The sequence below is a fragment of the Trifolium pratense genome, linkage group LG5 (genome assembly GCF_020283565.1).
Source record: "Trifolium pratense cultivar HEN17-A07 linkage group LG5, ARS_RC_1.1, whole genome shotgun sequence".
NCBI classification, from domain to species: Eukaryota; Viridiplantae; Streptophyta; class Magnoliopsida; order Fabales; family Fabaceae; genus Trifolium; species Trifolium pratense.
The window spans coordinates 8692234-8764322 of record NC_060063.1 but is presented as its reverse complement, the minus strand read 5'-3'; the positions used below and the strand labels follow the sequence as shown (position 1 = coordinate 8764322).

The 72089-nt window shown below is 35.0% G+C and overlaps 5 protein-coding genes across 5 annotated transcripts; 2 read left to right on the top strand and 3 right to left on the bottom strand.

Annotated features, from left to right (window-relative positions):
* Window positions 1–13750: 13750 nt before the first annotated feature.
* Window positions 13751–15785, top strand: LOC123885990 (protein MAIN-LIKE 1-like). The gene is made up of 3 exons (XM_045935331.1): window positions 13751–13979; window positions 14198–14881; window positions 15048–15785. Exons 1-3 carry the CDS (start codon window positions 13839–13841, stop codon window positions 15783–15785), a joined length of 1563 nt encoding a protein of 520 aa, XP_045791287.1. The 5' UTR covers window positions 13751–13838.
* A 299-nt stretch (window positions 15786–16084) lies between these two features.
* On the bottom strand, window positions 16085–32289 carry LOC123885989 (PKS-NRPS hybrid synthetase cheA-like). The gene is made up of 4 exons (XM_045935330.1): window positions 31486–32289; window positions 17654–18087; window positions 16887–17569; window positions 16085–16785 (listed from the first exon to the last, which is right to left on the bottom strand). The coding sequence occupies exons 1-4, from the start codon at window positions 32287–32289 to the stop codon at window positions 16085–16087; spliced, it is 2622 nt and encodes an 873-aa protein (XP_045791286.1).
* Window positions 32290–37283: 4994 nt separating this feature from the next.
* Window positions 37284–41107, top strand: LOC123885988. The gene is made up of 2 exons (XM_045935329.1): window positions 37284–40904; window positions 41093–41107. Exons 1-2 carry the CDS (start codon window positions 37284–37286, stop codon window positions 41105–41107), a joined length of 3636 nt encoding a protein of 1211 aa, XP_045791285.1.
* Window positions 41108–43541: 2434 nt separating this feature from the next.
* On the bottom strand, window positions 43542–44156 carry LOC123885987 (tropomyosin-2-like). The gene has a single exon (XM_045935328.1). The coding sequence runs from the start codon at window positions 44154–44156 to the stop codon at window positions 43542–43544; it is 615 nt and encodes a 204-aa protein (XP_045791284.1).
* Window positions 44157–56429: 12273 nt separating this feature from the next.
* On the bottom strand, window positions 56430–57656 carry LOC123885986 (uncharacterized mitochondrial protein AtMg00810-like). Its single transcript, XM_045935327.1, has 2 exons — window positions 57543–57656; window positions 56430–57431 (listed from the first exon to the last, which is right to left on the bottom strand). Exons 1-2 carry the CDS (start codon window positions 57654–57656, stop codon window positions 56430–56432), a joined length of 1116 nt encoding a protein of 371 aa, XP_045791283.1.
* Between the last annotated feature and the right edge of the window lie 14433 nt (window positions 57657–72089).

Genomic DNA, 72089 nt, shown 5'->3' with positions numbered 1-72089 from the left:
CAAAGTATTACAAAAAAAAAAAGATAAAGGACCAGATTGTTACAAAAAAAAAAGATAAAGGACCAAAATGTTACAAAAAAATTAGATAAAGGACCTGTAGTGTAATTTTGCCTATAGTTTATTAGAAACAATATTTTATGAATTTTTATATAGCAAAATGGGAGGTGTTGGATGTGGTAAACGTCTAATAATGGTTTATTCTAACGGTGTTTCAAATTTTAATTTATTTAAAAGGATTTTTTTTAAAAAAAAATTAGAATGTTTATACGTAGTTATCAATTATATTTTTTTGTACAAAGTTAGCAATTATTAATTTCACAAAAAGAGAATGAAGAGAGTAATTAAAAAAAAATATAACATTTTTAAACCAAATAAAATGTGGTGGACGAAAAAAATGTGTCCAGGTAATATGCCAAAAAAAAAGTGTCCGAGTAACATTTCTCCTTGTTTATACCACCTCTTCTCAAATGCTCATTTTGACCTCTTTCACACGTGACAACTAAACACTTACAAAATTATTTCTAAAAGTTACGCTACCATTTTTCTCTCACCAAATTCATCATCCATCTAATTAGGGTTTGTGCCAATACACTAACCACCTATTTGTCCTTGACCTTGGGACCAAAGAGTCTCATACAACAAGGTCATTTGTAACTTATGTAACAAGTAATCCGAGTCTATTCAACATTTGTTTCTTCATTATCTATTTTCTTTAGAAATGTGGACTTCGATCTCTTTTACTAAATATAATATTGATCTTAGCTCTTGCTTATCTGCTTTGACATTTGCAATAGAAATTGGAATCCTCATTGCAAAGTTGTAGTTATAGGTTCAATTATTTCCATTTTTAATGCAATCTGGCTTTGTAGAAACAATCTAAGATTTAATAATTCTAAGCCTAATTTGCATTTTGTAATTGCTATGATTGTTTCTGATGCCTCTTTATCTAGAAAGTAGAAACAGTACTTCTTTGACCGCTAGCTCATCCATTACAAAGTTTGCTATTTTGAAGTTTTTAGAATCAACTTATGTCACCCTAAATTAAAGCTCCTAGAATTTTGGAAGTCATTTGACAACCTCCCTTACATGGTTGGATGACTTTAAACTTATATTTGAATTAGTTTAAATATTTGCTTTGAAGACTGTGTGGGTGTACTAGGGGTCGGGTGATGGTTGAGAGATATGTATTGCAATTATGTTTATTCTTTTTCTTTAGCTTTGTTATTTCCTAAGAGTGGTATCAAAAGCTTCGATTTGATGAGATATCACAATTCTTAGTATACTTTGTGGTTGCAGCATTGTTTGATCTTCCACATCATAAAAAAAAGTGTGATATTGTGAAGGTGCTGAAGAAATGGTTGTCCTGAGTGGCTAAGAAAGACATGGTATTTAAGTTTGTCCATTGTGACCCCCTCTCTTTTCTAGGAACCTACTTAGTGCACAGTTTACCGTCTGTGTATAACTGCTATGTCTTATTCAAGCACTATAAAGTTTGACCAAATATTAAAAATTATTTTACCGAAATTCTCTAAATAAATAAATAAATGTGGGTAACTTTTTTTTTTATAATCAAAATTTGTATTAATAAGGAGTACTCAAATCCTTACAATACAAAGAAAAACCCTTAGATATTAAGAATACATTCTAAGGGATTAGCGCACCAATCAGAATACAAGAAAGTGTTAAATCTACCCGAACGGCCAATGAACCAAAACCAAGAAATGAGTTTAATTTGATCTACTAACAAATCCAAATCTGCTATAGCACCCCTAAAAACAATGTTGTTTCTTAACTTCCAAGCACACCACGTTGTCGCGAGCCAAATCAAGTGTTTTACTTTTAATCCCTTTTAGATTTCACAATATCTCCAAAGAAATTGAAGTGCTTCCACCCCACATCATAATGATAAAAAGCAGATCCCATCCAATTAAAAATTCTTCTCCAAACTTGTTGCATAAAATGACATTTGAAAAAGAGATGTGGACAGTCCTCTACCTCATTGAAACAAAAAACACAAGGTAACTCATGTAGATTAGTTAAAATACCTCTAGAAGCAAGGGCTGCTCTTGTAGGCAATTTCTCGAGTAGCAATCTCCAGCCAAAGACACCTACTTTTGAAGGTATATCATTTTCCCATAGAGACTGCAAAGCTGTTATAACACCGAAGGGTTTAGACCCTGCATAACTCTCCCATCCATCATCAAAGAATAAGCAGATTTTACAGAAAATTGTCCAGAACTTTCCGGTATCCATCTCCATTTATCCTTGCTTTCTCCCACTAACGCCACATCAAGAAGTAAATGTTGCAGACCCTGCAATTCCTCCTCTTCATTTGTTGTTAATTCACCACACCAAGACCAACACCACTGTCTATTTGTGCTATTACCAATCAGCTGCTTAGCTACCTCAACATTAGGATCAGATTCCTTACAAAATAAATTAGGGAAGAGATGTCAAAAAGGAACCTCTCCACACCACTTTTCTTTCCAAAATCCAATATTATTGCCATCACCTAATATGCTACTCACATTTTTACAAAACCAGAACTCATCGTCTAATTCCTCCGTCTTCCCCACATCACGCCACCAAATTGAGTCTTTAGAACCCGGATATACACCGTCCCAGCTCAGCAAGTTACTAAAATTTGTACCATACCAGTGTTTCAAAAGATCATTCCATACCGCATCAATATTTCCAACACATCTCCACCTCCATTTACTCAACAAAGCATGATTAAACAACTCTAAATCTTTCACCCCTAAACCTCACTTCTCCTTTGGCAAACACACATACTCCCATTTAATCCAACATAATTTTTTCTCATCCAAACCTCCACCCCACAAAAAATTACGTTGTATTTTTACAAGCTGTTTGATGACTCCTTTGGGTGCCTTAAAAAAAGAGAAAAATTATAGCGGCAAACTAGAGAGCACAGAATTTATCAAAGTTACTCTACCTCCAATTGAAAGATGACGACCGTTCCAATTGCTTAACTGTTTTGTCATGGAATCTACCACTGGCCTCCACGTATATAATCTTCTTGGATTAGCTCCCACCAGTATCCCCAAAAATTTGAATGAAATAGTTTCTGAACTACATAACAAGAAATTGGAAGCTGCCTCCATAAAAAGTGTATCAACATTGAGTTTGTATAGTTTGCTTTTCACAAAGTTGATCTTCATTCCTGAAACAAGTTCAAAACCCCTCAATATAGTTTTGATAGTCCACACATTATCCCATGAACCGTTACCTACTAACACCGTGTCATCTGCAAATTGAAGTACTTGAAACTGGAGATTGTCATGAACCTTAAAACCATGAAATTTTCCAATATCGACAGCTTTTTTAACCAACCTTGTGCGACCTTCCGCTGCTATTAAAAATAAAAAAGGAGAAAGATGATCACCTTGCCGTAATCCTTTATTAACCTTAAATTCTGTCGTCGGACTTCCATTCACCAAAACTGACATTGAGCTCTCGAATACACAAGCCTTCATCCATCTTAGCCATCCCTTAGCAAACCCCATTTTAATCATCATGCGTTCTAAATAACTCCAACTGACTGTATCGGAAGCTCGTTCAAAATCAACTTTGAAAAACATACATTTTGTTTTACTTCGCTTAGCCAAATCAATTATCTCATTAATGACAATCACCCCATCCAGAATTTGTCTCGAAGGTAGGAAAGCATATTGACATCTCGAAATCAATTTCCCCATCACACGCTTCAGCCTATTAGCCAGAATTTTTGAGAGAATTTTTGAGTAACTTTTATTTTAATTAGTATACCTTGACAATGATGCATCTTGGATATTTCTTTTCCAACAAGTATCCAACGTAGACGCTAAAGAAAAACCCCATTTAGCTTCCTTTTATTGTCCTTTTTTTAATTTGAGGGAATCCTTTTTACTCGAGAATGAGTCGTATCGGTTCATATTGGACATGCTTTTCTGAAAAGGAAATATATTTTTGAGAAAAATTAAGAAAGAAAGCATTATTATTATTATTATTATTATTATTATTATTATTATTATTATTATTATTATTATTATTATTATTATTATTATTTTGATAATTCATAACTGGCCACTTCTCTCTTCTTCTTTTTTTTTCATACAAGTTGTGTGTGATTATTGAAAATGCATAACTGGCTACTTATGTCATCAATTAAATAATCTACATGTTTATCATCATATTTAATAATAAAAATTACATAAAAAAAAATATTTAATAATAAAAAAATGGTCAATTTGATTATTGAAAATATAATATAACAAATTAAATGTAGAAATTAAAAAGAATTTAAATATATTTTTATGATAGAATGATTTTTTATTTTTTTTTGTTCATAGATGACAATAATTTTTAGATAAGTACTACAATTTCACAATTATTTTATAATTCATATATATAAAAAATGACATGTATGCTTTTAGTCATTAACAATTTATAATTTAATGTAATACAAGAAATATTATATAACCACTTAACTCTTAAATCTCATTTCATGTATCCTAAAATATATATAAATTAAAATATGAAGAAATTATAGTTTAAAATGTTTTTAATATATACATATATATATATATATATATTTATTGCTAGGCTGAACCAAAGAAAGTTTCAAAATAATTGAGAATTATTATTTTTTTCATTAAAAGAGAAATTTTAGATGTTGTTAAGCTTAAAATAGCCACATGGACATAGCAGTCTTTGCTTAAGCTGAGTCAATGGACAAAATAGACCATCATTGCTTTGGATTTTAGGGATCCCATTTGAAAAGTCTTCCTATGGATAGTCAATGTGGAAGACGCATGCACCTTGCAAGGCACGCTGATTGTTTCAAGGGCAAATGCTACCATCTATATACATACAACAAAAGATGTTTAATTAATTATCATTAGTGACTTTTTTTTTTTGACGCAAAACAACATTATTCGTTCATTTATTCAAATTCAGAGATAATACATCAATCAAAATCATTACATATTCAATTTCGCTAAAAACTAATAAGGATTATTCTGCAAACAGGCTCACAAGTCACAACATCTGAGTTAGGGTCCGTTTGTTTACACTGGTTTTCGTAAACAATCGCTAATTTAATTCAATTACTTGCATGACCAACTAGTAAATCCTATGACATGTTTTGTGTATAAATTTTAATGTTCATCATTGAAATAAACATTTGGTAAACCAGTTTGAAAGAACAATTTACAAAGAAAAATGTAAATTATACAAGATTCCCTCGAACGAGAGAATTTGAAAAGATAAATTGCAAAAGAAAGATTAAAATTGCGTAAAAATGTAAAAGTTTACAAAGAAAGTAAATGGTTCACGAATTCATACATGTTCTTCACTTCACCCTTTTCTCTCGAACGCATGGATATTTTAGGTTTGTGAATTTTGTATATGAATTGTGACCCTTATTCCAACTAAAGGAACTACTATTTATAGGCGCAAGAATACACAACTGCTTGTGTAAACGTGCTTCTTCAGCTTCCCAAGCCCATGAACCCACGATCTATTAATTAAGCTTGAAGAAAATAACTATCTCTTTAGCTTCAACTGTAGCTTGAACCCTGCCTTCGAAACTCTTGTCATTTCCTGCTGAAAGTAATGAAAATAATTCTAAGTCCAAAACTTCGAATACCAAGCCTTGAAAACTACATTCTATTCGAAGGCAATTTTGCCATCTTGTTAAATAAAATATTTTATAAAATTAAGTCTTTAAATGGACTTAATTAGGTAAATTAATCACCCTTTTATATATTTTATTAACTTATTTAATGTGTCCACTTTGGACCTCATGGATAAATTCCATTTATTATTTCCGTCCATTCTATTTAGTGCCACATTTAAGATAACGCACCAAATTGACATTAAATGCATATGGTCAAAAATTCGAGGTAACACCGTTTGACCCAGCTTTTTTTAGAGTTTATGCAAACTGCTTATGCAATATAAATTAGGTTTTATGTTATTTTATAAGTTCACACTAGTGAAAATTGTAATTTTATAAGTTATTTTATCATAAACTACCTTGACAAACTTATAATAATATATAAAAATTGCATAAGTTGTTTGCATAAGCTCTAAAAAAAGCTGGGCCAAACGAGCCCTTAATAGCATAAAAAGGCCTAATGTCTTTGACAAAGCCTACGATTGATTTGACAAACTTCAAATGTCCGGAATAATCATGTATCCGGATCTGCAACGTTGATGATGCTAAAGTCATTCAATCTGTACTGGATTTGGATCGAAATGAACCTGCAAATCTGAACAAAGAACAAACACTGTACCAAGACGGGACAAACACCGTACTAAGACTGGGCAAACAAAACAAATACCCTGCACTAAGACTGGATTAAAACAACACCAGATGAAACAATCACAAGAGAGAAAACTCGAATAAAACCTAAAAAGTGTATGGATATCACTTATTTAAGTAAAATGAAATAAAAAACAATCAAGAGGGTGATTCCGGATCAAAATTGATCCTAAATCACCCATCTTTAATGGATAAAACAAAAAAATCAACCAAGAAGAAGAGTGTGCAGCGGTAGAGAAAGAAGGAGAGAATTAGGTTATAAGTTGAAAATTGGTGGGATGACTTATAAAGACAATGAGGCCAAGTCTAGCATGGGAAATACATGTAGGTCTCCTATGGTGGGAAACAAATTTTCACCTTTAGATCACAAAGGTCTACCATAGACTATAATAAAGTGTCCACACCATATTCTATCCTCTATCATCAAAATTATTTTTTAATTTATATATTATTATTAAATTAATTTTTATATGCCAAAATTTTATTTTAATGTAATATATATTTCACGTCAAAGTGTACATGTACAATAACAAAGGTGAAAAAAAATCTAAAAATCGAACTTAGAAATAGAGAAAGTTGATAGATTAAACACACATAAGAGGAAGTCTCATTGTACAAAATATCTCATTTTATTAATTTCATATCTCATTTTTAAGTTGATTTGTTTTTGTCTATATAATATAGTGATTTTTTCACACTAGTATCCGGCCCACTGGATCACCTAATGGTTCGGTGGTCAGTTCCGACATCAAGTGGTTTCAGCCCTCTCTGATAGCAGTTGCAGAAGATCGAACATCCTAATAGTGACTTTTTTAAATATTCTCTCTCATTTCCAATAATTATTAAAATAATAAACTAATTTCTATTCTAATGAGAAAAATTATATTTGTAGACTAGAAATTGTTTCAAAGCCTAAAGAAACACAAATAAAACTATTAAAAATGTTGATTTTTCTCTCAAATAATATGTAACAAACATACTTTAAAAATGGGCTTTGGCTAACATGGAAGACTTCACTAAGTCTTCCATGGTGCACAAGTTTCGAATATTATTATAACGAATACGAATTTTATAAAATCTACCGTTGGATTGAAAGTTTATATCATATAGATCATCCATAAATTTTTAAAAAAAATTAAAAATTATTTGATATGTTATTGAGACTCATCAAGATTAACGGTATTCAATTAAAATTCATAAACCGTTAATTTTGATGGGTCACAATAACATATCAAATAATTTTCGATTTTTTTTAAAAAAATTATGGACGATCTATATGATATAAATTTTCAATCCAACGGTGAATTTTGTAAAATTCGTATTCCTTATAATAATACGAGCAACTTGTGCATGGTGCACAATTTGTGCTACTTGTGCACATTAGAAGTAGCCTTAAAAATGTTAATTTAGTGAATTGAGCATATAAAAAATAAATTAACATGGAGAATTCCATTTTTCCCTTACTCTTGATATTTGGTCATATTAATATATATATATATATATATATATATATATATATATATATATATATATATATATATATATATATATATTAATGAGTTAGAAATATAAGTCATGTATTAATCTATGAGTAAAAATAATATATGCTCTCATATAAATTACAAACAAAAATGAGTAAAACTATAGCCACCCGTATAATTTTTTTAAAAAAAAGCCTCCAAACAAACAAAAAAGTTAAATTAGTCTTATAATATCTATAGTAAAATAAACATGAAACATAAATAAATTAAAGAAATTTCCCGAATATAGCTTATATTATTTAATTGTACACATAAATACCCTCCAAATAAAATAAAAGTAGATCATCACATAAATTATTAAAAAATTCAATGTATTAATATATGAGTAAAAATAGAGGCCCCGTATAAATTAAAAAAAAATCTATATAAATATTACAGAGGTAAATCAAAACTCGTCCAAATTGCAAGGGGGTAAACACCTATTATCCCTAAAAAAAAAACCTCAATTCTAGCAATTTTTTAAGCAAAATTGTTGATCAAGTCTTCATATTATATATTTTTCAAATGATAATCATTGTCAATTGCTATCAATACTAAGTCATTAACTCTTTTTTGTAACATAATAGAGCAGCAGTAAAACTTCATGTTAAAATCTACTACTATTTTTTATTTTTTTAAATCAATCTCTTTATTTTGTTAGAGACCTATTACCATGTAAATTTTTTTTGAGGTCCCCAAAAATTGGAGGCCCGGCTGCGTAGCTCACCCTGCACTTGTGCAGGGCCGACCTTGATATGACTATAGGTATCGGTCTCATATAAATTACAATAAAATAAAATAAGCCTTGCATTAATATATGACTAAAAAAAATAGGATAAAAAAAAATATAAGTCATCATAGTAATATATGAGTATAAATATATGTTTTGTTTAATTTTTTAAAAAAAAAGGGTGTCGTATTAATATGAGTATAAATATAGATCATATATAAATTCATTCATTTTATTTCCTTAATATAATTTATAATAATTTTTTGTTTAAAATAAAAACTTAAACTTGTTTTTTGTTAAAAAAAAAGATATCCTGCAAGTAAAAATAATTTATTCGAGTTTTCAAATTATTTTAATTTGTAATAATAATGATTTGAATTTGAATTATTTCCTTTTTAAATATGCAACTTAAATGAAATATTATATTTGTCTTTTTAGTGAAAGTCATGTGTACATGATCATTAATTGAGACTTAAAATTGTCCTAAAATATATAGCATGTATGTAGCTATAGATTAATATACACAATTTTCTCAAAAAAAGAAAATACTCTCATAAAATCTTAATCAATTGTCCACAAATCCTAGCTCAACTGGCAGAAATGTCGAAATTGCTAGTGTCGGACGTCTGGACCGGGGTTCGAACCCCGGTCACTCCACTTTGTGTGTGTGTGTGTGTGAGTTTTCAATGACTTTGTCATTTCGTCTATCAACCAAAAAAAAAATCTTAATCAATTAAATGTTAATTATTAATGTTTATCTGAAAATCTGATTTTATTAATTATTAATATTATATCTTTCAATTCAATATTCAATCTATTAAAGGAAGCCAAAAAATCTTGACCAAAAAAAAAGGAGCCAAAAATTTCTTAAAAATGGAATCAATTTAATGTTATTTATGTATGACAAAAATAAAAACAAAGAAAATCAACAAAAAATATAAAAAAAAAATATTTAATCTTTTAAATAAAAACAATGAATCTCATAAAAATTCATTCAATTATAAAAAATAACAAAGAAAATATTTAATCTTTTATATTTTTATAAATAAATTCGTTTATTTATTTAATTTTATTAAAAAAAATTAGTTTGTTACGCACTACACAAAAATTCGAAGAAAATATTTTATAATTTATTTATTTTATAAATTAGTGAGGTACCATTATTTATACTTGAAGTTAAATATATTTATAAACAAATTTGTTTATTTATTTGAATTCATTAAAAAAAATTAACATTGTTACATCCTGTATGAGAATTCATATAAAATATTTTATATGTAACCAAAAAAATATAAAATATTTTATAATTTATTATATATATATATATATATATATATATATATATATATATATATATATATATATATATATATGGAAAATGCTATTTAGCAAGAATTTTTTGATGCAAGAAAGAGAAGAATTTTATGTGGCAATATTTGATTGGTCAATTTATAATCACTCTCTCTCCCATGTATGGTTAGCCAATTTTTGATTGGTCAAATTCCCTAATTTTGTGGATTCTTCTCTTTCTTGTATAAATATTTCTTACTAAATAGCAATACTATATATATATATATATATATATATATATATATATATATATAACACATTTTCATTGAAAACACCTTTCTATAAATTCGTTATGATATATTATATGTATAAGAAAGACTCTTAAGAAAATCAAAATAAATGGATGAAAGTTAGTATTGAAAAAGTAAATTATATTAAAGCAATAACATAATCTTTCAATCAAAGCAACACCATTTCTTAAGCTGTGAAATAGTATTAACAATATATTACACCTTTTCTATAAAATAAAAAATACACATTACATCTTTAAAATTAATTTACACTCAAAATACTTGTGAGGTAGATTAAACATCACTTAAAACTCATACATTATGATCAAAATGTATCTGGTCCAATTTCTTTAGAGTTCGCATATCATTTATATTCTTCTTTTGAGTTCCACATCTGCAAAAATTGAAATGAATGATGAGTATAGATTAAGATTAAGATGAAAATAAGATAAATTGAAAATAATACAAAGAAAATAACTAAAGAAAAAAGAGATGGAAAATGTGTGATTTGAATGTTCAACCAAAGACCATTTATATAGGAAAAAAAGGGGTATATAAGTAATTTTATCCATAATATGCAATTAAACGGATTAATAACAAATATATTGATTCTTTTTTCAGTCAATGTCATCTTATGACTTTTTGTAGGAAATTTAATATTTAACACACAAACTTTACTAAAATAAACTTTGAAAACTTTATTAACTTTTAAATAATTTCGTGAATTATTATTACTATTATAAAAATAATTTTACAAATATTTTATTTATATAAAATATATAAACTAACTACAATTTTTAGAATTTGTTTTTAATTATTTTCTCTATTATTTAAATTGAAAAAGGAAATAAAAAAAATTGAAAAAGGAAATAGTAGAAAATAAATTTATAAAAGATAGTATCAAGAATTACGTAAAGAAAAATTTGTGATTGACTAATCATGATTCAAGCATTGTAAAAATGACCTCACAAAAAAAAAGTTTTTAATTCTTTCCTTTTTTAATAAACAAAATAATTGCAATTGCATATATTCTTTGTGGGAAGTGCCATGTGTACGTGACAATTAAATGAGGACTTATAAAATAAGCCTCAAATGTATAGTATTAAGATTAAGATTAAGATTAAGATTAAGATTCATTTACTTCAAACCTATAATAATAGACATCTACATTTCTATTAGGAAATGGAGAGGATCCCGACTCATATAATTGACTCTTAATTGAATTTAATCGCTTATAAAAAAAAAATATATAATCCAAAATCCATAAACATAATCTATTTAATTGGGCCTTTGGCCCTCTTTGATACAAAAAAAAAAAAATCTATTTAATCAATATCAATATGATTTTTAAAATCACCAATTTAATGAATTTGCCGACAACTTCAAAAATCTCTTAAATCTTTTCATTTTATATTGCTATGCCAAAAAATCCTCTTAAATCTTTTCGAAAAATAAAATTATTGTTGACCTATTTATGTTTAGAGTTTAATTGACATGCTACGATAATGTAAAGTATTTTTATACGATCGTTCAGTATGAATCAATTATTTCTCTACATCATATCATTTAAGTGGAGTGATTTGATAGAATAATTTACACCGACAATATATGTTTTATTGTCTCTTATTTTTAACTCCGACATTAAAAGCTTAAAAACAATGTTGGATATTCTTTTATATAGGCTTTAGTACTTGTCCAGAAACTTCATTTTATCGTTTATTATTTCATAGTTAACACTAGAGCTTTAAAATTATGTGTTAGTAATATGTTGAGAATGAATAATACGAAACAAAATGCATGAGCTTAATAATTCATAATAAAACAAATAAGAGAGAGTGAACATTACTCGTGTGGTATGAACACCGCGTGTAATATGTAGGATCAGAATACGAATCTTAATGCATCCATCATTTATTCAACTTAAAATAGTAAACTAAAAGGTGTAGATTTTAACATAATATCAGAAAATCGTGATGTGGTATAATTCAATCTAACTTCTCCTCATGTATAAAATAGTGTAATTTACTCTCTATATTCACCATCACCATCACCATCACCATCACCAAACTTCTACTAGCTGCAAAATCAATTAATAACATCATTAGCAATAGGCAATGTTTTACATATAGCTCTTAATACAATCCTCGTAGTTCCTTTATCTTCCATCATATCAAGTTTTTTTTTATCATTCTCTCTTTTCCATTCAAAGCATTGGATCAACAAATCCAAAGTAAAGCCCACACCATACGCTGGGTTCAAACTTAATTTAGGACAAACTGTTACACCCCCCCCCCCCCCCCTCCACCCACTTCTTTTTAAAATCGCCCAAACATTAGTTAATAGATGTTTTCTCTTCCCACTCCCCGTGAATTTTTTATCCCCCTTGAATTTTTCAATTTTGTCCTTGAAAAAACTTCGGTTCGTAGAAACTGAAGTTTTTTTTGCCTTGAAAACAAATTTAGGTTTCTAAAAACCAAAATTTACTCTGAATTTGCACTAGTAAAAATTCGGTTTCTACGAACCGAATTTTTCTTCAAGAACAAAATTGGAATATTAGGGGGTATAAAAGATTCATAGGAGGTGGGGAGAGAAAACATCTAGTTAATATCATAGTATCTTTTAACAGTAAAAAAAAATCATAGCATCTTTTGGAACATTGAATTCTCCAATGGTAAAGTGTCTCTATGATCTCTATGTTGGATCTCCATGATCAATAATGCAGTAATAGTAATGGAGCTGGCAGAAGCAATCTAAAGTGTCTCATAGATTATGTTTTGTAATATGGAAGTTTCTATAAATCTTGTTCATTTAATAATTTGATAAATTTGTGGCCTTCCTTTCTTTGTTCTTTATGTTCATCCACATCTTCGTAAACTTCAACAAAAAAAGTCGACAACATATAAATTAAAACACTTCAACCCTTAAAATCCAAAAATTAAAATTCAAAAACTCAATCGGTGCAACACATGAGCGATGTTGGGTTAAGTTTTTTTTTTTTTTTATAAGCAAAATGTTGGGTTAAGGGCTTTGATTCCAACAGCCGCAAATTAAAGAAGACATCCAAAATATCAAGGAGATAATTGTAGTGAGAAAATTTTTTTTCCTACCCCAACAATCTTCACTTTACCCCAACAATCCTATTTGAAATGACAAATATACCCTCATATATATTGTAAAACTGGAAAAAAAAAATCACTATTTACCCTAGTCAAAAAAGTGTTCCGGTGTGAGTTCGGCGAATTTGAGAGAGTAAGTGCAATTTTACATACCGGTACACTTTTTCGAAGTGTGCCGGTTCGATTTCTTTACCGGTACACTTGAAAAAAAGTGTACCGGTATGAATATTCATACCGGTACACTTTTTTTCAAGTGTACCGGTATGCATATTCATACCGGAACACTTTTTTCAAGTGTACCGGTATGAATATGCATACCGGTACACTTTTTTTCAAGTGTACCGGTATGAATATTCATACCGGTACACTTGAAAAAAAGTGTTCCGGTATATTCGACGTCTGCGTATCGTATTACATACCGGTACACTTTTAAAAAAGTGTACCGGTTCACAGTGATTTTTTTTTTCTTCAGTGGTGCGTACAAGAGGAGGAGACGGTAGAATTAGGCATAACAGAGGACGCGGAGAGTCTCGGCCACATCAGGAGGAGCCGGAAGACGATGAGATGCCGCCAGTGTATCAGGAGCAGGTTGAGGAGCAGGTTGAGGAGCAGGCTGAGCAGCAGGCTTGGCCTGGAGGGCCGATCGATACGAGTCTTTTGACTCGATACGAGCATCATGTTGCTCGTCATGTATGGTTTGGTCAGGTACTACTTTGTTTTTTTTGTTATTATTTGTTAAGTTATATTGATCATTTTTTTTAATTTGTATTGTTTATACTCTCGTTACAACTGTTAAATCCTTATTTTACATACAAATTTAGTGTTAAAATATTATTATAGTTCATTTTCAATGTCTTATGATATGCATCCAATTATCCGGTCTAATTTATTATTCACAATGTTTTTTTATTAAATATATGTAGGAACGTGTCGAAGGTGACAAAATTGAGCTACGAATAGTATCTTTAGGAAGAAAGTTAGCTGACAGGATTCCTGATCACCATCCTCAAGTTATTCAAGGGTGGTTGAATATTTCGGGGTTGTGCTGGCTTGAGCGGACTAGCTTGAAATTTACCGATCCGCATCTTATATCCGCATTTGTTGAGAGGTGGCACCCTGAGACATCGTCATTTCACATGCCGTTCGGCGAGATGACTATTACTTTGGACGATGTGGCATGTCTTCTGCATCTACCTGTTAGGGGTCAGTTTTATACTCCTGTATCAGTTTCTCAAGAACAAGCTGCGGAACTTGCAGTTGAGTTGTTAGGAGAGGAGTATGAATTTGCATTGCGAGAGACTGTAGCGCAGAGGGGTGGTTATTTTTCACAGCAGTGGCTATATGAGAGTTATAATAGGAATGCTAATTTCTACGGGAAATATGACTGCGCAGCTAGGGCATGGATGTTGATGTTGGTGGGATCTACCATTCTGGCCGATAAGAGTTATACACGTGTGGATGCCAAATGGCTACTTCTGTTTAGTGATTTGTCTGCAGTCCATACATATTCGTGGGCCAGTATTGCATTAGTTTGTTTATACGATAACTTGAACGATGCATCCATGTTTTCTACGAGGGCCCTTGCAGGGTATGCGACACTTCTACAGGTATGCGACACTCACTACAAAGACATAATTTAAATATTGCGTAATTAAATTTATTTTCTCTTTGCTGTGCAATTAAATTTTGTTTTTATCTTTGTTGCGTAATTTAATTTTCTTTTCTCTTTGTTGCGTTGTTAACAATTTTCTTTTTTTTTCTTTTTTGTAACAGTGTTGGATCCACGAGTATTTTCCTACCCTTGGTAGGCGGGCTCAGTCGGATCTTAATTGTGATAATCCTGGATTTCCTCGAGCTATGCGGTGGATGTATAAGCAAGGGAAGACCAAGCTCCCCGATTATCGGCCTATATTGGATGCACTGACCCCTGATGACGTGATATGGCGTCCGTTTGAGACTCACAGAGGTAGCATTCCTTTTGATCTGATTACTCTGTATAGTGGTCATCTGCGTGGATCCACGGTAGTTCCTTACTTGCCCGAGAGGTGTATTAGGCAATTTGGATTTGTCCAGTATATACCACCACCACCACCTCTAGCTCCTGCCTACTCTGATATTGATAGCGACTGGATTGGTTATCACGCGTCCGTTGATCGGATCCTTCAGCCGACACGTCCAGTGACATATGCTAGTGAGACTGTACCTGATTACATGTCCTGGTACTATAGGGTATCACATCCTAGATTGTGTCGCCCTGTTGATGGACCACATGGAGCACCACCAGTTCCGCACTATGCACCTGCACCTGCACCTGCACCAGATGCCCCAGTAGACGATGCACCAGCAGATGATGCACCACAAGAAACTGCACTACAGCGTGAGCGGAGATGGAGAGGTATGGCTCGAGGCGCACTTGAGACATTTCTTACGAGGATAGACGCTGATAGGGATGATGAGGATTTTGAGGAGCTTTTTTTTGCACTAGATGTATGTCGTGGTGCATACCCATGACTAGTTTTTTATTGTTATGTTATTTTGAACACTGGTTTATGTACTTTTATTTTTGGATTGTGTATTTTGTTGAACTATTTTTACTATATCGTGTACTTTATTTAGATTATGAACTTTATCGATCAAATGTTTTTTATACTTCAATACATTATTTTTTGACACAAATAACGTTGCTAAAGTAGGCATTGCATTCTATTGACATAAAATATTTTTTAACACAATAAACGTTACTAACGAATTTAGATATTTGATAAAACATAAGTAATATAAATATTCGACATAAAATAAACAATTAAAAATTATTCAACAGACATAACACCACTAAGAGGTTTCACCGGAGGATTTAGAAGGTTCCAATATTGTAGGCGTCCGTTTAAGTTTGACATCCAAGACCTTGCTTCATGTGAACAAAATTTCTTCCAATCAGCTGTAACTTCGGGCAACGGAAACCCCTTTGACATGTTTACCGGAACCCAATGATTTCCATTGACAAAACCAATACAAAAAAACCTTGCTGAAGAGGAATATGAAGTCATCATAGGAAAGAAAGTCTTACTAGGTTTACCCAACGTGACGAGAACGACATTATACCTATTTGCTACCAAGTAACCCATAGCAGGTATGGTGAACCATCTAGTTGCTACCAACGAATCTCTCACAACCTGCAAATCTTGTCTGAATAATTTCTCATACAAATTGTTATTATTTCTAAGCTCTTCATCTAACTCCCGGCGGACGATGGACCAACCTTCCTCTGTGTAACCAAGTAAAGATGCAACAGCTCTAAAACCACAATTTCCATCTTCAAGCACATCAGCAATGTCAACAATATGTGGATGCATATGATCAGGAAATTGCCCCAAATATTTCTGAGATGTCAGTTTTTTAGACATCTGAGATAGTTGTTTCTGAGATGGTTGAGATTGTTGCTTCTGAGAGGGTTGAGATAGTTCCTTCTGAGATGACTGTGATTGTTGTGTACACAACCTCTTTGATGTACCTAGATTTATGTAAAAACAAAAAAAGTTGAATATATAATAATAGAATATAGACATAAAAATATAAGCAATAACTATATTATCAAAAAAATAAATTAGTCACCTTGTGAATCACCATATTCTCTTTCAACGTGTTCAAAGTATGATGGATCACGATACACATCATAACCTTTTGGTGCTTTGCCTTTATTTTTGTTCTTCACTCCTCCTCTGGTTTTTATTTTTTCAGGTGGTGGACACAATGAACTTGAGGCTGGATAAGCAAGTTCAAACACTTTACTCTTCAACGCTCTTTTACCAACAATATCAAGTGACCGAAATCGAGTCCATATGGCCTCCATTGCATTACTCATGTCCAACTCATATCCATCCTCTGTGTCATCCTCCAATGGTTCTTCCATAGTTAATTTCTTCCAGTGACCGTGAACTGAATCTAACGGTATCGGTACACCGCTGGTTGTATATCCACTCAATTCACAAGCACAAGGCAACTCACATGTTGACCTAAGTTTGCAACCACACAAGTTTTTATTTGTTCCAACAATGTCAATTCTCTCCATCTCATCAGAAATTAGTGTCATAGCGGCCCTGGAGACAAAGTTTCTCAAATATTGAAAAAATGGACTGCTATGTGTCTTTTCTGTATAGTAAAAACTTTTTTGAAAAGACTTCTTTATTTTGTCAACTTCTAGTCTTATGTTGTCATTCATGCCTTCCAAACACTTGCATAAGTCTCCTTTGCTGTGTTCCAACATTTTCTTCAGTCTCCAATGTGCAGACTCAACTCTAAATATCAAATTGCAAACAATAGTCAATTAAACGCCAAAAAAAGAAAAATATAATTTCAATTTTAAAATAAAAAAATTATACCTATTAGTCGTTGTGTTTCCTAAATGCATCACTCGATTGGTCCATGCTTCAACAAATTGTTCTTTGTGAGGGGCCAACCAGGTGTTATTGACATATTCGACAAAATTGCTTGAATTAACACATGCTTGCTGAAACGCATTCAACCGTTGTTGATACTCCACCTCATTCGGACTTTCAACAACATCTCTCCACAAATTTTTCACCTTCTGTTTCATATCCTTAGGTATTTGCACGGTGCATCTCGCATTCACATTTTTGATTATGTGCCACGTACAAAGCATATTAGTAGTATGTGGAAATATATCTTTAATTGCATTCATCAAAGCAAACTCCCTATCAGTCAAAATTACTCTAGGAAATATATCTTGCTTTGTAATCAATTGCTTCAGCTTACCTAACGCCCAATGATAATTGTCCGTCTTCTCAGATTCCATGTGTAACACCCAAACCCGTTATTTAATTAACTCTGCCTTTATAAAATCTTTTTCGAAAATACGCAGCGGAAAATTGAAAATCTGATTATAAAGCGCTGGTTTGAATATCACAAACTTCATTCAAAGATAATACTAATACATTTATCTAGTAAAATATTCGAATGAACTAAAAACAAAACCTCGCATCGAACGATGCGTTATTAGTTATACAAAACAGATACTTTTCAAATGAAAGCTTAAGACCAACAGAGTATACTAAGAGGACTACATGCATATACATATAAAAACCCCTTTTTCCCGTGTCTCAATCAGAGCAGAGCTTCACCATTGCACTCGGACGAGACTAACACATTACCTGTCAACCTGGACCCCCAAAGGTCCAGCAATTAACACAAAGCAGAGAGTTAGAAAACATAAACATAAATATAAGTGAGTAGTACACTACACACTTCACACGCTATCATACATCGTCAAATACGACTACCAATTAATCATTTATTTATAAACACACCAATCATATAGTTTCACGTCTTCTCGGACACTACCAAAGTGTTCATTTTATAGTCATGACGGACTCTACACTTGTTCATTTTATAGTCATGACGGACTCTGCTCATATACCAAGACATGGCAACAATCACAGTATTAAACAATTAGTAAATACCAAAGCTTAACACATACGGAAAACACATTACACCCCAATCAGATAATGTCACATAACAATTATCAAATACATGTGCATTTACCCTAATGCATCTAATGCCAATTATCCAATGTCATGTCATCCCTAGACACGACTAATGCATGTGGTACCAATTTACATTGTTCAGATTTCAGTCATGACGGACTGTTCAGTTTTCAGTCATGTACGGACTGTTCAGATTATAGTCATGTACGGACTGTTCAGATTATAGTCATGCACGGACTCTACATCAGCAGTTTTACATCATGCAGGATAAGCGTCTCACCAATGGTGGACCAAACCAGTTTTACATCATGTTGGATGCTGCTATTCACCCCATTTAAGATGAACCCAGTTTTACATCTTGTTGGATGCGTCGGAACTTACCGAACCACCTTATCTCCCTTGGATAAGTTCAATAACAGTTTTATATCATGTAGGATATGGTTATCATCAACCATCTCTCCCATAAAGAGGAGTCACACAGTTTTATATCATGTTTGGATATGGGCTCCAGATCTCGGATAACATAATCCCATCTTCGGCCACTTTTCATAAACATAGTCCATTTTCATCAATTATTGGAATTCACATGATTCCCATAACACAATTATTCATGAATGCATGATTACTTTTAAACACATCAAATACATGACGCTATCTAGCTCGAAGCTATTCATTCACTGATGCGGAAACACAATTCCAACATCTAACACATTAGGATAACACAATATCCTATCACTCCAATCATAATTATTCACATGATAATTATCTGCATAACCATTTTTATACACATAAGGTTTCATTTACACTTATGTCATAAAACGCACATCATTTCCTTAACATTGCAAATTAATGCTAAAACATCTCATTGCTCATTTTAAGCTACAACTTATTGCATACACGTTTATCAATCATATAACGATTAACAATAAGCATTAACAACATCAACATGTATCAACAAACATGTAAGGATACCCTTAAACCATGTTACAAGTGCCTAATTACACTTACAAACATTAACAAAAATTGCTGTCACAGAGGCCTTCGCTAAGCGAGGGCTTAGCGAGACATGGCGAACCTCACCAGGAAGTCACCTGCTCATGGCGAGCTTTGGCGAGCTTCAGCGAACATGTTCGCTACAGCGAACTCCTGGTCGCTTAGCGAACTATACCAGAAAAATATCTGTTCTTGAGTTTCTCTAAGGCGGTTTAACATGAAATCCACTCAAAAATCCATCTAGACATGTTATAAATTCTTATAAACAGCTAATTCAAGCATATATGGTATCAAGGAACATTAATCATCCCTTCCAAACATCCAAATACATCAAACAATCAAAATCATGCCAATTTCTTGCAAAATAAGCAAAGTTGCATAAACATGCAAATCATTGATCAAACATCTACATATTCCCATTTTCAACTCCCCAAAGTTGTTTACCTCATCTACCATGAGTTCACTACACATGTTAGGATCAAAAGAATCCATTTTCCATTAAGAAAATCACCCACAAAACCCACAAGAAAATAGAGTGGAAAGAGTTTGGGAATGGAGGAATCGACATCCTCCCCTCTTTCGAATCACTCACGAATATGTAATCTAACTCTCGTACCTTAGCTCGACGAATCCACAAGCTTGCTCTTCTCTTTCTCTCCCACGAGCTCTCCCTCTCCCTCATGAGCTCCTCCTCTTGCTCTTTCTCAAGAATTGCAACTTATGAGACTATTCATTGGTTTGACTTGCTACTTATAGCTCTCTCTATTCTCATGGATCAAAGCCCACTTGGCTTAGGCCCAATGCCTATTCCACGCCCAAAGGCCCAAACAACATAACTTCTCGCTCATTAACTTACGTTCTCGCTAAATGATTATTCGCCGCTTAATAATTTAATTATAAATCACGCCCTCGCGTAATAAAATAATTAAATAACGAATACTAAATTTTGGGTCGTTACAACTCTACCCCCCTTAAAAGATTTTCGCCCTCGAAAATTACCCGACTAAAACACAACTCCGGATAAACTCCCTCATCCGACTTTCTAATTCCAAACTTGCATTCTAACCAACGGGTTCTCTAGTCATAATACCTTAACTGATACGGTCTCTTACACAAACTCCGAATCAAAATCACACTTCTTCCGGATCCGTACCAACAAAACATACAAATCCAAACCAAACCAAGTTTGACAAAATCAGTCAATCCCAATCGACACAATCTCGTCTACTCATCAACAATAGATCAAGGACAGCTAATCCCTCGATTTGTCGATAGATAGTCAACAATCGTGATGATGGCATAAACCATTCTCATCAAACTACTTAAAATTTTCAACTTAACCTCTTACGGTACTCGCAGCACCACTCCAAAACAAAACCACTTAACCCAAAGTACTCCGAAAGACCCTTCCGTTGCATACTTCACAACTTCTACGCTCATTGTTGTCCAACTTCTCAAAGTTCTTAACACATTCCAAAAATATATTATCTCCAACCGTCAAATTCTTTTCCTTCGCAATTCCCAAATCGTTGCGTCGAACCCCATCATAACTGTTTTATTTTCCAAATAATCTCTTATCCAATTTCTGACTTCCTTAACATGACCTTCCCGATATCATTTCCTGTCGAAATATTCTTATCCAAAATATTACCTTAAGTCACTCGTCGACTCACTATCATCCCACCGTTCACGACGAAAATATCCATAATCATTTATTTCCTTCCCACATGGTATTACTATACTATTCCCATAGATACGATGTGTCCGACATCTCTAATCTCCACCGACTTTTCCATTTCATAGTTAACTTTTTCCAATTGCTACAAAACATCATTTGACACTTACTTTGAGCATTGCTTCCAAATTCTTAATACACATTTTCCAAACACAACAATCACTTATGTGTGAGATAGTTCTTTCCGCAAATTCTTTCTTGACATAAGTCACTTTCTTACGTCTCTCTAATACTCGTGCTTGACACGTTTCCAAAGGTTAACTTTCTTATCCCCAAACACCCAAAGGTAACACTTCGCACTTAGTTTCTCAAATCTTTCCAAGAAATGACCACTCGGTTCAAACATACTCAACCTTTATAAATCCTTCCTAGGCTCTTCTTGATCACCTAGTAATTCTGTATTTAAATCTCAGCTACTATCAAAAGTTGATTTCCAAACAACCATGATCTCCGTCTTGTTGATTCCAACACAACTCTCATCAGATTCCTCTGAAAACTTTTCATCAACAAAGCTTCCATCTTTATCACTCTTCCTCCTCTTTGAGGATGAACCATCAAGTGAAAGACAACCAAACAATGGAACATTCTTGCTACGAGTTCCGCTAGAAACACCACCAGTCCCACTTATTATAATCGGGTTTTCAGTTCCCTAACCACACCTTCCATCCTTGACATCAATCTCCCACTTAACTTAACCCTCAAGGTATCCATCATTCGCATACTCGTCGTATGATCATCACTAGGTTTTCTTACCCTCGACGCACATGTCTTCTCCGTTTCCCAGCAACGGTGTTCACTTATCATTCAATCTGCTCCATCGTTCCCCAATGGCCACATTCTCCCTACGGCTAAACAACTTCATTCCGACTCACTCCGAAATGATCATCTGATACTTCCTCCAAAGTATTCTCCAAATAAGAACTCCACTTCGAACAATGCTACTCAATCTTAAACAATCCAATTCAAGAACATCTCTATTCGTCCTTACTTCTCGCGTTCGAAACATCTTGGAGAGACAAAATCTTCTCCCCCACTTATCTCAAACCCACCTTTATACTTCCACTAGAACATCCGGTGTAAGCACCTAACCGTCCTATCGATTCCAAATTTATTCCTCCCAAGAGAAATCTAATACCGACAGCATTCACATGCATGTCGTATGCAAAGGGTAAACATAAGGTAAGATATCTAAGCATCTACTCAAAACCCCGGTGCAGTCCTCTTGACATACACACCACTACAAAATACATAAACACACTATTCCCATCTATGCTAATGTAACAACCTACGTAACGACTAGCATACATAATTACTACCACATGTCTATACATATATTTATAACTAAACTATATGTAAGACAATGAAACATCCATGTACACAAGACATCGAGTCAAGTACATGCATTACATTTCGTTTGTTCGCATACTTACAACATCTACTCAAACATGTATAAAACATAGCATGCTCTCAAACAAGTTCTCATCATGAGAATACATTCACATAGTTCAATTAAAGAACCACACTAAGTACTAGTAATCAATCTACCACATGTTATAAACAAACATATAACAACACACATTAGGATCTACTTACATCCTACTCCTTTCTCACTCTAGTGAGAAAATTCATTTTCACTTACTCAAAAGAAAATAATCTTATGTTTTCAACAAAATCTTCATCACATGCAGTTTTACATCATGCTGGATCATCAACTATTAGCAATAAGCATCTACAAACCAAAGTTCAAACCACACAAATTTTTTTAAAACTTAAGCATAAAAATACTCAACCACTACTTGACTTGATAACTTATAACAATGATAAGTATCAATCGCATCAAGTACACACAACAAGAAAAGACAGACACAACTGGCACACACGCTCACTCGATCTGACTGCACAGACCGGCTCTGATTGACACACAACCTCACAGTCCGAAGACGACCTGCTCTGATACCACTTTGTAACACCCAAACCCGTTATTTAATTAACTCTGCCTTTATAAAATCTTTTTCGAAAATACGCAGCGGAAAATTGAAAATCTGATTATAAAGCGCTGGTTTGAATATCACAAACTTCATTCAAAGATAATACTAATACATTTATCTAGTAAAATATTCGAATGAACTAAAAACAAAACCTCGCATCGAACGATGCGTTATTAGTTATACAAAACGGATACTTTTCAAATGAAAGCTTAAGACCAACAGAGTATACTAAGAGGACTACATGCATATACATATAAAAACCCCTTTTTCCCGTGTCTCAATCAGAGCAGAGCTTCACCATTGCACTCGGACGAGACTAACACATTACCTGTCAACCTGGACCCCCAAAGGTCCAGCAATTAACACAAAGCAGAGAGTTAGAAAACATAAACATAAATATAAGTGAGTAGTACACTACACACTTCACACGCTATCATACATCGTCAAATACGACTACCAATTAATCATTTATTTATAAACACACCAATCATATAGTTTCACGTCTTCTCGGACACTACCAAAGTGTTCATTTTATAGTCATGACGGACTCTACACTTGTTCATTTTATAGTCATGACGGACTCTGCTCATATACCAAGACATGGCAACAATCACAGTATTAAACAATTAGTAAATACCAAAGCTTAACACATACGGAAAACACATTACACCCCAATCAGATAATGTCACATAACAATTATCAAATACATGTGCATTTACCCTAATGCATCTAATGCCAATTATCCAATGTCATGTCATCCCTAGACACGACTAATGCATGTGGTACCAATTTACATTGTTCAGATTTCAGTCATGACGGACTGTTCAGTTTTCAGTCATGTACGGACTGTTCAGATTATAGTCATGTACGGACTGTTCAGATTATAGTCATGCACGGACTCTACATCAGCAGTTTTACATCATGCAGGATAAGCGTCTCACCAATGGTGGACCAAACCAGTTTTACATCATGTTGGATGCTGCTATTCACCCCATTTAAGATGAACCCAGTTTTACATCTTGTTGGATGCGTCGGAACTTACCGAACCACCTTATCTCCCTTGGATAAGTTCAATAACAGTTTTATATCATGTAGGATATGGTTATCATCAACCATCTCTCCCATAAAGAGGAGTCACACAGTTTTATATCATGTTTGGATATGGGCTCCAGATCTCGGATAACATAATCCCATCTTCGGCCACTTTTCATAAACATAGTCCATTTTCATCAATTATTGGAATTCACATGATTCCCATAACACAATTATTCATGAATGCATGATTACTTTTAAACACATCAAATACATGACGCTATCTAGCTCGAAGCTATTCATTCACTGATGCGGAAACACAATTCCAACATCTAACACATTAGGATAACACAATATCCTATCACTCCAATCATAATTATTCACATGATAATTATCTGCATAACCATTTTTATACACATAAGGTTTCATTTACACTTATGTCATAAAACGCACATCATTTCCTTAACATTGCAAATTAATGCTAAAACATCTCATTGCTCATTTTAAGCTACAACTTATTGCATACACGTTTATCAATCATATAACGATTAACAATAAGCATTAACAACATCAACATGTATCAACAAACATGTAAGGATACCCTTAAACCATGTTACAAGTGCCTAATTACACTTACAAACATTAACAAAAATTGCTGTCACAGAGGCCTTCGCTAAGCGAGGGCTTAGCGAGACATGGCGAACCTCACCAGGAAGTCACCTGCTCATGGCGAGCTTTGGCGAGCTTCAGCGAACATGTTCGCTACAGCGAACTCCTGGTCGCTTAGCGAACTATACCAGAAAAATATCTGTTCTTGAGTTTCTCTAAGGCGGTTTAACATGAAATCCACTCAAAAATCCATCTAGACATGTTATAAATTCTTATAAACAGCTAATTCAAGCATATATGGTATCAAGGAACATTAATCATCCCTTCCAAACATCCAAATACATCAAACAATCAAAATCATGCCAATTTCTTGCAAAATAAGCAAAGTTGCATAAACATGCAAATCATTGATCAAACATCTACATATTCCCATTTTCAACTCCCCAAAGTTGTTTACCTCATCTACCATGAGTTCACTACACATGTTAGGATCAAAAGAATCCATTTTCCATTAAGAAAATCACCCACAAAACCCACAAGAAAATAGAGTGGAAAGAGTTTGGGAATGGAGGAATCGACATCCTCCCCTCTTTCGAATCACTCACGAATATGTAATCTAACTCTCGTACCTTAGCTCGACGAATCCACAAGCTTGCTCTTCTCTTTCTCTCCCACGAGCTCTCCCTCTCCCTCATGAGCTCCTCCTCTTGCTCTTTCTCAAGAATTGCAACTTATGAGACTATTCATTGGTTTGACTTGCTACTTATAGCTCTCTCTATTCTCATGGATCAAAGCCCACTTGGCTTAGGCCCAATGCCTATTCCACGCCCAAAGGCCCAAACAACATAACTTCTCGCTCATTAACTTACGTTCTCGCTAAATGATTATTCGCCGCTTAATAATTTAATTATAAATCACGCCCTCGCGTAATAAAATAATTAAATAACGAATACTAAATTTTGGGTCGTTACAACTCTACCCCCCTTAAAAGATTTTCGCCCTCGAAAATTACCCGACTAAAACACAACTCCGGATAAACTCCCTCATCCGACTTTCTAATTCCAAACTTGCATTCTAACCAACGGGTTCTCTAGTCATAATACCTTAACTGATACGGTCTCTTACACAAACTCCGAATCAAAATCACACTTCTTCCGGATCCGTACCAACAAAACATACAAATCCAAACCAAACCAAGTTTGACAAAATCAGTCAATCCCAATCGACACAATCTCGTCTACTCATCAACAATAGATCAAGGACAGCTAATCCCTTGATTTGTCGATAGATAGTCAACAATCGTGATGATGGCATAAACCATTCTCATCAAACTACTTAAAATTTTCAACTTAACCTCTTACGGTACTCGCAGCACCACTCCAAAACAAAACCACTTAACCCAAAGTACTCCGAAAGACCCTTCCGTTGCATACTTCACAACTTCTACGCTCATTGTTGTCCAACTTCTCAAAGTTCTTAACACATTCCAAAAATATATTATCTCCAACCGTCAAATTCTTTTCCTTCGCAATTCCCAAATCGTTGCGTCGAACCCCATCATAACTGTTTTATTTTCCAAATAATCTCTTATCCAATTTCTGACTTCCTTAACATGACCTTCCCGATATCATTTCCTGTCGAAATATTCTTATCCAAAATATTACCTTAAGTCACTCGTCGACTCACTATCATCCCACCGTTCACGACGAAAATATCCATAATCATTTATTTCCTTCCCACATGGTATTACTATACTATTCCCATAGATACGATGTGTCCGACATCTCTAATCTCCACCGACTTTTCCATTTCATAGTTAACTTTTTCCAATTGCTACAAAACATCATTTGACACTTACTTTGAGCATTGCTTCCAAATTCTTAATACACATTTTCCAAACACAACAATCACTTATGTGTGAGATAGTTCTTTCCGCAAATTCTTTCTTGACATAAGTCACTTTCTTACGTCTCTCTAATACTCGTGCTTGACACGTTTCCAAAGGTTAACTTTCTTATCCCCAAACACCCAAAGGTAACACTTCGCACTTAGTTTCTCAAATCTTTCCAAGAAATGACCACTCGGTTCAAACATACTCAACCTTTATAAATCCTTCCTAGGCTCTTCTTGATCACCTAGTAATTCTGTATTTAAATCTCAGCTACTATCAAAAGTTGATTTCCAAACAACCATGATCTCCGTCTTGTTGATTCCAACACAACTCTCATCAGATTCCTCTGAAAACTTTTCATCAACAAAGCTTCCATCTTTATCACTCTTCCTCCTCTTTGAGGATGAACCATCAAGTGAAAGACAACCAAACAATGGAACATTCTTGCTACGAGTTCCGCTAGAAACACCACCAGTCCCACTTATTGTAATCGGGTTTTCAGTTCCCTAACCACACCTTCCATCCTTGACATCAATCTCCCACTTAACTTAACCCTCAAGGTATCCATCATTCGCATACTCGTCGTATGATCATCACTAGGTTTTCTTACCCTCGACGCACATGTCTTCTCCGTTTCCCAGCAACGGTGTTCACTTATCATTCAATCTGCTCCATCGTTCCCCAATGGCCACATTCTCCCTACGGCTAAACAACTTCATTCCGACTCACTCCGAAATGATCATCTGATACTTCCTCCAAAGTATTCTCCAAATAAGAACTCCACTTCGAACAATGCTACTCAATCTTAAACAATCCAATTCAAGAACATCTCTATTCGTCCTTACTTCTCGCGTTCGAAACATCTTGGAGAGACAAAATCTTCTCCCCCACTTATCTCAAACCCACCTTTATACTTCCACTAGAACATCCGGTGTAAGCACCTAACCGTCCTATCGATTCCAAATTTATTCCTCCCAAGAGAAATCTAATACCGACAGCATTCACATGCATGTCGTATGCAAAGGGTAAACATAAGGTAAGATATCTAAGCATCTACTCAAAACCCCGGTGCAGTCCTCTTGACATACACACCACTACAAAATACATAAACACACTATTCCCATCTATGCTAATGTAACAACCTACGTAACGACTAGCATACATAATTACTACCACATGTCTATACATATATTTATAACTAAACTATATGTAAGACAATGAAACATCCATGTACACAAGACATCGAGTCAAGTACATGCATTACATTTCGTTTGTTCGCATACTTACAACATCTACTCAAACATGTATAAAACATAGCATGCTCTCAAACAAGTTCTCATCATGAGAATACATTCACATAGTTCAATTAAAGAACCACACTAAGTACTAGTAATCAATCTACCACATGTTATAAACAAACATATAACAACACACATTAGGATCTACTTACATCCTACTCCTTTCTCACTCTAGTGAGAAAATTCATTTTCACTTACTCAAAAGAAAATAATCTTATGTTTTCAACAAAATCTTCATCACATGCAGTTTTACATCATGCTGGATCATCAACTATTAGCAATAAGCATCTACAAACCAAAGTTCAAACCACACAAATTTTTTTAAAACTTAAGCATAAAAATACTCAACCACTACTTGACTTGATAACTTATAACAATGATAAGTATCAATCGCATCAAGTACACACAACAAGAAAAGACAGACACAACTGGCACACACGCTCACTCGATCTGACTGCACAGACCGGCTCTGATTGACACACAACCTCACAGTCCGAAGACGACCTGCTCTGATACCACTTTGTAACACCCAAACCCGTTATTTAATTAACTCTGCCTTTATAAAATCTTTTTCGAAAATACGCAGCGGAAAATTGAAAATCTGATTATAAAGCGCTGGTTTGAATATCACAAACTTCATTCAAAGATAATACTAATACATTTATCTAGTAAAATATTCGAATGAACTAAAAACAAAACCTCGCATCGAACGATGCGTTATTAGTTATACAAAACGGATACTTTTCAAATGAAAGCTTAAGACCAACAGAGTATACTAAGAGGACTACATGCATATACATATAAAAACCCCTTTTTCCCGTGTCTCAATCAGAGCAGAGCTTCACCATTGCACTCGGACGAGACTAACACATTACCTGTCAACCTGGACCCCCAAAGGTCCAGCAATTAACACAAAGCAGAGAGTTAGAAAACATAAACATAAATATAAGTGAGTAGTACACTACACACTTCACACGCTATCATACATCGTCAAATACGACTACCAATTAATCATTTATTTATAAACACACCAATCATATAGTTTCACGTCTTCTCGGACACTACCAAAGTGTTCATTTTATAGTCATGACGGACTCTACACTTGTTCATTTTATAGTCATGACGGACTCTGCTCATATACCAAGACATGGCAACAATCACAGTATTAAACAATTAGTAAATACCAAAGCTTAACACATACGGAAAACACATTACACCCCAATCAGATAATGTCACATAACAATTATCAAATACATGTGCATTTACCCTAATGCATCTAATGCCAATTATCCAATGTCATGTCATCCCTAGACACGACTAATGCATGTGGTACCAATTTACATTGTTCAGATTTCAGTCATGACGGACTGTTCAGTTTTCAGTCATGTACGGACTGTTCAGATTATAGTCATGTACGGACTGTTCAGATTATAGTCATGCACGGACTCTACATCAGCAGTTTTACATCATGCAGGATAAGCGTCTCACCAATGGTGGACCAAACCAGTTTTACATCATGTTGGATGCTGCTATTCACCCCATTTAAGATGAACCCAGTTTTACATCTTGTTGGATGCGTCGGAACTTACCGAACCACCTTATCTCCCTTGGATAAGTTCAATAACAGTTTTATATCATGTAGGATATGGTTATCATCAACCATCTCTCCCATAAAGAGGAGTCACACAGTTTTATATCATGTTTGGATATGGGCTCCAGATCTCGGATAACATAATCCCATCTTCGGCCACTTTTCATAAACATAGTCCATTTTCATCAATTATTGGAATTCACATGATTCCCATAACACAATTATTCATGAATGCATGATTACTTTTAAACACATCAAATACATGACGCTATCTAGCTCGAAGCTATTCATTCACTGATGCGGAAACACAATTCCAACATCTAACACATTAGGATAACACAATATCCTATCACTCCAATCATAATTATTCACATGATAATTATCTGCATAACCATTTTTATACACATAAGGTTTCATTTACACTTATGTCATAAAACGCACATCATTTCCTTAACATTGCAAATTAATGCTAAAACATCTCATTGCTCATTTTAAGCTACAACTTATTGCATACACGTTTATCAATCATATAACGATTAACAATAAGCATTAACAACATCAACATGTATCAACAAACATGTAAGGATACCCTTAAACCATGTTACAAGTGCCTAATTACACTTACAAACATTAACAAAAATTGCTGTCACAGAGGCCTTCGCTAAGCGAGGGCTTAGCGAGACATGGCGAACCTCACCAGGAAGTCACCTGCTCATGGCGAGCTTTGGCGAGCTTCAGCGAACATGTTCGCTACAGCGAACTCCTGGTCGCTTAGCGAACTATACCAGAAAAATATCTGTTCTTGAGTTTCTCTAAGGCGGTTTAACATGAAATCCACTCAAAAATCCATCTAGACATGTTATAAATTCTTATAAACAGCTAATTCAAGCATATATGGTATCAAGGAACATTAATCATCCCTTCCAAACATCCAAATACATCAAACAATCAAAATCATGCCAATTTCTTGCAAAATAAGCAAAGTTGCATAAACATGCAAATCATTGATCAAACATCTACATATTCCCATTTTCAACTCCCCAAAGTTGTTTACCTCATCTACCATGAGTTCACTACACATGTTAGGATCAAAAGAATCCATTTTCCATTAAGAAAATCACCCACAAAACCCACAAGAAAATAGAGTGGAAAGAGTTTGGGAATGGAGGAATCGACATCCTCCCCTCTTTCGAATCACTCACGAATATGTAATCTAACTCTCGTACCTTAGCTCGACGAATCCACAAGCTTGCTCTTCTCTTTCTCTCCCACGAGCTCTCCCTCTCCCTCATGAGCTCCTCCTCTTGCTCTTTCTCAAGAATTGCAACTTATGAGACTATTCATTGGTTTGACTTGCTACTTATAGCTCTCTCTATTCTCATGGATCAAAGCCCACTTGGCTTAGGCCCAATGCCTATTCCACGCCCAAAGGCCCAAACAACATAACTTCTCGCTCATTAACTTACGTTCTCGCTAAATGATTATTCGCCGCTTAATAATTTAATTATAAATCACGCCCTCGCGTAATAAAATAATTAAATAACGAATACTAAATTTTGGGTCGTTACACCATGTAAGCAAATCCAACAGCAAATGTCATGTTAGTTGACGTTATGCCAGCAATTTCAAGCAGTGGCTGTCTATATTTATTAGTTTTGTACGTGCAGTCCATAACCAAAACAATGGGAAACAAGTTCACCAACTTGATTGAATCTGGATGCGCCCAAAAAATATCACTCAAAACATCGGAGCCATCATCTTTTCTTCTATTCCAGCTGACATATTTTGCATCATCTAACAACTGCAGCAAGTGTTGCAGCTCTGTTCTGGAACCTCTTTCCTGTATTTGCATCATGTGTCTTTTCCTATATACAAGTGTGGCATCAACAACAGACTCTGGATTTTGATCTTTCAAATCTAAAACAATGTGTCTTGGTGCTACTTTACGCTTTGTCAAATCTTGAACACGTTTGTTTTCATCAGCGGTTAAACGTGCCTTGCGAGGATGACCATGATATTGGTCAGGTAGCCCGTGGTTATGAACTCCATGAATAACCTGAACTTTCCATCCTGAACCATCTGTTGAAGGTGCAGCTCTAATTTTAAATGGACAGTTACACTTTTTCGATGCAGATGTCGTGGAACTTTCTGAAGAGTCATACTTTCCACCTTTGTCACAACCCAAAATCAACTTGTCATTTCTTCCTCTTATTCCGTTCTTTTTATCCGACCGAGTAATGATAATACCGACTTTATTGGCATCTCCAACATCTCGAGCCCATTTGACAACATCATCTGCGGTAGCAAATTTTTGATGAGTTGTAAAAACATCCGTAGTATCTACCAACATTTGACTTGTATCGCCGAGATAAGCCATATCTGTTTAAAAATAAAAAAATAAATTAAAATTAAAAAAATTAAGAATAACATACCGGTACACTTATTACATACCGGAACACTTTGACTACCGGAACACTCTAAAAAAGTGTACCGGTATGTATAATGATAAACGAAATATAATTAACATACCGGTACACTTTTTAACAAGTGTGCCGGTAACATTAACGTACAGAACACTTTTTAAAAAGTGTACCGGTAAAATAAACATACCGGAAACGTTATAAAAAAGTGTACCGGTATAATTAACATACCGGAACACTGTTAAAAAAGTGTACCGGTAAAGTTAACTTACCGGTATGGATAATTGCTTACCGGAACAGTTTTTTGTGAGGATGAAAATTCTACCGGAACAGTATAATACGACAAAAATTGTTTTTTTAAATTATATTAATTTTTAATAAGGGTATATTAGGTATTTTTAAAAAAATGTTGGGGTAAAGTGAAGATTGTTGGGGTAGGAAAAAAATTATTCTTGTAGTGATGACGAGAATCTTTGAAACTTTTTTTCCTAATTTGGGTAATAAAATAATCAACGAATATGGGACAACAAAGTGACGATGAATTTGATGCACTCAATTGTGTAATAGTAGTATAAACAAGTAAACAAAATGAGAATGGAAAATGTCAATTAGGACAAAATACTTTAAGGTAAGGTAGACTTAACAAAGTGAATTCTTACAAGTTACAACTATCTAATCTACACATGACAATGACATAAGTCTAATTTTTTTCACCGTAAAAATAAAAAAAAAAATAAAAAGTCTAATTTTATTTGGTATGTTCTCAATACACATCTCCTAAGTCCTAACACTAGTATAATCCTCAGACACTAAAATATGAAATATGGATCAGTTATTTAAAGTCAGTTATTTAAAGTGAGTGATTTATTTTAAAGTGTAAAATAAATAATATTGATGGCAATTTCAGTAGGGATGACAGGAAAACTCAAACTTGATAGATCTACTGGAATTCAAACTCAAGTCAACAGACAAAATTGATGGGTTTGAGTTTGAGTTCGGGTGGCACCCGAATATATAGGTGTGGGTTTGAGTAGTATCAAACCCACACACGAAACTCATTCACCCACCCATTTATATATTAAATTACCTATTTACCCTTATGTATTTTGCTCCCTTTTAAGTTTTTGAATGTTGTACTGGTGCATGTTGTAGTGATGATAACATTTGATGAATTGTTTAGTAAAAAACAAAAAAAAATATTTTGAAATTTACAAACTATATTACCAAATTATGCTACATTTTGCATTTTATCAAATATAGTTCGGATCGGGTTTGAGTGAAAAAATCCAAACCCAACGGGTGTGGGTTTCATTTTCCCACCCGAACAACATTTGAGTTTGGGTTTGGGTGACACCCGAATATATGAGTGTGGATTTGGATAGTATCAAACCCACACCCATGGGCACCCATTGTCATCCCTAAATTTCGGCATGTATACTGAATTGTATAAATAATAAAATAAAACGATAAGATCGAGTGTCGAACTCAATGATCGCGTTATACTGTTGAATCATATTTTTGTAATTTAATTAAACAAAAGGTTTCGATTTGTTTGTTTGTAATGATGAAATTATAATAACTGCAGGTTCCTAGATCAACTTACCTCCCTCTCGTTCTCTTGAAGTTTCTTATCAATTATTCACTTGGTGAAATTTTATCCCGATTTTATTAGTCTCAATTTTTTTTGTCTATTGTTTAGTTTTTTTTCTATGGGGTTTTTCTCCGCTCATTTTGCTTTCAATTTTTTTATTTAATAATTTTTATTCGGATTTTCAATTTAATTTAGTAGTGCTTATTAGAATGCAGTACTCTTTTTTTATAGATGATTTGTTTTTTTCTTTCATTTCATGGGTTTGATTAAAACACACATTTAAAATATACTTTTTATCAATAAAAATAATAATTATGATAAGTGTAATCATATATAATTAAATGATTGTTAATATTTTAAATATAGTAACATGGTTATATTTAATATAAATCTATATTAAAAATAAGAAGGTTATTTGAATAAAAAGATTTTGTTTAATATTAACCTACATAGTAGATTTGTGTATATTAAGGACAATTAATATAATTTTTAGTATATCTGTTAATATTCATAAGTTTGAAGAGGTGCATTATATTTTATTCTAATAGTGTAATAGTATGAGAACTTAATTTTCTTTTTATGCATCATGGTAGTATAGTCGCAACTTACTTTGCTTTTTTACTTTTTTTTTCTTACCGTTGTTTTTTTACTTTTGTATGTTAGAGGTAATCATGCTTGCCTTGTGCTGATATATTGACTTTGTTGAGCTGAGTTTTATTTATTATTATTCATTATATATATATCTATTGTGTTTACTACAAAAGGAATCACGTATTAAGTTTTTGTTAATTAGTTTTGCTTGATGTGTGTGAAAATTGTCAATATATTTGTTTGAGTTTGCTTTCTTCCAGCTTTTATCGAAAAAATAAAAAGGTGCGTAATTTTATAATACTCTTTTGAATCTTTCTTTCCATTTCTCTTATTTACTATATCACATAAATAATTTGAAACAATGATGCAAATACTCCGTATGGACATGTGAAAGCTGTTTTCTCTTGATCTGTCGGGTCTACAGCTATTTGATTGTAGTAAGAGTAGCCGTCTAAGAAGCAATAAAAGGCTTGACCAGCCAGCCTCTCTAACATTTGATCCATATAAGGTAAATGAAAGTGATCCTTCCTTCCTTCCTTGTTGCTTGATTCAATCTCCTGTAGTCTATGCACATGCGCCACCCAGTAACTGTAATTTACAAACTTTTTAATAATTTATTATCGTTATAAGAAACTTGATTTTCTCATACATTTATTTTTCTTATTGTAACTAATTTATAAATGAAGGTGGATTTGTGGTTTTATTTTCACGATTACTTAAAAAGACAAATTTAATTGAATATAATAATTGCTTTATCGCAAAGAATAAATAATATCAAAATTAAAATGATGTTTTTTTTGTTACAATTAAAATGATGATTTTGTTGTTTTAATAATTTTAGTGATATTTTCCTTGAAAAAATAAGCAATATTGTTGTAGGGTAGTAAGTAAAAATATGGTATTATGAATAATAACATATATAGTGGAAATGCACTCAAAGATATATACTTACATAAATTGTCACTTTTTATAGACTTCTTAAGCATCAAAGATGCAACAAAGACAAAAATAGAGGTCTCTCTTTTATTCGCTTATCCTAATTCACATGAAAAAATTGTTAAATCTACGTTAAGAAATAAAATTAAGAAAAAAGTTAGAAAAGTAGGCTAACAAACATTATATCAATAAAAATAAGGATTTCTAAAATTTTCACACAATGTAAGAGTAACACAATTAATAAGTTGCTATATATATAGAAACTAATAAATTGTGAAAAAGATGAAGAACCTACTGATGATGAAAACTCAAATTTGCACGACAAACATTTAGCATTTGTGCACAAAATCATATATTTATACACACAATGGTTAGGAATGGAAAAAGATGAAGGTTTAAAGGATTGTATGATAAATTTATTTGTCATATTCAAGGAATAAGAGTTAAGAAATATGAAAGAATGATAGTTTAAAAGTTGGTATGACAAAGTTATTTTTTTTAAATAATAGCACAATAATAATTAATTAATAAACAATATAACTAAAGTATTTTCTTCATAAAATTTATTTATTTTGTCAAGTATGAAAAAAATTTTAGTAGTAATTTTTTTATTTGGTTTATTTATTTAAAGTAAATTTTTGCAAAGTGCAAATTATATTTATGTGGACTGGGCAATGGGCTTAGAAGCAAATTCAACAAGCCCAAATAATATAGGAAAGAGTATTAGGCCCAAATCCAGAAAGCCCTAAACGCCCATTAGGCGACACGAGGCCCCGGGCGTGATCAAAGATAGCGGGGCAACGCCCAGAAGTTGAATCCCGTATTGTTATAAATATCTTTTTCTTCCCTGTGTTAGCAACTGACTTGGGAAGGAAGAAACCAACTTCCCGCAACCGCCATAGCTTGGAGACCAAGGTTTTCATCCCTATTTTCACGCTATACCACCGAAGAAGATGCTAAGGACCGGATTTTTAGGAACCCTTACTTGGAGAAGAAGACTAGAAGCTCTATAAATAGCTCCATACTTTCATTTAGAAGGGATCCTTTTCTAACTATTAAAACTCCCAGGGTTGTTGGGATTGAACCAAGTGTAATCACACCATTTACTTAATAATACAACCCCCTTTGAGTTTTTACCAGAACATTTTGGCGCCCACCGTGGGGCTGCGGTAAAATCATTTGATCCCAGCCTATCACAGCAATTAGACGAAAAAATCAAACATCTCCACATGGCTGGAGAACATGGAAACAACGATAATTCTAGCGTTAACACCTTGCAAGCCGCCGTCGTAGAAATTCGGCGTTTGCAGACCCAGATCGCGGCTATCGAAGCCGAAAGAACACATGAGAAAGAAAAAGCAAAAATGATTTCAGAAGAGGAGGAAGGAGAGAACATCATGGATGTACAGCCTTTGGCACAGCATTTATGGGATACACAAGTCACGGAAGCGATCAAAGTTCCTCACCTTCCTACCTTTGATGGAAAAACTGACCCTCGAGAGCATCTGATGGCAATTGGAACACAAACTGCCATAATCAATGCTCCAGAACACCTAAAATGTAAACTACTAGCCGGCACCTTCAAGGATGTAGCCTTGCGTTGGTATATGAACCTTCCAAGGAATTCAATAGAAACACGTGAAAGTCACGTCAACTAGCTTATTCTCCATTCGCCAAAACCACGGTGAATCGTTGCGTAGTTTTCTAGCCAGATTCAGCGAGGCCACCATCAAGGTCTCAAATCCAAACCAGGAGATGTTCGTGGCGGCCTTCCACAATGGGCTAAGAGCAGGACATTTCAACGAATCCTTAGCCCAAAAACCAGCCTCATCAATGCAGGAGGTAAACAAGAGAGCGGAGTGTTACATAAAGGGCGAAGAAAGCAACGCCGAGAAAAGGCAGAGAGACGCCAAGGAGAAGGAATATGTAGGCCGTGCTACTAGAGCCCCAGAACACCCGCGACCAAAAACGGGAAGTCATCAAGGAAACACATGGCAGAGGCACCATGGTAAGCCATACCATCAGCCACCAAGGAGAGAATTCAGGAATCACCCCGCCGAGGAAGAGTTTACGCCATTAAACACTTCAAAAGTGTATGTGTTAAACGAAATTCTGGCCAGTGGCTTGGCAAATCTCCCCCCAAAAAGAGCCAACAATATCCCCATGGGACTCAACGACAATGCCTGGTGCGCCTACCATAGGTGCAGAGGTCATTCTACGGAAAAGTGCTTCCGCCTAAGAGATTTGATCGAAGAACTGATTAAAAGCGGACACCTCCGAAGGTTCATTGACGATGCAGCGCAAGGCCGAGTCGTCGTGCCAAAAATCCTCAGGCATGAGCCACGAGATACTCCGGGACCAAGTAAAGAGCCTCCAAAGGAGAGGATCGCTGTTAATACAATAGCGGGGGGGTTCTCAGGAGGAGGGGAGTCCAGCTCAGCAAGGAAAAGATATGTGCGTCGAGCCATCTCAGAGATATATCTCGTGAGACAACCCCAACCACTCGACGTCCCGGATTTGGCATTTACTGCAAGGGATGGCCTGGAGGTAGCGCCCCATGACGATGACCCTTTAGTAATACAAGTCCAAATCCTGAACTGCGATGTAAAGAGAGTACTAATTGATTCAGGGAGTTCAGCAGACATCATGTACTGGGAAGCTTTCAAGGCCATGCAATTAGCGGAAGAACAATTGCAGCCTTACGCAGGAGCTCTAGTTGGGTTTTCCAGAGAACAGGTAGACGTGATGGGTTACGCCTCCCTACTCACTACCTTCGGGGAGGGAAGTAACGCCAAGACTATCAAAGTGCGATATTTGGTAGTCAAAACTCCGTTCACCTCCTACAACATTATCATAGGAAGACCTGCTTTCAACACCTTAGGGGCGGCCATGTCCACTCTGTACCTAGCAATTAAATACCCTCTAGATAACGGAGGAGTGGGAACAGTTAGAGGCGATCAGATCCTCGCCAAAAAATGTTACGAGTCCAGCTTAAAGATACGGCATCGAGCATCCAATACGAATGGAGCATCCGAAAGAAGACAAGCCACAGTTCCGGGTGGCATAAACATCATAGAAAATTCAGACATGGATCCAAGGGAAGAATTTCAAGACAGAAGGGTGAGCCCTATAGAAGACCTGGAGCAAGTTCAAATCGGCGATCACCCGCACCAAACAACCGGTTTAGGAATGGCGTTGCCCAATGAGGAGAGAAGAAGAATCATCAAAATTTTGAAGGACAACGCTGACCTATTTGCATGGAAACCCTCAGATATGCCAGGAATAGATGAAGGGGTGATAACACATAAACTATCAATATCACCCAACACAAAACCTGTCTCCCAGAGAAAAAGAAAAGTTGGGGAGGAAAGGCGAGCTGCAATAGCAGAGGAAGTGGAAAAACTAAAAGAGGCTGGATTCATTGAAGAGATAAAATATCCCTCTTGGTTGGCTAACGTCGTCATGGTGAAAAAGGCCAACGGAAAGTGGAGGATGTGCGTGGATTTTACGGATCTAAATAAGGCATGCCCCAAAGACCCATATCATTTGCCCAACATAGACAGGTTGATTGATGGTGCTTCAGGATGCAAACTGTTGAGTTTTATGGACGCCTACTCAGGGTATAATCAAATAAAGATGAACCCTATAGATGCCTGTCATACAGCCTTCATGTCGAATACCTGTAATTATTTTTACAACGTTATGCCTTTCGGGTTGAAGAACGCAGGAGCAACATACCAAAGGTTGATGGACAGGGTTTTTTCCGAGCAAATAGGAAAGAACTTAGAGGTATACATTGACGATATGGTAGTGAAAACTCCCGAAGGAAATCGCCATGACGAAGACCTTTTAGACATCCTGGGATCAATAAGAAAGTACAACATGAGATTAAACCCAGCGAAATGTTCCTTCGGGGTGCAAGCAGGAAAATTCCTAGGTTTCATGCTCACCAACAGAGGAATAGAAGCCAATCCAGAAAAATGTCAAGCTATCATAGACATGAGAAGTCCTACATCTGTGAAAGAGGTCCAAACTTTGACGGGCAGAATAGCGGCATTATCCAGATTCTTATCATGCGCGGGCGAAAAGGGCTTCCACTTCTTCGCATCCCTTAGGAAGAATGAAAGATTCTCCTGGACGCCCGAATGCGAAGAAGCCTTCAGACAACTAAAGGAATTTTTGGCATCGCCGCCCATCTTGACGCGCCCATTACCAGGTAATATCCTTTACCTTTATCTTGCAGTTTCTGATAGAGCCTTAAGTTCAGCTCTGGTTCAGGAAGTAGAGGGCGAAGAAAAGCCTATATATTTTGTAAGTAGAACCCTAAGAGGAGCAGAAGCAAGATACCAGAGGATAGAGAGGTTATCTCTTGCGGTGGTTGTCACAGCTAGAAAATTAAGACAATACTTTCAAAGCCACAAGATAGTTGTTAGAACAGATTACCCTATCAAGAACGTCCTCAGAAAGCCAGACCTAGCAGGAAGGATGGTGGCATGGTCCGTCGAATTATCAGAATTTGATATCACTTTCTCGCCTAGAGGGGCCATCAAATCGCAAAGGCTGGCTGACTTTGTATTAGAAATGTCTACCCCGCCAACAAGTGAGAAAGCTGCGACGTGGACCCTCTCAGTAGATGGAGCCTCCAACGTACGGGGAAGTGGAGCCGGAGTAGTGCTGGAAGGACCAGATGGCGTTATGATAGAGCAATCATTACGTTTCGCCTTCAAAGCCAGCAATAACCAGGCTGAGTACGAAGCCCTAATAGCAGGAATGAAGTTAGCAAAAGACATGGAAGTGAAGGAGTTAAAAGCCATGAGTGATTCCCAACTAGTAACCAACCAAGTGTCAGGAAAGTTTCAGACGAAGGAACCACAGTTAATCAAATACGTAGAGGGAGTGCAAAGTCTAGCTAAACACTTCGACTCGTTCGAATTAGTTTATGTCCCTCGCGAGCAAAACATGAGAGCAGATCTATTGTCAAAACTGGCGAGCACAAAGAAACCAGGGAGCCATAGAACCGTTATCCAAGAAACGATCAAAACTCCCAGCATCGGCGGAGAAGATTTGATGATGGTGATAGAGGAAGAAGATTGGAGATCACCCATTATACGTTACCTCCAAAAAGATGAACTCCCAAAAGAAAGGGAAAAGGCTTTCAAATTAAAGAAGATGGCGGCCTGGTATTCTATGGTAGGAGATAGGCTATACAAAAGGGGATTTGCATCCCCCCTCCTCCTATGCGTCAGCAAGGAAGAAGCAAAACATATTATGTCTGAAGTGCATGAGGGCTCATGTGGCAGCCATATCGGTTCAAGGGCTTTGGCAGGAAAAATATTAAGGGCAGGTTTTTACTGGCCGGATATACACGATGACACCGCCATGTACGTAAGAAACTGTGATAAATGCCAAAGACACGCTAATTTACATCACATGCCTGGAGAGCCATTGAAATCAGTATTATCCCCATGGCCTTTTTTCATGTGGGGGGTGGATATTGTTGGACCATTCCCAGTTGGCTACAAACAAGCAAGATGGATCATCGTCGCCGTTGATTATTTTACAAAATGGATTGAAGCAGAGCCAGTATCTAGTATTTCGGCGGAACAGGTCAAGATTTTTTATTGGAAAAAAATCATCTGCAGATTCGGCTTGCCTAAGTACATCGTGTCCGATAACGGCACTCAGTTCGCCAGCGAAAAGGTCGTGGAATTCTGTCGAAGCAAAGGAATCAAAAACACCTTTATATCAGTGGAGCACCCACAAGCTAACGGACAGGCTGAATCGGCAAATAAGGTTATATTAAGGGCATTGAAAAGGAGGCTAGAAAGCAAATGCGAGGCTTGGGTAGCCCACATCTCGCCCATCCTGTGGTCCTATCATACCACTCCCCAATCCTCAACGGGAGAAGCACCATTTACAATGGTTTATGGCTCAGATGCAATGATCCCGGCGGAAATAAATCCTCCCAGTTGGCGCAGAGAAACCATAACGCAGGAGGAGAACGATAGAGCTTTGGAAGAGAACCTAGACATGATCGAAGAAAGAAGAGAGAGAGCACACTTCAAAGAATTCGCCATAAAGCAAAGGGCCGCTAGGCGTTATAATACGAGAGTCAAACAGAGAAGTTTCCAAGAGGGCGATCTAGTGTTGAAAAGACCCATGGGAAAGGATAAAGGAGGGAAGTTCGCGGCAAACTGGGAAGGCCCCTTTCGTATACAAGAAGCCTTTGAAGGAGGAGCATATCGCTTAGAGACTATGGAAGGAAGAACCCTCCCCAGGACGTGGAACATAGCAAACTTAAAGTTCTACTATAGCTAGCTACGGAGCATCACGCCACTGGTGGAAGAACAAGTAAATTCATGCCTTTTCAGCACTATTTTAATGATGTACAAGAACCATTTTCATTAATAAATAAAAACAATGAGATACTCTTTTCCCTTGTGCAAACTAGGGTTTTTATCGAGGCTCATTAAATTTCAAAATCTTAGTAGCTCTTTTACTTTATTACACATGTTTTCTTACACAGTCAAAACATTTACGTCAATCAAAGTCAACCTAATTAACTTATGAACTCTGAATAGACTAAGAAATTAAATCAGGGTTGAGAGGCCTTGGCGTCACCCGTAGGGGGCGTCAAAAACAGAAATTAAATCAGGGTTGAGAGGCCTTGGCGTCACCCGTAGGGGGCGTCAGAAACAGAAATTAAATCAGGGTTGAGAGGCCTTGGCGTCACCCGTAGGGGGCGTCAGAAACAGAAATTAAATCAGGGTTGAGAGGCCTTGGCGTCACCCGTAGGGGGCGTCAGAAACAGAAATTAAATCAGGGTTGAGAGGCCTTGACGTCACCCGTAGGGGGCGTCAGAAACAGAAATTAAATCAGGGTTGAGAGGCCTTGGCGTCACCCGTAGGGGGCGTCAGAAACAGAAATTAAATCAGGGTTGAGAGGCCTTGGCGTCACCCGTAGGGGGCGTCAGAAACAGAAATTAAATCAGGGTTGAGAGGCCTTGGCGTCACCCGTAGGGGGCGTCAAAAACAGAAATTAAATCAGGGTTGAGAGGCCTTGGCGTCACCCGTAGGGGGCGTCAGAAACAGAAATTAAATCAGGGTTGAAAGGCCCTGGCGTCACCCATAGGGGACGTCAAGAATAGAAATTAAATCAAGGTTGAAAGGCCTTGGCGTCACCCGTAGGGGACGTCAAAAACAGAAAATAAATCAAGGTTGAAAGGCCCTGGCGTCACCCGTAGGGGACGTCAAGAATAGAAAATAAAACAAGGTTGAAAGGCCCTGGCGTCACCCGTAGGGGACGTCAAGAATAGAAATTAAATCAAGGTTGAAAGGCCCTGGCGTCACCCGTAGGGGACGTCAAGAATAGAAATTAAATCAAGGTTGAAAGGCCCTGGCGTCACCCGTAGGGGACGTCAAGAATAGAAATTAAATCAAGGTTGAAAGGCCCTGGCGTCACCCGTAGGGGACGTCAAGAATAGAAAATAAAACAAGGTTGAAAGGCCCTGGCGTCACCCATAGGGGACGTCAAGAATAGAAATTAAATCAAGGTTGAAAGGCCCTGGCGTCACCCGTAGGGGACGTCAAAAATAGAAATTAAATCAAGGTTGAAAGGCCCTGGCGTCACCCGTAGGGGACGTCAAGAATAGAAATTAAATCAAGGTTGAAAGGCCCTGGCGTCACCCGTAGGGGGCGCCAAAAACAGAAAATGAACAGCGAAGAAAAGCAAGATTATCAACATCACCAAGAGGAAAAGCTTGCACGCACTCAAAACAAGGCGACATATCGCCATACCAGCTACAATCGCCAAAAAGGCAACAGGTATAAATTTATTCTCAAACAACTCACAATTATGTTAAATTGTCAAAGACATCACAGGTGTAGGGGTAAAAGTTTCAAAAGCAAGAATGATAAGAGGCGTCATATCAAAACAATCCGCAAAATTATGAAGAAAAGACTTAAGGGCAAATGAAGAAATTAATTGAGGACCCAACAAAGGGCAAATTGTTTAAAGCCACAAAAGGGCATACATGATAGTCACAAAAAAGCCACAGAAGGGCAAAAACAAGATCATTACAAAAGAGATCATTCACTGAGGAGGAACGTAGGGAACGAGCTTGCCGTCAACAATTTGATTCATTGCATCAGCTTCGCCAAGGCGCTTAGCATCGAGATCTGGAAAAAGAAGCTTGACCTGTTCTATAGCAAAAGAAAAGCCCTCGTCATATTGGTTGGCGGCATAGAGCTGAAGCTCTGTGACATCACTCTCTAATCTAGCTTTCTCATCAGCTAAAGTCCCAGCGGAAAATACCGCCGCATCCCTCTCCTTGGAAAGCTTAGAAATCTTCTCGTCCTGAGCAGCGGCATTCTCTTTAAGCTTGGTCTCAGAAGCGGCATAGCTTTCCTTAATCTTGGCCAGCTTCTCCTCATACTCTTTCCTCAACCTCTCCGCCTCGCCTTCCTGTTCTTCCTTCAGCTTCTTAATATCTGCCTCCAGCTTGGTCTTGGTCTCAGTATACCTCTTCTCAATATCAGCCAGATTATCATCAACGGTCTTCACCTTTTGCTTCGCCTCTTGGACCTCTTGTTCTTGGCGATTAGTCAGCAAATAGTTGAGAAGAGTGCCCTTAACCTCGTACTCCAAAGCCTTTTTCCTCAGATCCTCAGTAGGAGTGTTGGTGAAGCGAGTCATATCGCCAACCATAGTCACTCCCCTTTCAATGAATTCGAAAGGGTCAAAAGAGCTCCAAGTAAGGGAGGCTGAGAAGAACCGGAAGCCACGCCTTTGCCTTTGGAGGCGTCCTTGACAGTTTGAGTAGTACTCTCGACCCTCTGCTTTTTGGGAGGAGGAGGAGCGACACCCTCGGTTTCCTTGGCTCCAGGAGTTGTTTTCCCCGGGATCTCGACACGGATCCGCCCTTCGTGCTTCTTCTTACTTCGCCCTTCTTTGGCAGCAGCTTCCTCCACTTGTAGCTGCTTCAATGGGTCGACCACAGCAACGGCGGGATTGGCCTTCTGCTGGCGAGCTTTTGCCAAAAACGCCAATCTCTCCTCATTCGAGATAGTTCTCATTCTCTCTACAAAAACAAGGAAGGCAAAGAAACACAAGTTAGTAACGAGGCGAGATCAACATTAAACAAATAAAGAAAGATACAAATTCATTACTTACGTAAATACTCTGTCAGGGCCTCACTACTACCCTCACACCTAAGAATGTCGGCGGTATCCATAAGAGCATAGAAGTCAAGGAAGTTGACGGTATCTTGCTCAAAATCGCTTAAGGCCTCAAAGATAGCACCCTTGATAAGCCTAGGGTTATCGGTCCAGTAGAAAGGAAATAGAGGATCATCAACCTCATCATACATCAAGTCAGAAAATTTCTCATCACTACGAACCCGAAAGAAAGAATTCTTAAAGTTCTTGAAGTTGGAAGCGTATAGATTCAGAAGACGACGGTTAGGTTGACTGCTAAGGGAGACCAAAGTTTGAGGCTTCAAGTTTTTAATGTGGTAGAAGGAGAAAAAGACGCCAATTGAGGGCTCCAGTTCGAAACCTAAGCACATTACCTCGTAGGCTTTGATAAAGGCCCAACTATTGGGATGAAGTTGGGTAGGGGCGACGTTAAGAACCTTCAACATCTCCGCCTCAAAAGGGGTAAAAGGCAGCCAAATATTGAGGGGTTGGATCACGCCAGTATAAAGGTAGAAATAATCTGGCGGGGTGTCGTTTTTAAAGAATACAAACTCATCTTCTCTGACAGGCTCGGTAATAATAGAATCTTCATGTCGAGAGTCAGAAAGTTTGACGGCTTTCCTAAAGCTCCTCACCATTTCCACACTAGTATACTTCGAAGGAACTTCCATGGTGACTGGAATGTAATCAGCAACGACCAGATCTCGGCAGGGGTTCTTCCGCTTTCCTGTGAAAGAGGAAGGGGATATTATGACGCAATCACTGTCATTACCGCTATCACTACTATCACTATCACTATCACTACTACTACTCCCAACATCAAAACCCCATAATTCCGAGTAAAACCCTCGGCTATTAAGAACGCCGTTAGCCCTAGTATAGTGGGCGCGAACTTGTTGCGCCCATTCGAGATAACTAGAAGAAGAAATAGGAACCCTCCCCTCATTGTCATCTAACTCCCTCAAAATAACCATCTATTTTTTAACCTAATCAAAAAAATTAGGGTTCCTAATCAAGACAGACCAAATCGGCGAAAAGGAGTAAGGTATAAAAGTAGAATACCTTAAGAAATTGACAAAGCTTGGAGCAATAAACTGGAAGCGTCCTAACACGAAGCGTTGAACAAAGGCTTGCTGGAGGATCAAAGAAGGGTATATGAAAAAGAATACTGATTCGCGAGAAGAAAGAAGTAAAGGGAAAAAAGAAACGGAAATACTACTTATAAAGAGGGAAACCCTTTCGACTGGTTGAAGTCCAGAAGTCGAAGTAAGAAGTATCGCCTGCGTCGTCGGATTAAATACGTGTCAAAAAGCGTGTATCCCGAGAGTAAGTTTTGGAAGATTTATCGTCAAATAGTTATTATCCTAAAGGCGAAGTTGAAGTCGCCTCGAAGCACAACGCGCCTCAAGAATAACCACGCCAAAAGTACGAGCCTCGCCTCGGATTAAATAGGCGTAACAGAAGTTAAAAGGGAAGAAACGCCCAAAAGGAAAAAATTCATGATTAAGGAGAAAGCAAAACGCAGGAATAATAAATTCAGTCCTAGACCAAAAAAGAGATATTTATTAATTTCGAAAAATAAAGGTACAATGATATAAAGCAAAGTTACAAAGAAAAACTAGTCCTAAAAATCCTATCACTCGGATTCCGAATCCTTCTGCGCAGGCTCAGGAAAAGTCATCTTGGATTCCACGGTGACCCAGGACCCCTCTTCTTCACTGGACGAAGAAGCACGAAGCTCAGGAGGGATATAGGTCTCCAGAAACGAAACGTAATCCTCATCACCACTACCAGAATCGGAGGTATCTGAGGAAAGAACGATAACCTCCACCTTTTTGACCTCTTTAGACCTTCGGAAGCGAGTGGAATTAGAGGTAGATTCCTCTACCCTTTTCTTCCTTCGCTGAGGTTGAGACTTCTCAGCAGCAGGTATTTTGGCATTGTTCTTTTCCATCGTGATGATTCAAAACAAGTTGATATAAATTTGAGTTTATCAGGTGATATTTATAGTCAATGTTTAACCTTAACATCGTGATTAACGGTAGTAATAAATGCTTGGACGGTTGTAACCACCAAGTTTTGACTGTCTCGAGAAATGCCACTTTTATGTTTCCAAGAAGTCAAAATTTGACCCATTTTAGTTATTGAAGACTGCAAAGGGAGGCGGTACTATAAGGAACAGAAGAACAACACAATAGAAAGGAAATTGCTTAATATTCAGAATGTTGCAAGGGAAATACAACGAAAACAAAGATACGAAAAGAAAACAACAATAGTCTCAAAGTACAGAAGCAAAATTACAAACATTAGAAAGAAAAGTACAAATGGAAAGACGAGCAAAAAAAAAAGACTTCATGGCACGGTAGAGCTCCCCAATTCACCAGCATCAGCAACGGCGATACGGTGCATTTCCTCCAATGCCCGTTTCACCCTTTTCGCCTTCACCATGTTTTCTTCAATAGGCTTCAGATCCTCTCTCAGCTCGCTCTGCTTGTCCAAAAGGTCCACCAAAGAATGGCGCCTGGAAATCAACTTAGCAACGTCATCCCTAATCTCGCCTTGAAGAGCCCTCTTCCTCTTCACAAGCGGCTTCATCTCCTTGTTCAGCAGCGCCAGACGATCGTCCACTCTTCGCTCCTCGTTAAAGCATATACCCAGGATCTCCTCCTGCACATCCATGGTCTCTTTCGTGATCTCTATCTGGCTGTCGACAGCTTCGGTAACTTCGGCATGGCATTCTTTGACATTCTCCACAGCAATCACAAAGGATGCACTATCCTTCAACTCCTTCTCCAGACGCAGCACACTGTCAAGAAAACGCTTCTCTTCCTTGGTCAACCTCCAGCAATAATCATTAAGCTCTTTGACAAACTCTGAGAACTCACCAAAATCGTCCATTAAGTCCTCCGTACTCAGGGTCAACATACGCCGGAGCCGCTTGATGACGGGGGAAGCAGGAGATTGACCACGTTCAAAGGGAGGATTTTTGGGAGACATACTGCAAAAAGAAAACTCTTAAGCAAGCAGGTGAGAATCTGATGAGTTGATCCCAGTATCGAATGCTTCATTTTATAGAAGAAAAATCTCATCGTGGCTGCAAGAAGTGGAGAAACGGTTAATAAACATGGTGTAAATAGAGCAACGTGCATTAGAAAATGGGTAAGGACGTGACAAGATTCACCTCGCGCCAAAAATTTGAGAGGGAAATTTGAATCATATTCAAGCACTTCGCTCCTATGGATTTCGTGCTTGGGGGGCTGTGGACTGGGCAATGGGCTTAGAAGCAAATTCAGCAAGCCCAAATAATATAGGAAAGAGTATTAGGCCCAAATCCAGAAAGCCCTAAACGCCCATTAGGCGACACGAGGCCCCGGGCGTGATCAAAGATAGCGGGGCAACGCCCAGAAGTTGAATCCCGTATTGTTATAAATATCTTTTTCTTCCCTGTGTTAGCAACTGACTTGGGAAGGAAGAAACCAACTTCCCGCAACCGCCATAGCTTGGAGACCAAGGTTTTCATCCCTATTTTCACGCTATACCACCGAAGAAGATGCTAAGGACCGGATTTTTAGGAACCCTTACTTGGAGAAGAAGACTAGAAGCTCTATAAATAGCTCCATACTTTCATTTAGAAGGGATCCTTTTCTGACTATTAAAACTCCCAGGGTTGTTGGGATTGAACCAAGTGTAATCACACCATTTACTTAATAATACAACCCCCTTTGAGTTTTTACCAGAACATTATGCATGCATAGTTTATATTTTATGTTTGGTAGTGTAAAATATGAAAGAGCATATATCTATTCATTTTTTCTTTTATAATTTGATCTTTTTTTTTTGTCTTTTTTTCATTATTACTATTATTTATGTTATATGTTACACTTGCTACTAATTTAAATTACTTGTCACTTGAACTTCACATGTATAATTATCAACATCAATATAGCATTTTTTTTTGTTCTTTGCAAAAAAAAATATTGGGAGCCATTATTATTGTAACATATAGATAATTACATTTGAGGATGAATGGACATACAAAATAAATTGTGGGACAAATTTTAAATAGATATGAGAGCTCTCTAAAGCATGCCACATCATCACAATGAAGGCCTAGGAGCAATTCAACCTTCCTTTTATTACTAAAAAATAAATAAATAAATAAATAAATAAAAGATTAGTATACCTTGACAATGATGCATCTTGGATATTTCTTTTCCAACAAGTATCCAACGTAGACGCTAAAGAAAAACCCCATTTAGCTTCCTTTAATATTGTCCTTTTTTTAATTTGAGGGAATCCTTTTTACTCGAGAATGAGTCGTATCGGTTCATATTGGACATGCTTTATGAAAAGGAAATATATTTTTGAGAAAAATTAAGAAAGAAAGCATAATTATTATTATTATTATTATTATTATTATTATTATTATTATTATTATTATTATTATTATTATTATTATTACTATTTTGATAATTCATAACTGGCCACTTCTCTCTTCTTCTTTTTTTTTTTCATACAAGTTGTGTGTGATTATTGAAAATGCATAACTGGCTACTTATGTCATCAATTAAATAATCTACATGTTTATCATCATATTTAATAATAAAAATTACATCAAAAAAATATTTAATAATAAAAAAAATGGTCAATTTGATTATTGAAAATATAATATAACAAATTAAATGTAGAAATTAAAAAGAATTTAAATATATTTTTATGATAGAATGATTTTTTTTTTTTGTTCATAGATGACAATAATTTTTAGATAAGTACTACAATTTCACAATTATTTTATAATTCATATATAAAAAAAATGACATGTATGCTTTTAGTCATTAACAATTTATAATTTAATGTAATACAAGAAATATTATATAACCACTTAACTCTTAAATCTCATTTCATGTATCCTAAAATATATATAAATTAAAATATGAAGAAATTATAGTTTAAAATGTTTTTAATATAAAAAATATTGATATATATATATATATATATATATATATATATATATATATATATATATATTGCTAGGCTGAACCAAAGAAAGTTTCAAAATAATTGAGAATTATTATTTTTTTCATTAAAAGAGAAATTTTAGATGTTGTTAAGCTTAAAATAGCCACATGGACATAGCAGTCTTTGCTTAAGCTGAGTCAATGGACAAAATAGACCATCATTGCTTTGGATTTTTTGAAAGTCTTCCTATGGATAGTCAATGTGGAAGACGCATGCACCTTGCAAGGCACGCTGTGTGTTTCAAGGGCAAATGCTACCATCTATATACATACAACAAAAGATGTTTAATTAATTATCATTAGTGACTTTTTTTTTTTTTTTGACGCAAAACAACAATATTCGTTCATTCATTCAAATTCAGAGAGAATACATCAATCAAAATTATTACATATTCAATTTCGCTAAAAACTAATAAGGATTATTCTGCAAACAGGCTCACAAGTCACAACATCTGAGTTAGGGTCCGTTTGTTTACATTGGTTTTCGTAAACAATCGCTAATTTAATTCAATTACTTGCATGACCAACTAGTAAATCCTAGGACATATTTTGTGTATAAATTTTAATGTTCATCATTGAAATAAACATTTGGTAAACCAATTTGAAAGAACAATTTACAAAGAAAAATGTAAATATTATACAAGGTTCCCTCGAACGAGAGAATTTAAAAAGATAAATTGCAAAAGAAAGATTAAAATTGCGTAAAAATGTAAAAGTTTTACAAAGAAAGTAAATGGTTCACGAATTCATACATGTTCTTCACTTCACCCTTTTCTCTCGAACGCATGGATATTTTAGGTTTGTGAATTTTGTATATGAATTGTGACCCTTATTCCAACTAAAGGAACTACTATTTATAGGCGCAAGAATACACAACTGCTTGTGTAAACGTGCTTCGTCAGCTTCCCAAGCCCATGAACCCACGATCTATTAATTAAGCTTGAAGAAAATAACTGCCTCTTTAGCTTCAACTGTCACTCGAACCCTGCCTTCGAAACTCTTGCCATTTCCTGCTGAAAGTAATGAAAATAATTCTAAGTCCAAAACTTCGAATACCAAGCCTTGAAAACTACATTCTATTCGAAGGCAATTTTGCCATCTTGTTAAATAAAATATTTTATAAAATTAAGTCTTTAAATGGACTTAATTAGGTAAATTAATCACCCTTTTATATATTTTATTAACTTATTTAATGTGTCCACTTTGGACCTCATGGATAAATTCCATTTATTATTTCCGTCCATTCTATTTAGTGGCACATTTAAGATAACGCACCAAATTGACATTAAATGCATATGGTCAAAAAATCGAGGTAACACCGTTTGACCCAACTTTTTTTAGAGTTTATGCAAAATGCTTATGCAATATAAATTAGGTTTTATGTTATTTTATAAGTTCACACTAGTGAAAATTGTAATTTTATAAGTTATTTTATCATAAACTACCTTGACAAACTTATAATAATATATAAAAATTGCATAAGTTGTTTGCATAAGCTCTAAAAAAAGCTGGGCCAAACGAGCCCTTAATAGCATAAAAAGGCCTAATGTCTTTGACAAAGCCTACGATTGATTTGACAAACTTCAAATGTCCGGAATAATCATGTATCCGGATCTGCAACGTTGATGATGCTAAAGTCATTGAATCTGTACTGGATTTGGATCGAAATGAACCTGCAAATCTGAACAAAGAACAAACACCGTACCAAGACGGGACAAACACCGTACTAAGACTGGGCAAACAAAACAAATACCCTGCACTAAGACTGGATTAAAACAACACCAGATGAAACAATCACAAGAGAGAAAACTCGAATAAAACCTAAAAAGTGTATGGATATCACTTATTTAAGTAAAATGAAATAAAAAACAATCAAGAGGGTGATTCCGGATCAAAATTGATCATAAATCACCCATCTTTAATGGATAAAACAAAAAAATCAACCAAGAAGAAGAGTGTGCAGCGGTAGAGAAAGAAGGAGAGAATTAGGTTATAAGTTGAAAATTGGTGGGATGACTTATAAAGACAATCAAAATTATTTTTTAATTTATATATTATTATTATTATTAAATTAATTATATGTTATTATTAAATTAATTTTTATATGCCAAAATTTTATTTTAATGTAATATATATTCCACGTCAAAGTGTACATGTACAATAACAAAGGTGAAAAAAAATCTAAAAATCGAACTTAGAAATAGAGAAAGTTGATAGATTAAACACACATAAGAGGAAGTCTCATTGTACAAAATATCTCATTTTATTAATTTCATATCTCATTTTTTTAAGTTGATTTGTTTTTGTTTATATAATAGTGATTTTTTCCCACTAGTATCCGGCCCACTGGATCACCTAATGGTTCGGTGGTCAGTTTCGACATCAAGTGGTTTCAGCCCTCTCCGATAGCAATTGCAGAAGATCGAACATCCTAATAGTGACTTTTTTAAATATTCTCTCTCATTTACAATAATTATTAAAATAATAAACTAATTTCTATTCTAATGAGAAAAATTATATTTGTAGACTAGAAATTGTTTCAAAGCCTAAAGAAACACAAATAAAACTATTAAAAATGTTGATTTTTCTCTCAAATAATATGTAACAAACATACTTTAAAAATGTTAATTTAGTGAATTGAGCATATAAAAAATAAATTAACATGGAGAATTCCATTTTTCCCTTACTCTTGATATTTGGTCATACATAAAAAATGAAGGTAACAACAAATACAATTACTAATATCGACAAAGATTAAAAATTGCAATCACAATATAAACTTTGAAAGATAAAGAAAGATTAATTTTGGCATATAAAAATTTATTTAATAATAAAATATAATTAATTTAATAATAATAAATAATATATAAATTAAAAAATAATTTTGATGAAAGAGGATAGAATATGGTGTGGACATTTTATTATAATCTATGGTAGACTTTTATGATCTAAAGATGAAAATTTGTTTCCCACTATGGGAGACCTACATGCCTTTCCCATGCTAGACTTGGTCAGACAATGATTATGTTTAAATGATTTTTTTTAAGAATGTTTAAAATATCATAAAAACTTCATATACAAAAATCGAGCTCATTACTTCTTACTTAAATGTTTGCCCGTAGTATTAGTAATTTGTTGCATTTTGAATTTATTGAAGAACACTACCCCTCATGTAATATCGTCGTAATCCCTCATTTTCGAGTTTAGATCTTCTTTGCTATCAAAAAATAAAAAATAACAAAATCGAGCTTAAAATTTGATATTTAGGTCATAATTATTGAATTTTGACCATGTAAAAAATTTATATTAAATTCATCTCATGTTAAAAAATTCTAAATTTTAGTGAATGAATTATTAAAATCCACTTTTACCCTTTATAATTTATTTTAATTTAAAATAATATAATTATGTTTTAGATTACAAAATATCTCAAAAGTACAGGTACAAAACAAGAAGAGTAGAAGACCTTTCTTTACCTCTCTGTCATTTCCATGCTCGTTTACTGATTTCTTCATCTCTCTTCAACTTATATTTTGAAAATTTGTTTTTCTATACTTCAATATGACATCAATATTTGATAACGTGCTTCAAAAAATCAATATTTGATAACAGTGATTTGGTAAAAGTTATATTTTCTTGCTACCTAATTTCGTCTCCAACTAAAAATAATACTCAAATAATTAAGTACGTCTTTAACATTTTTATACTAGGAACAAATTAATATGTATTATAATGAGTTATAGACTAATTTATCCATTGCATAAAAAATATTAGTGCCTAATTTAAGTATTATGTTAAAATAGAATTCTGTCTCGAAATACGTGCATTCAATGCCTCAAAAGTATAAAAAGTTGTATTTTCAATATAAATTTTATTTTTTATTTCCTTTTTAGGTATGCTTAACAAGTGCCCCGGGGGCACTGTTTAGCATGACCCTATTTTTTGTTAGGGAATAAATTCAGTCACAAAAAACTATATACGAGAGACCAAATTCAATCTTTATTATCATCGTCAAAGTTAATAGAGATCTCAGTACTCCTCACATTTCATGTTTTTCCCTGTGAATGTCTTGTGCATAGTTTTATTTTGGTTTAACTACACATTTGGTCCCTTACGTTTATTTTAGGTTTTAATTTGGTCCCTTACGTTTAAAAAGTATCAATTTGGTCCCTTACGTTTATTTTAGGTTTCAAGTTAGTCCTTTCCGTCAATTTTGTCACATGTGGCAGCCAATTTGCATATGTGGACTGACACGTGGCACTTGAATATATTGACACGTGTACTGTTCAAACGGTGTTAGTGACAAAACTAACGGAAATGACTAACTTGAAACCTAAAATAAACGTAAGGGACCAAATTGATACTTTTTAAACGTAAGGGACCAAATTGAAATCTAAAATAAACGTAAGGGACCAAATGTGTAGTTAAGCCTTTTATTTTATTACTCTGATATTTTTCTTTTTTGTTCATTTGACTAAATAAATGTTATACTACCGCCGTTTGCGATATTCGTGAATTATATTCATCGTAACATTTAGCATATTTTAGAAAGAAATTATCCTTCCCTTCCACAATTCTAAAATTTTAATATCGGATATATTTTAAAAAAAAAGAAATAATTATTAAATTAGTTCTGATTTTATAAGCCACTCTTAAATAGATCTTTGAGTTTATGAATATTTTAAAAAGGTGTTTTGACTCTATTAAACTGTAAAGTTTGTTCTTATATTTAACGATTGTTTTTGAACAACAAATAATTTTTTGATACAAATGAGAGAAGTTTAATAAGTACTAAACTCATAAAAGGGAAGATTGTTGGAGGCCATTCAAAAGATGTGGAAAACTGATGTGCCCTCCAAAGTGAGTGTATTCGGGTGGAGATTATTATTGGAGAAATTACCAACGCGGGATGCTTTAGCATCTAAAGGTATTATTACAAACCCTCATGAATTTACATGTGTGTTCTGTTTTCAATATGTAGAGACTTGTTCTCATCTTTTCTATAGATGTAAATTCACTCAAATGGCGTGGAATGCAATTTTCAAATGGATGGGTTGTGATTTTCCTTTTGGTGATGAAGGGTTGAACCATTTTCTTAAATGTGGTGATCTTGTCAAGTCAAAAAAAGGTGGGCGAATTAGACATTTGATTTGGATGACTACTTATTGGTGCAGATGGAAATTGCGGAACAATATTATATTTCGAGGGGAGGTGGCGGTTGTTCCTACGTTGGTTGATAATATTACGGCGATTTCATGGATATGGTTTAGTGGAAGAGCAGGACGCAAGTCTACCTATTCTTTTTCGGATTGGTGTTCTAACCCTATTGCATGTTTACAAAGTATATAATTGTTTCGTACTGAATTGTAAGGGTTTGAGTACCCCTTGTACTCTTTTATAAATTTATAATTCAAATTTACTTATCAAAATAAAAAAATAAAATAAAAGAGAGAAGTACAAGGGATACTCTACCCTCCTAATCCTAGCTAAAAGCCGTTAAGAATCATGAAATCATGGGGATAGAGATCATACTCATAAGCAAGATAGAGAGCATAAGAATATTCATGAGGAAGATACTCGTAGAAATTCATATTGAATAAATATAGATTGATAAAAAATTGAGTAAAATGTACAATGAAGTAGTTTATTTACAGGACTATTTAGAGTAACTAACTCCCTAACTAACTTTTCAATCTTCTAACCAACTTGGTAACCCATCAACTAACTTTAATTGATTAAATAAGAATCTATATCTATATCTATATTCTTAACAAAAACTACTTCAAATAGAGAAGTTCCTATATTACTTACAACTTATTATCAATTTGATCTTTAAGTTTATCCACTTATATATTTACAATTTAATCCCTAACATATTTTCTTTTTTGAAAGATTAATATGAGTAAAATTTAACAAAATCATAGACTTTAATTTGAAATATTAATAAAATCATAGACTTATTTTAGAACTGTTTTACAAAATCGGATACCAATTTAATAGTTCACGCATTTAAAAAATTACATGGAGATTTGGAAGGGGGGTGTTAAGATTTAAACAAACCAAGGGTACTTTTCTAAAAGAAAATTGAAATGCTTTCCTCACCTCCATTTTTGTATATGACTTCAAAATCCTCAAAACATAATTAGATTCTTTGATCTGCATACCTATCAAATTTGACAACATATTTTTCGCATCTTGGTTATATTTAAAACTTCAAAAAAAAAAAAAAAAACCGAAGATGGTCAAGAACACAGAGATGTTGGCGCATCAGAAGATACACACACACACTAGAACTGCAAGATTGAACTCTCACACACACCAGCTGCTATGGCACTGGGCTTGCCTATGAGCACACTGCAGAATTGCTTGGCTTGCAGGTTTTGATCAATTGAATGAAAAGAATGAAAAGAGAATAATAGTGTGTTGAAGAAGATGATGAAGTATAGAGAAAAAGTTAGTTTTTATTCTTCCACATAGGGGCACAAAAAAGGTTACAATCACTAATAATGCACACATAGCATTTATACTAGTTTACCACACTTTGGTAACTCACTTAGGTCCTAACTAACTTGTAACCGACCCTAACAAACTCAAAACTAACTCTAATGACACTTCTAACTAACTACAAGTTTGTTAGCTCAACTAACTAACAAACTAGCTTGCCACCTAAGCAAGTAGTTACAACAAACCTTTGGTTACTTACTCAACAAGTAACACTTTGGACATATGAATTACACAATGAATTCTATGAATTTCAACACTCCCCCTTAATTCATATTGTCCACTGTCTCAATTCCCATTTCACTTCTCAATTTTTCAAACACTTGGACTGTCACTGCCTTGGTCAACAAGTCTGCAACTTGTTCTTCACTTCTGCAATCTATCAGAGCCAGGTTGCCATTGTTTACTTGCTCTCTTAAGTAATGGAACCTTAACTCTATATGCTTGCTCCTGCCATGAGCAATAGGGTTCTTTGCAAGGTTTATAGCAGACACATTATCAATCTTCAAAGTAACTGTTTCACACTTGTCCTTGCTTATCTCTTCAATCAAATTTTTCAGCCAAATAGCCTGACAAGTGCTGAGTGATGCTGCAATATACTCTGCTTCATAGGAGGATAGGGCTACCACAGGTTTCTTCTTAGAACACCATGAAATTGGTGCTCCACCATAGAAAAACATATAACCAGCAGTTGATTTTCTATCTTCATGATCACCACACCAATTTGAATCTGTATAGCCAATTAGTTCGCATTCTTTCTTTCTGTGACTTGCAGGGAACATAATACCATAGTTTATGGTACCTTTCACATACCTAAGTATCCTCTTTACTGCTATTAGGTGTGAGCTTTTAGGCTTTTCCATGAACCTGCTAACAATTCCAACACTGTAAGCCAAATCAGGCCTTGTGTTGCACAAATATCTTAGAGAACCAATCTGTTTTCTATAGAATGTAGGGTCTACATCCTCTTCTTTTGTACACTTTGTCAACTGTGACCTTGGTTCAGCAGGTGACAATGCAACATTGCATTTGTCCATCTCAAATTTCTTTAAGATCTCTGATGCATATCTGGTTTGATGCATTAAGATTCCTTGCTCATTTGTCAGAAACTCAATGCCCAGAAAATATGTCATAAGGCCTAAATCTGTCATTTCAAACTCCTTCCTTAAGTCACCCTTGAATTCACTAATGTATGATTCATTGCTTCTTGTGATAAGCAAATCATCTACATATAGACAGATTACAATTATTCCCTTTGCAGCATCTTTCTTGACATACACTCCATGTTCAGTGATACATTTCTTAAACCCAATTTCATTTAAGAACTTGTCAATCCTTTTGTTCCAGGCTCTTGGAGCTTGTTTCAATCCATAGAGTGCCTTTTTAAGCTTGTACACTTTAAACTCTTGACCTTTCACTTCATAACCAGGTGGCTGTGCAACATAAACTTCTTCTTCTATAGGTCCATTCAGGAATGCTGACTTCACATCCATTTGATACATAGGTCAGCTATTTAGGTTAGCAATAACAGTTACTAACCTTATTGTTTCCATTCTAGTAACAGGTGCAAACACTTCATCATAGTCAATTCCTTCCTTTTGAAGAAATCCTTTTGCTACTAGTCTTGCTTTATATCTGGTTATTTCACCCTTTGAGTTTACTTTCAGTTTGTAAACCCATTTCACATCTATTGCTTTCTTTCTCTGTGGAAGATCAACCAGCTCACATGTTTGATTGCTTTCAATTGAATCCAATTCTTCTTTCATAGCACATCTCCATTTTTCACTTTGCAGTGCACTAGTCACATCAATTGGTTCTGATTCAGGCATGAATGCTAAATGGATTAACTCACCATCATGGTTCACTTGATTATCTGAGTTCATTTCACACTCTTGTAACCTTGCTGGTAGAACTCTTGGCCTGTTTGATCTTCTCACCTCAGGCACTCGTTAATTTACTTGTTCTTCACTAACTTCTTCAATCATCACACTAGCTGAATTCTTTCTTTCATTAGTGTGCCAGTCCCATTCCTTTAGTTCATCAATTATTACATCTCTACTATCACTACATTCTTATTGATAGGATCATAGAGCTTGTAGCCTCTGTAACACCCGAACCCATTATTTAATAAAATTCTACCATGATAAATCTTTTTCAAAATACGCGGCGGAAAATCAAAGTTTATTATTATAAAAGTCATGGTTCGAGCATTACACTCTTCAATCAACATAATACTAATGTAGTTAATTAGTAAAAACAGTGTTTATACAAAATAATCCTCTTTATCAAAATGTATAGTTTTACAAACAAATATCGAAAGCCATAAAGACTCTATAGTCTAAATACAACCCTTTTTCCCGTGTCACAATCAGAGCAGAGCTTCACCAACGACTCGACATTGAATACCACAAAACCTGTGAATCTGGACCCCCAACGGTCCAGCACATAACACATAAAAGAGAGTTAGACAACATACTCAAAATATAAGTGTAAGTAAATGGTACTTAAACACTTCTCAATATTCATGCATATATCATACATCTATACATATTCACCAACATCTATCATTCCATTATAATCTACCAGACAAATTATAATTCAAACATCACTTATACGTCAACAATTATCACATAATCAATCATCCACAAAATACACCAAACATATAGTTTCACGTCGTCTCGGACAATACCAAAACATCAACAAATACATTGTTCAGATTATGGTCATGACGGACCGTGCGTTGTTCATTTTATAGTCATGACGGACTCTGCTCCTCACATACGGATTAACAATCAACATTACCAAGTATGTGTCAAACATCATTTATCATAAAATGGACACATAATCCCTAATGCAATCTAATGCTTCACATTCATGTTATGTCCTCTAGACACCTCTAATGCATGTGGTACCATCGTCTTTATCAGAGTATCTCACCTCCGATATCCGTCTTTATCAAACAAATATAGTTCGATATCCGTCTTTATTGGACAAGCCAATATCCCTAAATATTCATGATGCATGCACTCAAAACTCATGAATATATCCATCAACAATTTTGGCATATAGCCCATCAACAATAACGTGGAACACTATCCAACGTCCGTCTTTATTAAGATAATCAATACCTTAATATCCGTCTTTATCGAATAACATAATTCGATATACTTCTTTATTAGAATAACATAATCCAAATATCCTTCTTTATTAAGTTGATTAACACCTTAATATACTTCTTTGACATTTAAATAAACATCATCAACACAATCATATTCCACAAATATAATCAACAACTATCATCACAATACAATTAATCATGGTTATAAACACCTAATTGCATGTTAGGATACCTTAAATCCATGTTACAAGTGCCTAATTGCACTTAAGACAATTATCAAAAAGTTGCTGTCACAGAGGCCTTCGCTGAGCGAAGGCTCAACGAGACACAGCGAACCACACCAGTGGGTCACCAGCTCATGGCGAGCAGCAGCGAGCTGTGGCGAGCTGTTCGCCACACGTTCGCTGAGCGAGGGCCTAGCAGGCGCCTCCTGTCAGGACAGTTCAAAACCTGCGTTTTCCACACCAATTCACCCAAAAAATCCCATTTTTCATGTTATAAACCCCAAATAAGTTTATATTCAAGTGCAACAAGCATATCTAAACACAAAAGGACGGTTCATTTCACCGATCTACCATTTTTACTACGAAAAAGTAAAGATTTATCACTTTTACTCAAAACACTCAAGAACACAAAGTTCTTGAGTTTAATCTTTCATAAACTCGTTTTTAACCATTAAATCCGTTCATTAATCATGTTAAAAGCATGTTAAACATATTAAGAACCTTAGGAACGATTTCCATCAAGAAAATCCGTTCTAAGCTAAAACAAAAATGGGGTGGAGGAAGTTCGGGTGAGGAAAAATCGACATTCTCCCCTTCCTCGAGTCACCCACGAATATGAAATCTACTCTCTTACCTGGATTCGAAAAAAACTCGGAGATTTGCTCTTGATCTCTTCACTTTCTCTCTTCATCCTTCACAAATGTTGAGAAAAATGAGTTTCTCTCTCTATCAAGGCCATAAGTAGCGCCCCCCACTCATGAGACAAGGCCCATTGGGCCTCAAGCCCAATTGCTCGGCTCAACTCGCGTTAACTCTCACTAACTCGCGCGTTAACTAAATCTCTCGATAAATAACTTAAAGTTACTATCTTACTTAAAAGCCACGTCACCAAATAAATAAACACTTACATAGTGAATAATAAATTTGGGTCGTTCAGCCTCCAGTTGGATGATAACCAACTAATATCATCATTGTTGACTTATCATCCAGCTTCTTTCTCAGCTGATCTGGTGTGTGTTTGAAAGCTATTGAACCAAACACTCTCATATGGTTCACATTTGGTTTGTGTCCTGACCAACATTCTTCTGGTGTGATACCCTTCAATCTCTTCGTAGGGCATCTGTTAAGTGTATAAGTAGAAGTAGACACTGCTTCACCCCATAGCTCCTTAGGTAGATGCTTCCCTTTCAACATACACCTTACCATATCCATTATTGTTCTATTTTTTCTTTCAGCAGTCCCATTTTGCTGAGGAGTGTATGGTGGGACTATGTCATGCACAACACCTTCACTATCACATAATTTTGCAAATTCATGTGACACATACTCTCCACCCCCATCTGTCCTTAGAGTTTTGAGTCTCTGACCACTTTGTCTCTCAACTGTAGCTTTAAATTTCTTAAAGATTTCAAACACATCACTTTTCTTACTTATCAAGTAAGTCCATAGTTTTCTACTAAAGTCATCTATGAAACTTACAAAGTACCTGTTACCTCCATTTGAGTTAACCTGCATTGGTCCACATACATCTGAATACACAACTTCAAGCACACTAGTAGTTTTACTTATTGCATTTTTGCTGAAGCTCCCTCTGTGCTGTTTTGACTGCACACACTCTTCACAAATTTCTTCAGGGACTTGCAGCCTTGGTAAACCAGTCACCATGTTTTGATTTTGCAACAAGCTGAGGTCTTTGAAATTCAAGTGCCCCATTCTATAGTGCCATCTCCATTCTTCTCTGCTTGATGCAGTCATCAAGCACTTGTGATTCAGAATATCAAGCCCAATTTTGAATGTCCTATTCTTAGACATTGCAGTTTTCAATAGAGGTGGGAACAGGCCAGGCCGGCCTACCGGGCATTAAGGCCCAGCCTACACAGGCTCAGGCCAGGCCAGCCTATTTCTTTAAATAGAGCCGGCCAAGGCTTTTTTATAAGCCTATTTAGCTAAAAAGACCAGGCCGCAGGCCATTAAAAAAACCTTTGAGGCCTATTAGGCCAGCCTATTTAACTTAATATGAATGATATTTTTACTAAGATTATAATTTATATATTAAAATTTGTACTTTGGTTAAATTATAAATCTATTAACTTTTTAAGTAGTTTAAATTTATTAATCTACATTCGTTTTTAACATATATAAATGTATTATTATAAACTAGAATTAAAATATGATGACATATATAGTCAAAATTTCTAAAATATAATGTTAAATATCAAAAGGAACATTGGTTTATTCGTTCATAAGTATATTTAAAAAAAATATAATTATTTATTTAAATATGTTCATATGAAATAGGCTTTTAAACAGGCCAACGGGCCACATCAGGCTTTCAAAAGACCAGGCTCAGGCCTAAAAATTAGGCCTATGATAGGCCACAGGCCAGGCTCAGGCCTTAGATTTTTTGACAGGCCAGGCCCAGGCTTGGCAAAGCCTAGCTCGGCCTAGCCTATTCCCACCTCTAGTTTTCAACATCAAGTTACCTTTAGTGTTGTACACTTTCAGCAACTTATTCTCCATCACAATTCTATAATCTTTCTCTAGTAATTGACCTATACTGAGTAGATTACACTTCATACCTGGTATGTATAGTACACCAGAGATCACAGAGCACTTACCATCCTTTCTTTTGATGGATACATCACCAATGCCTTGTACTGCAAGACTGCTATTGTCTGCAAATTTTATATTGTGATTCTGTGTAGCTTTGAGGCTTGTAAACCAATCTTTTCTCCCTGTCATATGTGTTGTACACCAAGTATCAAGATACCATTTCTCTTGGTAGTCACTGTCATCCTTTGTTGTTACAAGAAGCATCACTGAACCCTCATCATCATCATCATTTCTGACCATTTTTGCCTCAGCATCACTTGATTCCTCTTTGAATCTACATTCATCTGCAAAATGTCCATAATTTTGACAATTATAGCATTGAATGTTTTTCTTGTCAAATTTCTTTGTGCCACCTCTTCCACCTCTTTCACCTCTGTGATTTCCATTGTAACTGCCTCTTCCACCATAAGTCTGCTTCTTTTGATTTCCACCAGTTTTGGTATCTTGACTTTCTTTACCATTTGCGTTCTGGTAGCCACCTCTTCCCTTATTACCTTGCCACTTACCCTTTCCTTTCTTATCTTTATTACCCTGCTGTACTTGTAATGCAATTTCACCATTGGATTTGTCAGAATTTCTCTGATTCATCCTTTGTTCATGTGCTTCTAAGGATCCTTGTAGCTCTTCAACTTTCATGCTATCAAGATCCTTAGATTCCTCTATAGCAGCTACTACATAGTCAAACTTTGGAGATAATGATCTTAAAATCTTTTCTACTCTCATTGAACAAGACAAAGTTTCTCCACATGCTTTCATCTCATTAACTAACTTTGCAACTCTAGTAAAGAAATCACTTACAGTTTCTTTATCCTCCATTTGCAGCTGTGCAAATTGTCTTCTTAGGGTTTTTAATTTCACTTTCTTTACCTTCTGATCACCAGCATAAGCAGCAGCCAAGATATCCCAAGCTTGTTTAGCAGATTCACAGTCACCAACCTTTTCAAAGATATCAGGGCTTACACTTTGATGAATAATGAACAATGCTTTGTAGTCTTTCTTCTTCAACTCTTTGTATTGAGTTCTTTGATTCTCTGTTGCACCTTCTGTGAGTGGATCTACACCACTAGTCACTTGATCCATCACATCTTGATAATTGAACAAGACCTTCATCTGCTTGCTCCAATTATCATAATTCTTTCCATCCAAGCTTGGTAAGTTTGCAGGGAATTGACCATTGTTGTATGTTGCCATGGTTAAAGTACGAACCAGACTCTTGATGCCAGATGTTGGCGCAGTAGAAGATACACACACACACACACTAGAACTGCAAGATTGAACTCTCACACACACCAGCTGCTATGGCACAGGGCTTGCCTATGAGCACACTGCAGAATTGCTTAGCTTGTAGGTTTTGATCAATTGAATGAAAAAAATGAAAAGAGAATAATAGTGTGTTGAAGAAGATGATGAAGTATAGTGAAAAAGTTAGTTTTTATTCTTCCACATAGGGGCACAAAAAAGGTTACAATCACTAATAATGCACACATAGCATTTATACTAGTTTACCACACTTTGGTAACTCACTTAGGTCCTAACTAACTTGTAACCGACCCTAACAAACTCAAAACTAACTCTAATGACACTTCTAACTAACTACAAGTTTGTTAGCTCAACTAACTAACAAACTAGCTTGCCACCTAAGCAAGTGGTTACAACAAACCTTTGGTTACTTACTCAACAAGTAAAACTTTGGACATATGAATTACACAATGAATTTTATGAATTTCAACAAGAGAATGGAACCATAATAAAAGTAGATAACTTAGAAAAACTTACCGAGAGATTTTCTTGAGATTTGAGTAAAATGAAAGTTTGTTTTACATTATTTATGAAAATGGTTTTCCGACTCAAAGTTTAAAATAAACTTTTCAATACATTCGTTCATGCTCTAAGAAAATCCATTGCAAAAATATATTTTTCAATAAGTACATGCCAAATCTTCTATTTTAATCTCAACCATTGATCTTGAATCATTAATAGTCTTTAACATTTTCACACTCATTTCTACATGGCTATATATAATTGGAGTATGATTCTTAGTAATTCCAACTTTGTGGTTAAGTTTGTTCGATGTCAAACGAATATGGTTGCTCACACTTTTGCTAAAGCGGTCATTTCTTATGCTAGTCACCATACTTTTAATTATCTACCATTTTTTATTGAACAACTTTTGATTAAAGAAATGAATTGAGTATCTTACCGTAAAAAATAAAATAAAATTAGAATAGAGATCCTCTTCGTTTCTTGAAATAAATGACACTACATTTATTAAAATTGTGGTGTATAAATACTCAAATAATATCAATTCTCAAAAGACGTGCATTTTATATCATCTATTTACTTCAAAACTATAATAATGGACATCTACATTTCTATTGAGAAATGGAGGGAATCCTGACTCATATAATTGACTCTTAATTGAATTTAATCGCTTATAAAAAAAAATTAATTTAATCCAAAATCCATAAACAGAATCTATTTAATTGGGCCTTTGGCCCTCTTTGATACAAAATAAAAAATAAATCTATTTAATCAATATCAATATGATTTTTAAAATCACCAATTTAATGAATTTGCCGACAACTTCAAAAATCTCTCAAATCTTTTCATTTTATATTGCTATGCCAAAAAATCCTCTTAAATCTTTTCGACAAATAAAATTATTGTTGACCTATTTATGTTTAGAGTTTAATTGACATGCTATGATAATGTAAAATATTTTTATACGATCGTTCAGTATGAATCAATTATTTCTCTACATCATATCATTTAAGTAGAGTGATTTGATAGAATAATTTACACCGACAATATATGTTTTATTGTCTCTTATTTTTAACTCCGACATTAAAAGCTTAAAAACAATGTTGGATATTCTTTTATATAGGCTTTAGTACTTGTCCAGAAACTTCATTTTATCGTTTATTATTTCATAGTTAACACTAGAGCTTTAAAATTATGTGTTAGTAATATGTTGAGAATTAATAATACGAAACAAAATGCATGAGCTTAATAATTCATAATAAAACAAATAAGAGAGAGTGAACATTACTCGTGTGGGATGAACACTGCGTGTAATATGTAGGATCAGAATACGAATCTTAATGCATCCACCATTTATTCAACTTAAAATAGTAAACTAAAAGGTGTAGATTTTAACATAATATCAGAAAATCGTGATGTGGTATAATTCAATCTAACTTCTCCTCATGTATAAAATAGTGTAATTTACTCTCTATATTCACCATCACCATCACCATCACCATCACCAAACTTCTACTAGCTGCAAAATCAATTAATAACATCATTAGCAATAGGCAATGTTTTACATATAGCTCTTAATACAATCCTCGTAGGATGTTTTCTCTTCGGGCCCCCCGTGTTTCTTTTATACCCCCCAATATTCCAATTTTGCCCTTGTGAAAAATTCGGTTCGCAGAAACCGAATTTTTTCTAGTGCAAATTCAGAGTAAATTTCGGTTTTTAGAAACCGAAATTTGTTTTCAAGGCAAAAAAAAACTTCGGTTTCTACGAACCGAAGTTTTTTCAAGGGCAAAATTGGAAACTCAGGGGGGATAAAAGAAACACGGGGGGTGGGGAGAGAAAACATCTCCTCGTAGTTCCTTTATCTTTTCCATTCAAAGCATTGGATCAACAAATCCAAAGTAAAGCCCACACCATACGCTGGGTTCAAACTTAATTTAGGACAAACTGTTACACACCCCCACCCCCTTCTTTTTAAAATCGCTTGGACTCAAAACTTAAAGCATCATCTCAAAATGTTGGATCTCTATGAATGGCCCAAACATTAGTTAATAGATGTTTTCTCTTCCCACTCCCCGTGAATTTTTTATCCCCCTTGAATTTTCAATTTTGTCCTTGAAAAAACTTCGGTTCGTAGAAACTGAAGTTTTTTTTTGCTTTGAAAACAAATTTAGGTTTCTAAAAACCAAAATTTACTCTGAATTTGCACTAGTAAAAATTCAGTTTCTACGAACCGAATATTTCTGCAAGGACAAAATTGAAATATTATGGGTATAAAAGATTCATGGGAGGTGATGAGAGAAAACATCTAGTTAATATCATAGTATCTTCTAACGGTAAAAAAAAAATCATAGCATCTTTTGGAACATTGAATTCTCCAATGCAGTAATAAGTAAGTGTCTCATAGATTATGTTTTGTATTATGGAAGTTTTCATAAATCTTGTTCATTTAATAATTTGATAAATTTGTGGCCTTCCTTTCTTTGTTCTTTATGTTCATCAACATTTTCGTAAACTTCAACAAAAAAAGTCGACAACATATAAATTAAAACACTTCAACCCTTAAAATCCAAAAATTAAAATTCAAAAAACTCAATCAGTGCAACACATGAGCGATGTTGGGTTAAGGGTTTTTTTTTTTTTATAAGCAAAATGTTGGGTTAAGGGCTTTGATTCCAACAGCCGCAAATTAAAGAAGACATCCAAAATATCAAGGAGATAATTGTAGTGATGACGAGAATTTTTGAAACTTTGTTTCCTAATTTGGGTAATAAAATAATCAACGAATATGGGACAACAAAGTGACGATGAATTTGATGCACTCAATTGTGTAATAGTAGTATAAACAAGTAAACAAAATGAGAATGGAAAATGTCAATTAGGACAAAATACTTTAAGGTAAGGTAGACTTAACAAAGTGAATTCTTACAAGTTACTGTTAGAAAATATTATGAGTAGTACAAAACAGAAAGAGTGTAACACAGATTGGAAGTTTGTTGTGCCGTGAAAAATCACTGCCTTGAAAGCAAAATTCGGCTAGACCTTGATGCAATCTATATTGCCGACTGCCCCCCAAGGTTAACACAACGAGCCTATGAACACGTGCACTCGTGGCCTTAGGCTATGGAAATCACAGAACAATTGCCCAGAATTTTAGTAGTAGAAAACAAGGAAAAATGAGTGAAAATCAAGAGATATTTGTCTGTGTTTTCACAGGGCCATGACAGTCCTTTTAATAGCCAAACCAGCAGAAAACGTTTTTCTCCTTTCCTTGTCAACAGCTCTTTGTTATTATTAGCTGATAATAAAAATTTGACAGTTAGAAAAATAGCTAATAAAGTGGAGGTTTTGCAATCTGGTTTATAGCTAATCAAGAGCATTAAAAGGAATAATTTGTTATAAGGAATAACAATCAAAACTGATTGAAATCAATTAAGGAAATTTGAGGAATAGAGTAAAAGAATATTTTCTACCAATGTGGGACATCACAATGCAATTCAGTTTGCCATTGTCCAACAATCCCCCACCAATGGTAAAACTGAAGGTAAAAGAAGCAAATTTATGGGCAAAAGAGAGAGTAACACTTAAGTATCAATATCATAATGATTGAATTGAAGCATAGTGAAGTAAGGCAACAATTGTGTCTAGGTAGTGAATTACTCTTGAACTACCAAGTTTTCAAATGAGACCCTTACAACACATGTATTTCTCTAATATCTGTGATTTCCGCGATATTACAAACAAGCGCTTTTAATGGCCATGCGCACACCTTGGATACTAATGAGTGCTCTAGAAAGACAGCCTAATTCTTTCATAGAAGGCGGCCTACCTTCACACTCACGTAGGTGAATCCATCAAGTGCGTCTCAAAAGCACCACCAAAGAGGCTATGGATTTATTAAGAGCAAAAGAATGCTCATCTTTCAAAATAACAAGCGGTGAGTCCATCAAGTCCAATTCACACGGACCACCCAATAATTAGGGCTATGAACTCATTAAGAACTAAAAGTTCAACCTATCAACACTGTATTACCACATGTCATGGAGATGGGAAATGTAATACAATAGAGTAATCATATGGTTTCGTTTGACCATTGATGGGATCCACCATACTTTCCTCAACACAAAGGCTTAAGCCCCATCCCCCTCGACGATTCAAGTACTACTTTCTTTGTTAGACCTTTAGTGAAAGGATCCGCCAAGTTTTTCTCAGATCTAACAAACTGTAAAGAGATCACACCATTTTTCAGCAATTCTCTAACTGAACTGTGTCTAATGCGTATGTGTCTCCTTTTTCCATTATAAACACTGTTCATAGCAACTCCAATAGCTGCTTCAGAGTCACAATGAAGAGAAACTGGTATAGACCGTTTCCCCCACAATGGCACATCTGCCAACAAGTTTCTCAACCATTCAGCTTCTTGACCTGCTAAATCAAGAGCAATAAATTATGATTCCATAGTGGAACGTGCTATACAAGTTTGCTTCGAAGACTTCCATGATATCGCACCTCCACCTAAAGTAAAAACATATCCACTAGTGGAACTTACTTCATCATTATCAGTAACCCAATTTGCATCACAAAATCCTTCTAACACAGCAGGAAATTTATAAAAATGCAAACACCAATCCATAGTACCTTTAAGATACCTGAGTAAGCGACGAAGTGCAGTCCAATGTTCATTACCTGGATTGTGAGTATATCTGCTTAGTCTACTCACGGCATATGCTATGTCAGGTCTAGTGCAATTCATGAGAAACATAACACTTCCTATGATTTTAGCATATTCAGTTTGTGAAACACTAGAACCATTGTTTTTCTTAAGATGTATGCTAGGATCATAGGGAGTTTTCACAGGTAATTCATCATAACAATTAAACTTTTTAAGTATCTTTTCAATATAATGTGCCTGACACAGGGAAAAACCATTATCACTTTTTCTCATTTTAACTCCAAGAATCACATCAGCTTCTCCTAGATCTTTCATATCAAAATGAGAGGATAAAAATAATTTGGTCTTTTCCACTACAATCACATTAGTACCGAAAATTAACATGTCATCAACATATAAACATATTATCACACATTCTTGTCCAAACAATTTAGAGTAAACACAAGTATCAGATGAATTCACAATATAACCATCACTTACCAAAGTTTGGTCAAATTTTTCATACCATTGTTTGGGAGCCTGTTTAAGGCCATATAATGATTTTCTCAACTTACACACTTTGTTCTCTTGACCTTGAATCACATAGCCCTCAGGTTGTTCCACATAAATTTCTTCTCTCAAGTCACCATTAAGAAAAGCTGTCTTTACATCCATTTGATGCACTATAAGTCCATGAATAGCAGCTAAAGCAACAAGAGAACGAATTGTGGAAATTTTAGTAACAGGAGAATATGTATCAAAATAGTCAATTTCTTTCTTTTGTGTGTAACCCACAACTACTAATCTAGCCTTAAATTTATCAATGGTTCCATCAGTTCTTAATTTCTTTCTAAATATCCATTTACATCTAATTGGCTTACTTCCTTTAGGCAAATCAACCAAATCCCAAGTATGATTAGACATGATAGAATCTAATTCACTATTAATTGCCTCTTTCCAAAAACTAGCATCAATAGAAGTTACAGCCTCATTATAAGTTTTAGGATCTTCCTCAATGAGAAAAGTGGATACAAATGCATCATTTACTTTATCAACATCATTGTTTTCAATCAAGAAGGCAGTAACAAAATCTGGTCCAAAACTACTTTCTATTCTCTTCCTTTTACTTCTTCTAAGTTCTTTAACTTGTTCATTTGCAACAGAAGAATAAATAGGCAAATGTAAGGGCACTGAAGTAGTATTAGAAGAAAAACTCAATTCATTAACATGTTTTGTTAAAGGAAATTCTTGTTCAAAAAATTCAGCATTTCTAGATTCACAAATAGAATTATCATTCAAACGCAAGAACCTATATGCAGCACTATTTTGAGCATATCCAATAAACACACAATCAAAAGTTTTGGTACCTACATTAGTCCTCTTAAAATCCGGCAAAGCTACCTTAGCTAGACACCCCCATACTTTTAAAAAATTTAAATTTGGCGCAAATCCTTTCCATAATTCATAGGGAGTTTTATCTAGTCGTTTATGGGGAACTCTATTTAGTATATAACAAGCCGACAAAATGGCTTCCCCCCACATTTGGGTAGACATACCAGAACTTAATAACATAGCGTTCATCATTTCTTTAAGTGTTCTATTTTTTCTTTCCGCTATGCCATTTTGTTCAGGAGTATAAGGGGCACTAGTTTCATGGATAATCCCATTCTTTTCACAAAAATTCTTAAGAAAAATAGTTCCATATTCACCACCCCTATCAGACCTAAGTCTTTTAATTTTACGGTCTAATTGGTTTTCAACTTCTGCCTTATATTTTAAAAACATTTCTTCAGCCTCATCTTTTGTCCTTAGAAGATAAACTTTGGCATATCTAGAAAAATCATCTATGAAAGTAATAAAATATGCTTTACCTCCTCTACTAACCGTGTTTTTGAAATCAGCCAAATCCGTGTGAATTAATTCAAGCAGTTTCGTAGTTCTATTTGTGACAGGTTTAAAAGGCTTCTTTGTAAACTTAGCTTCCACGCATATAGGACACTTAGAAAAGTTATGTATATCTAGCACATTAATTAGATTCATATTTCTAAGTTTCTTAATAGAATTCACATTCACATGTCCTAGTCTACCATGCCACAAATTAACATACTCAGCAATATAAACAGAACCAACAGATGATATAGCATTAGATGTTTTAGGAATGGTGTTCAATACAAATAAACCATCAGCTAGATATCCCTTCCCCACAAAGTTTCCATTTTTAGTTATAACTACTTTATCAGCTTCAAAAACCAATTTTAATCCAGCTCTATTTAGACAACTACCAGAAATTAGGTTCCTACGCAGAGAGGGAACATACAAAACATCACTTAAAGATAATGTTTTTCCAGAAGTAAGTTTAAGGAGAATCTTTCCTTTACCAAGCACTCCAGCTGTAGCTGAATTTCCCATGAAAACACATTCTCCATCAACAGCATCCTCAATCTGGTGAAAAAGCTCTTTGTTGGCGCATAAGTGTTTAGAAGCACCGGTATCTAGAATCCAGTCTACCTTGTTGTCGACCAGGTTTGCCTCCACTACCACAGCAGCTATCACTTCTTCATTTTCTGCTAGATGTGCTTGAGGGGCAGAGGGGGCTGCAGACTTCGAGTTATTATATTGTTGTCCCTTCCTCAATTGGCACTGATAAGCTTTATGACCTGTTCTGCCACAAACATAGCAATCAACCTTTCTTTTCTGAATCTTGTTGTCAGCTTTGTTGATATTAGTGTGTGTTTTCTGTTGTCCATTTTTCTGGAACCTTTTTTCTTTTCCTTTTGACCTGTTTTTATCAGCAAACTCAACAACATTAGCATTAACTGAATTTACAGAATGTAAAACATGCTTATCTTTAAGTCGGTTGGCCTCCTCTGTCTTCATATGATTTATTAATTCTTGAAGTGACAAGTCTCTCTTCTTGTGTTTCAGTTGGTTGCGGTAGTCACTCCAAGAAGGTGGAAATTTTTCTAAGAGCACATTAGCTTGCAGTATCTCACACATCTTCATTCCTTCATTTAGTATGTCACCAACTAGATTCTCATACTCATGAATTTGCTCCATGATTGGTTTGTCATCTGACATTTGAAAACGCATCCAATTTCCTACAACATATTTCTTTCTTCCAGCATCGTCATCGCCGTAACGTTTCAGCAGAGTGTCCCATATTGCCTTCGCACACTTTTGATTAATGAAAAGATCAAACAGATTATCTGCCATATGAGTAAGCAGATGACCTCTAGCAGTTTTGTTGTCCTTTTCATATTTCTTCTTAGCTTCTTCGTTAGCTTTCTTGGTTCCTGCAGGAAGCGGTGTGACGACGGGGGTAGCAGGAGTAGATGATTCAACAGCGTTGACAGCAGCGTTGTCATCAGCAGGAGCATCTTCAAATAGCACATAATCAACCTCTAAGGCTTCAAACAAAATCAACAGTTTTTGAGACCATCTCCTATAATTTGAGCCGTCTAGAGGTTCCATTTTCGACATATCCGGAATGATTCTTGATAGACTTCCAGCCATTTCTGTTTAGTACTTAAATTTTGCTTTCAAATTGTTAGAAAATATT

Bases quoted from the DNA above. Each gene is read 5' to 3' on its own strand.
- LOC123885990 (XM_045935331.1), top strand. From the start codon at position 13,839: ATGCCGCCAGTGTATCAGGAGCAGGTTGAGGAGCAGGTTGAGGAGCAG. The intron at 13,980-14,197 runs GTACTACTTTGT...AAATATATGTAG, and splicing joins GTCATGTATGGTTTGGTCAG to GAACGTGTCGAAGGTGACAA. The intron at 14,882-15,047 runs GTATGCGACACT...TTTTTGTAACAG, and splicing joins GGTATGCGACACTTCTACAG to TGTTGGATCCACGAGTATTT.
- LOC123885989 (XM_045935330.1), bottom strand. From the start codon at position 32,289: ATGGCTTATCTCGGCGATACAAGTCAAATGTTGGTAGATACTACGGAT. The intron at 17,570-17,653 runs GTATAATTTTTT...TTTGATATTTAG, and splicing joins GGAAACACAACGACTAATAG to AGTTGAGTCTGCACATTGGA. The intron at 16,786-16,886 runs GTGACTAATTTA...ACATAAATCTAG, and splicing joins AGAATATGGTGATTCACAAG to GTACATCAAAGAGGTTGTGT.
- LOC123885988 (XM_045935329.1), top strand. From the start codon at position 37,284: ATGCAGGAGGTAAACAAGAGAGCGGAGTGTTACATAAAGGGCGAAGAA.
- LOC123885987 (XM_045935328.1), bottom strand. From the start codon at position 44,156: ATGGTTGGCGATATGACTCGCTTCACCAACACTCCTACTGAGGATCTG.
- LOC123885986 (XM_045935327.1), bottom strand. From the start codon at position 57,656: ATGGATGTGAAGTCAGCATTCCTGAATGGACCTATAGAAGAAGAAGTT. The intron at 57,432-57,542 runs GCACTCTATGGA...GTGTATGTCAAG, and splicing joins AAGTGTACAAGCTTAAAAAG to AAAGATGCTGCAAAGGGAAT.